The sequence below is a fragment of the Synchiropus splendidus genome, chromosome 1 (assembly GCF_027744825.2).
Source record: "Synchiropus splendidus isolate RoL2022-P1 chromosome 1, RoL_Sspl_1.0, whole genome shotgun sequence".
NCBI lineage: Eukaryota > Metazoa > Chordata > Actinopteri > Syngnathiformes > Callionymidae > Synchiropus > Synchiropus splendidus.
In genome coordinates this window covers 20,260,051-20,332,139 of record NC_071334.1, presented here as the reverse complement: position 1 = coordinate 20,332,139, position 72,089 = coordinate 20,260,051, and the positions used below count along the sequence as shown (strand labels likewise).

General features: G+C 41.2%; 2 protein-coding genes across 4 annotated transcripts; one reads left to right on the top strand and one right to left on the bottom strand.

Annotated features, from left to right (window-relative positions):
* Positions 1 to 27,081: 27,081 nt before the first annotated feature.
* Positions 27,082 to 40,773, bottom strand: lrrc8c (leucine rich repeat containing 8 VRAC subunit C). 2 transcript variants are annotated; one of them, XM_053848050.1, is made up of 3 exons: positions 40,624 to 40,773; positions 34,501 to 34,643; positions 27,082 to 31,898 (listed from the first exon to the last, which is right to left on the bottom strand). In XM_053848050.1, the coding sequence occupies exons 2-3, from the start codon at positions 34,636 to 34,638 to the stop codon at positions 29,661 to 29,663; spliced, it is 2,376 nt and encodes a 791-aa protein (XP_053704025.1). In that variant the 5' UTR covers positions 34,639 to 34,643; positions 40,624 to 40,773; the 3' UTR covers positions 27,082 to 29,660. The 2 variants fall into 2 exon arrangements, with proteins under 2 accessions (XP_053704025.1, XP_053704017.1); XM_053848042.1 differs by lacking the exon at positions 40,624 to 40,773 and adding an exon at positions 35,180 to 35,302.
* A 3,448-nt stretch (positions 40,774 to 44,221) lies between these two features.
* Positions 44,222 to 51,179, top strand: LOC128748948 (kynurenine--oxoglutarate transaminase 3-like). Of its 2 annotated transcripts, none has more exons than XM_053848063.1 (14): positions 44,222 to 44,330; positions 45,656 to 45,737; positions 46,015 to 46,073; positions 46,690 to 46,834; positions 46,992 to 47,141; positions 47,209 to 47,295; positions 48,038 to 48,160; positions 48,230 to 48,350; positions 48,742 to 48,818; positions 48,877 to 48,966; positions 49,052 to 49,238; positions 49,387 to 49,457; positions 49,572 to 49,658; positions 49,839 to 51,179. In XM_053848063.1, exons 2-14 carry the CDS (start codon positions 45,657 to 45,659, stop codon positions 49,893 to 49,895), a joined length of 1,335 nt encoding a protein of 444 aa, XP_053704038.1. In that variant the 5' UTR covers positions 44,222 to 44,330; position 45,656; the 3' UTR covers positions 49,896 to 51,179. The 2 variants fall into 2 exon arrangements, with proteins under 2 accessions (XP_053704038.1, XP_053704045.1); XM_053848070.1 differs by having other exon boundaries at positions 44,266 to 44,363.
* Positions 51,180 to 72,089: the final 20,910 nt, after the last annotated feature.

Here is a 72,089-nt window from a genome sequence, read left to right as displayed (position 1 = left end):
GTTTGCACGTCAGGAAGGTGGGATCAAATAATCTATTGCAAAGATGCCTTTTGCCTTTGTAAGGTTTCTTCAGTGTTGTGTTATCCTCACACTGGAGGACGAAAAGCAGTAACTAGCTCAAAGATCTGCACTGAAAATTAATGAAACATTATGGGTGGGGCAAAATGGGTAGCTCAGGATTCAATACTGTGGCGATATTTGGCCCCCGATAATGATAATATCACGATACACAATAGCTGTGAAATCTGATATATTACATGCATCATGATATATATGACTGAAACAGAAAAACTTGCCTTAAAAAGGAAAGCGTCTGTATTAATGTATTTATTCAATGTATAAAGTAAAAAGAAACTTGCATTTGCATACTGCCTCACTGTCTCCAGTCTTGTTAATATAAGCAATGTACAGCTGGACAAGCAACATGACAGAAGTGAATAGCAATGGTTCTCCCATCAAGTCTTGAGTCCATATTTTGCAGTCAACTCCCGTGCGCCAGGCAGTGCAAAGAACCTATAACAGCTACGATAGTCTTCATGTTTCCAGAAGCCAAGATGCCATCCATATAATTTTACCCAGATAGCGGAAAAACAAGCTGAGGACTGTGGTCCCAGAAGCGACACTGAACGTTGTTGTGTTCACGGCAGTTTTGGCTGGAAAGTTTGAATAAACAAGGTCTGAATCAAAAGCACATGTATTGTTGTTTTATAAGAAATGCAAGTCACATTGGCAGAGCTAACATCAGAGTAGCCCATATTTTTTCTGAATCAAGTGTCAAGCGGTAGCAGCACTGGGGCGATCTTATACATTAACAATCAACTACAGTAACAGATGTCGATCATCTTTATTTAACTTTTTTGTAATATCTCAACTTGATGGCACATCAAATACTCCTTTCCAGTAGGTGCCCTAAATACGCAGCTCAGACACCAGCTCTGACTGTAATGAAAGCTGCTCATCAAAGTACCCAGGTTTACTACAATAAACTCAAAACACATTTTCAACTTTAACCCATGCTGAAAATATTTTGAAAACATGCAATCATTAACATGTAAACTACTCTGAACAGTGGCTGTATTCTCCATTGGGGTGAGGAGCTCTGTCATTCGGGAGAGACTCAGAGAACAACTGTTTCTTGGGCACTTCCAGCTGGAAAACAACCTGCTGGTGTTCCAATGAACATTCAATACTTTGAATAAAAGTGCTTGATAAATTCCATTTATTTGAACAGACTCATTGCTTAAACATACACAACAATATTTCACACTTTTATGGTACATAAGATTTAAGATTTATTCTCATCTATTTAGAAGAGTCTGTGTTGCATCACTGATCAATATACAAGCGTGCACACACACACATACACAGGATGAAAACAAATTACCATCCAGATTTTAATTACAGTGACATTGAGGATCAGAGACCTCTGTGCCTGCTGGCGGGTTTCACTCTCAAGGATTCCGTTGCTTCCACTGTTTGATGTGTTGAGATAAAGCTTAATATTTCCTTTGAAATGTCCAGAAATGAAATTCTGATCAGGAGGAGGGGGACAGATCAAGCTGCATAATTTAAAAGACAAGAGGTCGGTCAGTCAGTGGCCGACCACGGGCATCAGTCGGAGGAGGGAGTGTCGCACGGAATCACGCAAGACATCCATTTCAAAGAGTGCTCTTATTTGATTAGAGGCCACGATGGCAGGACCCTGAGAGAGCAAGACGTTCTTGATGAAAAGGGAAGACCTGCTGAAATGAACATCAGTGAAATCATCTCGTCGGCGCCGCTGACTCCAGGTACGACATCGTGAGATCACATCAGAGCTGATTTCAGTCACGCAAATGAATATCCGCGCCGAGGGAATTCACTCCACCCCGCAGTCTCCACCCTAGCACCAGTGCTGTTTGAATATTCTGCGTGTCTGCGATGATTATGTTGGCCTTCATGTGCAGACCCTGCGCTGCCATCAGCTCTGGGGTCCACCCCTTCCCTCCCCCATGTGCCAACATGTCAGTCAGCTGTAATTGCCATCCTGGAGGAACAATATCAGGCAGCGGAGCTCCAACCACACAGATTCATTGCAACACCTAATCTGCTAATGAGCCCAACGTGGCTATTTTCAGCCTAGCCGCAGACATGCTAGCCACGGCTGAGGCAGCCTGGCACGGCGCACAGTGACAGCAAAGGACAGCCAGCCTGTAGGAGGAGGTACAAAGTGAAACCTCAGCCCGCTCGCGTCAGGACAGTCCGATCCCCCCCAGAGCCTTTTCAGGAGGCCACGTGGAATCCCAGTCAGGCAGGATCGCTGCTTAATAACCTCATTTCCACGGCAATATCTGTCATTCCCATGCGCCACCATGACAAGCCATATTTCTGTGATTTATTTATTATTATGATTATGATTTCTTAAACAATTGCAGCCACCTACTTTAAGACACTGGCAAAACTGAAGAAACAGAGGTTCTATCTACACCACAGACCTGACATGGGAGAACTGCATGTGTCAAACTCGCCCGTCATAATAAGAGGCCTTCGAGGGGTTGAAATAAAACGCATTTTCTTTTGTTGGAATGGACACCAGGTATCAGTAAAAACTAGTTGTGCAATCTGAAGGGTGCACGTCATCTCATAACACAGGGTTTGTGGTCCAGATGTCATTCATGGCGATCTATGATAGTGCAGCATTCACATCAAAAATCAAACATGGATTCCAAAACTAACTTTCTAAAATTCAAACACCAGAAAACAAATACTGTCTATTAAAAAAAAAAAAACAAAACATGGGTAAGTACCGTCCCATCATGCCTTGATTCTTTCACAACCAATGAGGGTACTACAATAAGTTTCCTTTTTAATGGGGAAAAGACAGACAAGCTCCATCTTCCTGTTTCAACTACACTTGATCAAAATTCGAGGGAATTGAGGCGACGCCTAGTATTTTTGAGCTGTTGTATGGTTGTAAGATAACTTGCTCAAGTTTACTGTTGAATGAGATTTAAAAAGTATTGTGTACATTATATGTCTGCTATTGAATTTGTTGAAATGAAAACATCAATGTCCATATTATTTCTAGTTAAAATATTGGCAACTATAAAAAGTATTCTGTTCTTTCTTTTGTCAGGTTTGGGTTAGTTTTTCTGTCCATTTTCTATTGCAATAGCAATTGCTAGTTCAACATCAAATAAAACATATTATTGTTTTAACACAAAAATGGTCTTTTTTTTCTTCTATTTTTTGTAATTTTTGAGTATTTATTATTCATGACAATAAATAAATAAATTTTATCATCTTATAAGTATGATCCATGGTTTTATTGTGATTTATATCCAAATAAAAAGAATATTATATGATTTTTTTCATGGCATATTTACACTTCTCAATATCCTTACTTATATTTAATCTTTTCAGGTCGATTTCATTCTTCCATCATGTTTCGTGGTCATCGTCTTTCATTCTTTGGCATGTTGGCCCCTGACTGAGTTTATAATGTGGCCCTTTAGAAAATGTCATTCCTCTCCTCTGTATCTGTGTCTGGGCCATCTGTAGCCTAGTGTTGACTTTTTGGGCTAAGAAATTAGCTGGTTGTGGTGTATCACGGCAGACATACAGTAGATATGGATGGAGTACTGGTAATTTGTCAGCAAACTTTAGTGCATTCATAGAATGTTTTAAACACTTATTGTGACTATACTGTTTGACAGGTTTGCTTGATGTGCAAAACTGTATTTCTCAACCATTATAGTCAAATCTGCTGGCTGATATCTGAAATCCTCTGCCGCATCCATCACAAAGGACACAGGTTTCCCTGCAACTGTTGGAGAACAAAAGCGAGAAGTAAAAAAAAAAAAGCAACATAAACAATCCTTAATGGAACCGATTCAAGAGGCTTTTTAATTATCTAACTCAATCAGCTAAAGACCAGTGGATCAATGAATCCCCATTACGCTCTCCAGCGCGCCTGCCCAGACAGCGGCCGCTTCCATCAGCTCCGGCGGCCGGCCTTGCTGCCGCTAAGTGACAGATTACAGGTTGTGGCTAATCTAATGTGGCCAAAGTACATCTTTAATTCAGACTGCAGGCTTCTTTCACCGTGATCATGTCACTTAGCTGATACAAACTCTCTGAAATATTCATTGTACCCTGCAGGACATTTGGCATCACAAGAATGCTGCTTTGGATTGTAAAAAGAGAATATATTATGGATTTGCTGAAGAAAAATGGAGCAGTCGCAGTCATTTGACAGATCACAGCTGCTTCTGAGTAACAGAACCCCCTTGAATGATGGATTTTAAAAGGAAAAAAAAAGTATCCAGTCATTCAAGATAGAATACAAGAACACATGTTTTTGAAGAGGGTTTAAGGTACCTTTACCTTTAAAGCTTACTTTCTCAACAACCTGAGATTGAATTTGGATCTTAAGTCTCTGTCTATTGTGAAGAGGGAGGGATTTTGAATTGGTGAACGCTGCTGATGATTCTTTTTTTTGGCATCAGAATCAACAGATTATTTGTCCACTTGTGTGGGCTATATTCTCAACACCATTGTGACAGCTCATCAGTCTGTCTATCGTGACTATGTGACTATTTGAATACTTAAAAATGCCATGAAAAGAGGCTACTGTTCTCTTCAGGAAAAATACTTGAGAACAAAATGAAAACAAAAATATTATATATATATATATATATATATATATATATATATATATATATATATATATATATATATATATATATATATATATATATATATATATATATATATATATATATATATATTATATAAAATAAAATGCAATAAAAAAGTGTGATAATAAAATAAATAAACAAACAAAATACTGAGAAAATTTTTAAAAATGAATTACTAAAAAAAAAAAGCCAGATATAAATTAAACCCTAGTTTTTTTTGGTTTGTTTTTTTCTTCAAGTCAATGCAATACACTCCTGAATGTAGAGGCTCATAAATTGAAGCTAACTGTACCTCAGATTGAATGAATTTTTGCGCATGATTTCGCTCTAGCAACCTTGAGGGCTCTGTGTTTTCCACAGTGCCTGTTTCTTGTTATTATCCTCACAATTATTCCACATGCTGCCAATTGAATATCTGATTGTCCTTATGAGTCTGGGGTTTTAATTTCACTGCAACAATGCATCAATTGTTTCCAGTAAGCAGGGGCAGAGGTGGTGTTGTTGTTCAGTAAACTGATCGTACACAGAGAGTACTAATGCTTCTGTGGTGGGCTCCATTGATCTGCTGTCCCCCGACGTCCTACTTCACTAATGATATCTGAGATGCCCCAGCAACAGAAACATTTCCCCCCGGCCCTCCACAGCAATTTATTGTGGGAAGGTAATAATAAGTCCATATTTGGGAAAAATTGACTGGACGTGCAGCGGGCTGGATGTGGGCTCGGGGCCTGAAACCGCAGAAGCTCTCAGTGACACTTGTTATCATCTTCAATCTCTCATCTGAAGAGAACATCATTGACTGGAAGAGAAGAGCTGCTCTGTTTGTTTAACCACATTGCCATTAAGTCAATATACTGAAATCATTTTGGAATTACTTTGTATTTACGTGGAGATATTACATAGTGACAAATCGGTGCTGCCTGCTTGGCAAATTTTAAGCTAGTGTTTGTCATGCCGTGATGCAGTGGCATTGGAGCGTGTGTGTGCGGCAGAGTACCAATGCTAACCCTATTTACTACATAAGTAAACGTGAGCTCTTGATCTCCTTTTGAATGGCATGCAAGAGGGGAAACACTTGAGCCCCTTGAAACACTGTCAATTTGTCAAAAAGCAAAGCAGAAGGCTTCAGCGTCGACACAACAAACTGTCCTCAACAAGCCTCTGCGCAGTCTATATGATCTCAGTCGACAAAGGAGGTCGTGGAACCCCTGGCCATCAAGCTCAAAGAGTACATGACTCCCAACAGATTTTCACATCCAGTGAACCTGTTTAGGGAATCTCTCCTTGGAATCATTTTCTGTTCAAGTTCAAGGTTGCATTATTTTATGTCATTTTAAATAGAGATTATTATTATTATTATTATTATTATTATTATTATTATTATTATTATTATTATGTTATTATTCAGAAAAAAAAACTACCATCAACTTGAGTAACGTATGTGTGACATGACTGGTCCTTCCTATTTAATGCCGCTCTGCTGTTGGGACTTGTCATGTGGTCGAGAAGGGAACAAGCGTCTGAAACCACCATCAGCATGTTTTTGTTTTATTTGGTCTCTGGGGTAGAGGGCGTCGTCGCAGTGGTCACAAACCTCACTAAAGTTTTGTGCCATCGATCTTCAGTCATTAACTGTGAGCTCATGGCGCCGCTCGCTGACCAGCAGGACTCTCTAGGTAACATTAGCACACGAGAGCCATATTGATTTTTGGACACGCTGCTTTGTGTCAAACTGTCTTAAATAAGTGTGGAACCAGGAACCAAGAGGACATGGAGCAGCATCAATAAGGAAACCAGAGGTAAATCTAAATGATTCAAATAATGGTGTTGGTAGCATTCAGGTGAGAAAAGATCAAACACAGTAAATAAGAAATAATTCAGCTAATTGAGCAGCACTGCGGCAAAAACGTGAAAAAGGTTGAAAAACAGAAATTGAAAACTGCTGCCAGACTTCTGAAAGTGAAACTGAAATTGAGCACAGTGGAACTTGAAGGCTAATCACGGAGCTATTTGTCCTTACCACAGAGTCTTTTGACAGAAACAGCATGGCAAGTCTGGTCAAACAATGGGGAGGTGGAGGAGGAAGACTTTGTCCCTCTGGAGGAAGCTAATGGGTTTTGGTGTCGTGTGTTTTTCACTCAACACTTGACACATGGAACTGTTCTCCTTCAATCACTCCACTTTAGCGTCCATTAGGAAGCAAGAGCCTTTTTGGTCACTTCGATTGTCAGTCTATTTTTGACAACCATACCTGTCTCCTCAACACAAAACTGGTTGTCAAGGTGACACAGTGTAACATGCCGACACCGTGAATATTGAAATTGATATTAAAAGGTTCATAAGAACCTATTCATTGACTCTTAAAGTGGTAGCATTGTGGGAACTAGCTCTACTTCTGGAATTGTGCACGTGGTGTTCAGAACAACCCCTCCAAAATCTCACATGATTCTCTTCACAGTATCTCCTCATCTTTTCCATGCCTGATAATCCAAGAGGCAACTCATTCGGAGAGATACAACACTGATGCACGTTACTGTTGCTGGATGAGGAGTGAGAGCAGGGTCACTCAAGGTCACTCGCTGAAACCTGAGCAGATGATTAAGTGCATTTGTGCTCCGGAGAACAGATTATGTCTTGTGCCACCGCTGGAGTCAGACAATGGCACATGGAAGTTGGCAATGGTGGAGGTACATCGAGATAATGATGTACCTGTCCTCCACAATCACCCTAATCATACCTCAGCTCCAGGGTTTCGCTTTAAGGTCAGAACAAATTCACGACTGTACATTAAGACTTGTATTGTTTTAATGAAAGTGCGAAATTTCTGTCACTCCTGATTGCGCTCACACCCTCAATACCTCTTTGTGCTGAAGGCTCCGAATTATAGATTCCCTATGCAGACTGTTTCATCATGGCGAACTTATTTTTAGTGTTTTTAAATAATTAAAATGCATACATTTATATATCACAGTACAGTGTTATTCGAGGACAGATGACATTCGCATTAATGGATTTAAGACATTGTTTTTTGACTTAAGAAGTTAAAGGAAGTTACTCCAGGTCAATAAAATGCCGATACAGGGAGGAGAAAAGTCAACTGACAAGCTCAGTTGACTGAGGGCAATGTCATTTCCAGGTAAGCTCTTTGTGTATTTCCTATGATTTTAGACATTTGAGATGCAGAATACTGGAGAAATCCCAACATTTCTGATCTAAAAAAGCTACAAAATTAAGTGGAAGTCTAAGGATGGCACATTTCCCTGACCCACCTCGAAGTTCTGTTCTTAAAAAACAATCAATGCAAAGCTTTAATTCCTGTCCTCTCCCATAGTCACAAATCCTCCACCAGGTAGGCTGGGAATTTGGCAGCAGATTGGTTCAGTAAGATTGGTTCAAGACCACCTCTAGACCCCTAGACCAAGGCCAAACTGAAGACAGAAAATATCCCTCTACTTTCCATTGAAAATCCAAACAAACCAACAGAACACCACTGAAATCAGTCCATTCTAAATGATCTTATTTTCAACACCCCTAATCTCCATTGATGGGTGGGAGCAGTGAAGTGCAGTCAGGGGAGGCAGGTGAGGCGATGACTCACATTGAAAGCCAAAGTGCGCCAAAAACGTTCGGGATGTCCAGGATAGACTTGGCTTCGGATGAACAGCGGCGACTCAACATCAGCATCCACAATGCCAAGGTGAAGGAGAAGCGAGAGATTTTAAAAGATCTCATCGATGCCACCTGCTTCCTCGCCAAACAGCAAAAAGGTTTTTTTTTTGTTGTTTGTTTCTTTGTGCTTTTTTGTATACTACAGTTTGTACGTCAAAAAGCTGATATGAGATTTTAAACATAACCCATGAACTGCTGCCAATCAAATGGTGAATAGGCTGCTCTGTAGGCTTCATGTGTTTGTTTGTCTGATTGTTATGAAGTCAGAGCCTCGCCAGCCATAAACCTCGCCGCACGTCACTGGGTGGGAGTAGTTATTGTTTACATTAATGTTGCATTCAGAGTTTGCCAGTCAGTGCTCTTTTTCTCCCCCTTATTTCTGACACAAACATGCTACTTTGGTGTCGATTGGTGTTGACCAAAAACCCCAACTCCAGCCGGGGTGAGTCTAACTGCAGTCCATTTCGAGACACATCCAAGACATTGAGAATGTGGTCTTGAGTCCAGTTTTAAGACAAAAACCAGCCTCATGTGCAACAATTCTATTGACCATATCATGTCACTTTTTGTATCAAAATGATAAGGTTTTTGCTGTTGCTGGTATAACGCCGCGTTTCAACCGACCGGTCTGGGTCAGGTCAGGTCGGCTCATACTTCTGTTGTTTCAACAACATATTTGACTGATTCATTGATGGAGATTCATCGTTGCAGGAGGTTGCTCTGCTCACAACCTCAGTGGAGCTTTTGGGTTGATAGGATTGTGACGATTCTGATTCCATTATCGAAACTGCGTAATGATTCGGTTAGTGATTCTATTATTGATTCTCAAGAAAAAAAGGATGTGAATCAGGTCAAATGGTATTTTTTTTTTGTATTTTAGCAAACCCATTTACAATTCTACTCAGTCAAAATTGGTCTCGTAACAATTGACAAGTTTTTAAAGAGTCATATCAAGCTGTATGATAAAGAAAACATTTTTAAACATCAAACTTCAACAACAGCCAGGCACTGTGGTAGGCGACACGCTAGCTGGTAACACTCGCTAACAACAAAGGCTCTTGTTGCAACTGGACTCAGATGTTCCTTACTCACTCCCCAGCAATTGTCAAGTGGTAAAACATAGTAAGTTATAAATAAATAAATGAGAAAAAAAGAACAAGTAGATAAAAACAGAATAAATTTTGCAACATCGGTTAAAAGTTGCCGCCCATTTCTGTCCACATTCAGGTGGGTCAACACTCCTCCATAAAGCCTGCATGTGTCCCAAAATAAGGGGTTAGAGTGCTGAATGTGTTTGATAAGATGTAACGTTCGTAATATGGTAGTTTCATAGTATAATGTATTTAGAGTTGTGACATGATTTATGCTAGGTGACCGTGTTGACAATGCAGTAACTGTAGTTCTGAGAAGTGTAAGATGCAGATATGGAGTTGCATTCAATGTTCTATTCACAGTTGTATTGTGTGGTCTGCTGTACTTTTGAAGTTCCACTATTCTCTGTTATAGACTGCTTGGTCATGTCTGGTCAACAAATGAAGTTTCTCTCTCTTATTTTTTTCAAACATGTCAAATTATATAAATAATAAAAGAGTAAGCCACACTGGCTCACAGGAGAATAAATCTTGCAACATCGGTTAAAAGTTGTCTCCACATTCAGCTGGACCACTCCACAGCACAGCAGTAGTAGTGTGCAAGCATATTTCACTCTGATGACACTAGGTCAGGGCGGCAATACAATCAGTGACGTTGTGTCACAGACACGCCTTTTCAAACACACCAAGCGAGGGGTACCAAAAAATGGATGAGGTCGGGGGAGTCATTCCGACCCCTTTCAGTGTAGAAATGTTGAAATAAGCGTACCAACCCAGACCACCTGCTGGAAACACAGCATTAGATGCTAATATGATGTAAAAATAACGGTCATTTTACGTCTATTATATTGTCATGTCATTACTTCAGGAGCAATTCTAAAAAAGAATGTTGGACAGCTATGGTGTGAATGAACCATGGGGGCATTAGCCTCCCTCCAAATTTATGAGGTAAAGAGAATCTGTGCCACGATGCTTCATAGAAGGAGTCGTGAAGATATATTTATGCCCCCATCCCGTCCCATTACCAGAGCTTTAAATAATAAAGTAAAATAAATAGGGCCCATTAAACTGATCACATTGTGCTAACTGAAATTGTGTTTATTATGCTAATGGTACATGAAATTAAGAAAAAGACCTTGATGCCAGTGGATTTAATTAATGGGCTTGGGGAAAGGCACGGAGACATAATTCATTTCTGAGTAAGTAAGTCTCATTTGCAGTTCCATGGGTCCTGGTGCTGCTGATTGCCTGAGTTATTCTTGCAGATGTGCTGCTCACAGCATGTCCCTCCATTAGAAATGAACACCTCATTATATAAACTACCTAATTAAACATAATACAGCTCCGCACTGACTCATTAATGCGGAGCCTGCTTTGCTCTGAAGGAAAGGATGTGGGGAGGGGGAGGCACAGAGAGGCGAAAGATAAAGCAAATAAGAGGAAGAGAAGAAAAGGTACAGTGAAGAGTTCAGGCCAGTCCATTCTGGGAAGAGTACTTGATCTGGATGAGTTTTGCTTTTGCTTCTTTTTGACATGACAACTATCGATATTGTGGCTATTGAGGGGCTCCTAAGCAACAATGGTCAACCTATATATAAAAACAGCACATGTAAGTGTCGATATGTGAGAGTCCAAATACATTGAGGGTTGCCATGGAGTGAATTTAGGGGCAATGGCCTGTCAGTGTGCACTTTTGGACATGGCCTGTACGTAGAGCAAACTTGTCGGGAACATATTTTTGATGTCTACAAAGTTGTGTTGAAGCCAAAGATTATTCATTTCCTTCAACTGTTCATTTTTTATGCCTATTCCTGGATCACAGTGGGTGGGAGCTCGGAGGGGTGGAATTTGACCGGTCCATCGCAGGGAACTCAAAGCCAGATGGCTGCTCACACCTGCAGTGGTCCACTGTATTTTATGTAGCACCTGGAGCGACATCATTATGGGGATTGTGCACAAACAACACTTTTTGTTTATTTATTTGGTCAGACAAATGCTCTATTATATTGGATTGTGGTCATTTGCACAACAGACCAGCATTTGGGGGGCACGTCATATTTTGTAGCAGGTGAGAGGTTGGACCAGCAAAAGTGAGTAGAATTTAAAAAAAAAAAACACGTTGATTGCTGCTTCTTTTGGTCATTGCTGCTAACTGTAATACTTTTGCTGCAGGTAAGTTGATTCATCTGAATGTGCCTCCTGGTGGCAGTGCCATGTCTAGCATCTGGCAGGATTGAGCAAAACTCTGACATGGTAGTCTGGAAGAGAGGCATCACTCCTGAAAGTGAATGTCTATCAAGGTTGCTGCGTCTCTACGGTCCATCGAAATTGGAATTACTTCCTGAATCTGAATGGAAATGCTTCACGTTATCATGTTTTTGGGAATGAAACCCAATTTGTTTCAGATCTAAAGGGGTGGTTTACGCAGATCGTCGATCTGATCGGTGCTCATGCACACATTGACATTACCAGTATATTCATTCTTAACAAACACGATTTATGCGGCTTCGTTCGCCTTGGCAACTGATGCCGTATGCACAGCAGCTGCCTTAACCGCGAAAGCTCTGCAAACAAAACCACTCATTGAATGAAGGTTAATTTTGAAATAATGCTGAACAGATGAAATGAACAGCTCAACAGCTGCCAATAAGTGGGACACAGTAATAGTCTTTGTCGGGAGGTGTTGCAAGGTAATGGATGGCGCTTTGTTCACAAATGGATAGAGGAAGTAGTTCAGAGGAATAGTCTCTTCTTCTACGTTTCTGCCTAAATTGCTTGTTTTTTCAGTACTGCGCATGACAGAGTACTTCAGTTCAGATTAAATGTTTGCAGCATGAGCACACACATCTGAATTGAATGGTAAACAGGCGAGATTTGACACCAGAGCAGAATCATCCATTCATCCTGTGGAACAACTGCTCATGTATTGTGTCCGTGCTGACTGCCTACAGTTGCACACTAACTTGCTTTACCTAAGGATCTGTGGTCAGGTTTTCCGCGCAGGTCAGAGGCTCGGCGGGTTATATTTTGTGTCATCATTCTGACAGATGGAGAGACCCACACGAGGGAGGCCACCATTGAACTATTGCAGCTGTTGATGTGTTCGCTGGCACTGAAAATGTGTCTACTTTGACCTGTACCCTTTCATAAGCCTTCATAAGAGTATTGTTGAATGGTTTTATCCTAATGAACTTGCCTTGTGCCTTCCAACTCACAAAAGCACATTTGAAACACTGAGAGCCCACCATCTTAATTATGCTGCAGTTACGTTGCACTTTTATGGAGCCACTCTTCCCCATTGGTGCTTTCCAAAGGCGCCACCCAACAATTCATCTCTGGACCATAAACATGATATTAAAAGTTCCCACATAGTCACAAAGAGAATTCACAACAATGGCAAATGCAGCGAATTAGTCTGCGATTGCTCGAAATGAGGCCATTATGAGATGCGCAGCCGCCCCCGCTGCCATCTTCACTCCATGATTAAGCGTTAATGTCGTCTCTCTGCAAAAGCATGCCAGCGATTGACTCTGCTCTTTCTCCACTCAGCATCACTCCCACGAGACTGTGCCAGCAGTCAAAAGCCCAGGGCGACAGAAGGAAAACACACAGACATGAATGTTGAACTGAAGGCTTGTTATTTCCCGTACGTGTCGACCGAAGGACGACATGAGGATAGCTGTAAGTGTCGTCTAAGAAGTCTCTTATTGAAGCAGACTAAAGGGTGTTTTTTAAGAACAGAGAAGACAAGTGATGAAAAAAAAAATCTAACTCAGGGCACAGTTGGATGTCGACATCGCCTGTCTACCCACGAAGGCGCTGCCATTCATGTCTCTGAGTGATGAGTGGCAAGGGGTAGTTGGGATGACTTGTTTATGGTGTATTTCATTTTTTGCAAGGTTGCAAGGGAGATATACCAGGCACAGATGATTCTAAAAAATGAGGACAAGAGGGTTAGTACCAGGCCATTCCTCCAACTGCGCTGCTGATTCTTCATGCAAGAATGCAGGCAATGACAGTCCATACCATCTCCACAAGTTGAAGGCCCACTGAGAGCAGTCTGTGGTAAGGAAATATGGCACGACCAGTTACTTTTCTGACAGAAGTTGTTCTCTGACCTGGTCCCCCGGTCCAGTTCTTGTTTGTGTCTGCTTCACAGTACTGGCAGTACCCTCAGCAATGTCATAAAAGAGGTACACTATCCAAAGCAAGAGCCAGTAATATGGCAAACCAAGGAGATCTTGCTCCGCCCAGTGAAGGTGGGGTGAAGGGCATTTGTATCTCTTACAGAAACAATCATTGGTTGTGGATGAAAGGGATTATCACACCAGCTTAAAACACCAGATGACGCTGAAGTACACTAATGATGGCCTCATGTAAGTCACCGGCGATAGTTTAAAAATTGCAGTTGTAGTACAGTAGCAAGAGTCATTGGACAAGCATTAAACTGCATATAACAAAGTCTGGCCTAGGGTCCAAATCTCACATTATGTGTCCTGCATGATCTTGAAATACATGAAAATCAGTTTGTTCCAGTAACTTGATCACCAACAAAGTCTGTTGATATGCAAAAGCCGACAAAAATTAATCTGGAAAATTCCTAAAAATTGATCCAGGTACAATGGAATGTCATGAAAGATGAGAGGGTGGATGAATGTTTGTGCTTCAAGAAGAAAAGCCACGCTGTTTCCTGTCTTGTGAGTCACTGGACAATATGTGCATGCAGGAGTTTATCACAGAGAAGCCTCCAGTTGAAATTAATGTTCATGATCAAAATGTACTAAGACAGTGGATTGTGTTAAAATCAAACAATATGGTTTACAGACTGTTCAGTAAATATTAATTTTGTGCCGCTCGCAACTCAGCGTGTGAAAATTTGCCTGATCGAGTTTGACACTCCTGCCTTAAACATGTCCCTGGAACGTTATCAGATGACAATAAACAGATGTATTTCTGTCAAATATGTCTGTTGCCAGTGTACGTGGCATATTTAAATAAATGTTAGCTTTACAGTGCTCAGATCTACATGGCTCAGTTGATATAGTGTGTCCAACACTCTCTGTGTAACACAGATTAAAGTTAGACATTTTACTTGGCGGACGACGCTTATCATCGGCAACATCAAGCGAACATGCAGAGGGGGGGATTATCTGTGCTCTGGTGGCAGCATGTTTGGGGCCATGCAATAGAGGCCCCTGGGTCATGGTATATGAGGCAGGACCTTTCTGAAAACTCTGACAGAGTTTGACGTGAGCTGCGTTAATTACAGTAATGGCAGGGATTCTCATTAAGTCACAGTTACGTGTCCCGGGGCCTCGTGGAGCCGGAGCTACGCTCCGACCACCGCCTCGCTGGTCCGCCCGTGTGACTGTGGCCTTGTTAGCACAGACAGCTGTTCCTTCCAGCCACGGCCGCTGCCGACATGACGAGTCGTGGTGGACATGCCGCTAAACATGTATCTGTAGCTGTCAGAAATAGAAGGATTCCACACGGCAGCGACGCTTCAATGATTAATCTGGGAGAACTTGCTCCCCGGGTTATAATTTACAGACCCTCAATGACCTCCTTGAAAGCAGCCGCTTGCCTTCACCACACCGAGCACGGGGCCATCCTGGCTCTTCAAAGCGGCACAATTGCTGCATCAGTCTACCGGTGACCTTTTGGTGCGCAGAATCAAATGACGGGTATCACAGTGAGACTCCTGGATATCTGAATGTGTTGTTTCAGGGCTGAACAGAGCAACTTGACTTTGGATTGTCGTTTGTCTTTAGATATAATTCCAACAGGAAGTGATAAAATCAGAGGTTCTCAACGCAGCATGGCTAGCGAGAAACGTCATCATCAATGATCTGACCAGGATTATATTTGACCACGACTGCTCACAAAAGGTCTATGGCAGGTAGAAGCAAGTGGCAATGAGAACGGCATTCCTAGAAATGAAGGCCCGGGCACAGATTCTCTTCCCTGTGAAGCTAAGAATTTGGTTCTAATACAGAACAGAGGAAATCTACCAAATGAGATCTGACTGCATACACTGCAGGTCTATATACTACACATCGGACTCTTGTCTCCGGAACTGCACAGTGCAAGAGTAAGAGACCAGAAGACCTGGAAACTGGAACACAACCAATTGACCAATGAGAAGTGATCTCACAGAGAAACAAGGAAGCAGAGAGGGGAGGTTGGACATTTATTGAATTGTTGACAATAAAAATGCTAGTATCCAGTATCACCACAGTGCATCCCTAACTTAAGATGTGTACAACTGTTTACTAGAGGGACACCATCTGCAAAGCTATTCTCAATGCAGCTCCATGTTCTGGAAGTCTTGCCTGCACCAATGTATCATCATGAGTTAATGTCTGACAAAAAAAAATAATCTTTTTTACTGCACATCTTGTTGTGACTGGTTTATTATTTGAAGCATGATCTGCCAGCTTGATGTGATTGCAATGCTTTTATTTGTGAGTTACTCACACATTCAAAGCCATACATGCAGTGGTGCTAATAACAGGAATAATGGTTATTTCTGTGTTTTTCGTTTTGGCAAAGAATTTTCCAAAGCTATAATAAAAAAGTGCTTGAGACAGCAACAAGAACAAAAACCATAAGGACCATGAAAGAAAATGCTTTATAACAAGAAAGAAAACTTGTCGCACTCTATACAGGTAACATCCGACTCACGACCTGCTCGACTTACGTCTACCCGTACTTGCGACCACCAGATGCGAGCAGATGCTTTTTTTTTTTTTTATTCGATGTCTGGCACCGCAGCATGTAGCAGCCTGGCATCGTGTACAACAATCATGGCAGCCAGCCGGCATTGCGTACAACAGCACAGTATCCCAGCATCTCACTCTCACAAAGCCATTTACCACTACAATAGTACCTGTAACCCTTGTGTCGGCTATTTTGAATGGCATTCGACTTATGTCCAATCTGACTTACAAGCGGTTGGTCAGAACCGATCCCAGTCACAAGTCGGATATTACTTATATAACACTGATTTAAAAGCACATTTTGGAATATCCTTCCAGCTGCCTAATTCAAACATTAGAAATGAGCCTTGTAGCAACATAAATCTTTATCAAGAAAATGGTCATAACCAATAAAAGCATCAAATGATGTGTCTTAGCTTAATACAACACAGAGAGAATTTCGTTTGTCATCTCCAAAGAAAAAAAAGATGGCAGCTGCATTCTACAAAGAGTTGTCTAATAGGGAAACACCAGCTTTTCACTGATTGTGTCAACTCTAAAGGCTTTCATTTAACTATCAGCAGCAGGATCTTGCTCCAATCTGAGGTCTTTATTGCAGCCACTGCTGCCGCCTGACAAGACGGCTTTGAAAGGCCCATTGCTTTGAATAAAAGGAAAGAGATGAAAATATCATCAGGTGCTGGATAATTGAATGTCAATTTCAGCTGGAACTCAATTCCAGGACCTTCAACTGGAAGGTTCTGAGGGTTTGGGTTTGGGTCGTCAGCTGGGCTCCAATGGAAACAAAGCTCGTGCAAATTAGGAGCAACTCGGGAATATTTCATCATCAAATTCCAGTCCACAGTGACGACTGAACGAAACACACAGCAAAAGTGTGCGACATCATTTGCATAATTGACAGCCAACACCCCAACACCCCTCCCCCCTGCAAATGACTGATGAAGACAATAAAAGATGTTGCTAAAATTGGGAACAATAACAGCAAAATTTCATCAAGGCCCCCATGCTCTGATTAATCTGCACTTGCAAATCAGTGCAGAGGGAGAGGTGGGAGGGGAAGCGAGGGGGGGGGAGGCATGTGATTAACAACAGCAGGATAGCTGGCGTGGACGGCGCCGCCCTGCTTTAGCACCGGTAACCCAACAGTAGAGCGCTCACATTGCCACTTGAAACGCGGCTTTTCTTTTCAGCTTGGTCCCTTCATTTCACTTCTCAGAACAGGAATCATCCGCAGTTTAAAGAAGAAAAAAAAGTCAGCTCTTATGCCTCTGTGGACTTCATCTTATTATTTTCTATAATTCATCATGAAGGAGGAAAATTTAACAGAATAATGATTGAACCAGTAGCTGCGTTCTTATTCATGACTTCTCATTAACAGTGAACACTCTCCATCTCTGTGATCAGCGGAATAACAACTTTCATCTTTTTGGTGTTTACAAAAACATATTACAAAAGCTAATAGCATTGATAGATGACAATGTGTTCTGCAGGGTTTGGTGCTTTACCTACTGATAGTGTAGTTACATCTCAGAATCAGAAAATAGCTTCGTGCCATGTTCAGAGGTCAAGTCACAGTTGTGTCGGGTTCAGAAATGCTGTCTCTCAACATACAGTACTGTACAGTACATTGGTATGAGTCATGTCTTTTAATCATCGGGTGGTTGCACTGTACACACATTTGCCGTGTGAACTAGAGGGTCACTTCTGAGTTAGTTTCCGTCTCTCAACGGCAATGTGCTCAATTTCTGCAGGTGTGATCTGTATCATCACAGTGGTTTCCAGACAACTGAATGAGATAACTACTCAAAACATTTTTTAACCAAGCCTTTTCCATTGCTTTGAATAAGTCCTCATTGTCATACTCACGACTTGTCTGTAGGACATTCATTATTATTACGAAGTCATTGTGGCTTTTTCTGTCTGTTTTGTTTGTCAAACACACGTTTGATGTTAAAGGGGCTCTAACAGGCTTTTTCTTCATAATAATTGAATATTATGATGTCATAGAGTAGCTACGTAAATAAAGTTTAAATCTAATCTATGTGAATAAAATATGTTTGTATTTTCCAAGTTGTATTTTCCCAAGTGTACAAAAAGGCCACTTCTGTCAAAATGCACTGCTTTACATCGCAAGAGCAACATGGACTACAAAAATGGCTGCTGTACAGAGCCAGCAGCAGTTTCATCTGATGAAATATCAGTCACCAAAGTGGCTTAAACAAGTGTGTTTGTTTATAAAAACAAAAGTGGCTTGTCATCACGTCAATACAGTTCTTGCTGCAAGTCAGTGAAGTGTCAAAGCCATGACGTCACTCTAGCTCGGGACTGAGACGATCATTTGAGGAGCACAGTGGAGATGTTCTCTTCCTCCCTCAGTTCATGTGTTTATTCTTGTTGAGGACAATTTAAATATCTTATTTTTAAAAAGTTTTTTGTAGCAAAATAGCAAAGTTTTCACTCTGGAATTGTGGCATAAATAGCATAAATGCTGTGTTTCTTCACTAAACCTGCAATGCAGGGGGTCAGGTTCGTGGAACTGTCTGCTGCGAAATTCCAGCACTTAGGGAGACTCCACTGCAGCTGCCTTGAAAAAAAAACTTGATCTGCTCAGCCATCATGGTGGGGTTTTTGGGAAAGGCAAATGCATGTTCCACTCCATCACAGCCAAAATCCTTCTTCATCTTTCAAGACAATAGTTAGCCACGATGAAATCATCATTCCATGTCAGTGGCACTGCTCACGATGCAGGGCATCATCAATCGTATGATCATTTGCGGGTTACATGAAGCTTTTGTGACTTTAGTTTTAAGTCCATAATGAGTTCTGTCTGCAAAAGAAAGAATTGAAAATTTGCATTTTGTGAAAGTGCCATATTTGTCATTTTCGAAAGTAAGCTCCGCGGAAAATGATGAGCATTCTTTCTCAGTGTATCCTTACAGTGCTGTTTCATCTTACTTAAATAGGGCCACTTTTATGCCATTCCATTAAACAGATCAGTGACTTCTCTAATCTTGCTTTTGATCATGATCCACAAAAATCAAGTTGGTCTATTCAGCTGAAATGCTCAAAAACCAATCTTCTTTTTCTTTTGGCTTCTCCCTTTAGTGGTGGCCACAGCGGATCATCCTCCTCCATCTCACCCTGTCCTCTGCTTCCTCTTCTCTCAAACCTACAGACCTCATGTCCTCCTTCCTTCACCACCTCCATAAATCTCCTCTTTGCCCTTCCTCTCCACCTTCTGCCTGGCAGTTCCAACCTCAACATCTCTCCTCTGAACATGTCCAAACCATCTCCATCTAGCCTCTCTGACTTTGTCTCCTAAACACCTGACATGTGCTGTCCCTCTGATCTACTGCTTCCTGATCCTATCCATCCTGCTCACTCCCAGAAAGAAGCTCAGCATCTTCATCTCTGCTACCTCCAGCTCTGCCTCCTGTCTTTTCCTCAGTGCCACTACAGTGTTTGGACACCTTCCCTTTCATCCTTGCCGACATCCTTTTGTCACACATCACACCCGAAACGTTTCTCCAGTTCATCCATCCTGCCTGCACTCGCTTCTTCACCTCTTTCTCACACTCTCCATTGCCCTGGACAGTTGAGCCTAAATACTTAAAATCCCCCACCTTCTTTATCTCTACATCCTGAAACTTCACCTGTCCACTTGGGTCCCTCTCATTCACACACATGTATTCCGTCTTATTGTGGCTAACCTTCATTCCTCTCCTTTCTAAGACAGACCTCCACCTTTCTAGCTTATCTTCCACTTGCTCCCTGCTCTCAACACAGATCACAATGTCATCTGCAAACATCATCATTCAAGGCGCTTTGGTCTAACCTCATCTGTCAACCTGTCCATCACCATGGCAAACAAGAAGGGGCTCAGAGCCAAGCCTTGGTGCAGTCCCACCTCCACCTTGAACTCCAGTGTTGCCTCTTATTATACATACACATTGCTTCTGGACAAAAGTCCATGTACCTTCCAGTCCAATCTTAATGAAGCTCACGGATACGTCAATATTTCCATATTTCGCTCCGTTAGTTGGGCTCCGTTGTTCATGTGCTTTTTTTCAAAGTTTGATCCTCACTGTTAAGTAAGGAAATACTTACTGTAGTCACAGTCAGTGGTGGCTACATTAGTTGATATACCATACTGTACATGAGAACTGTCCATGTTCACCACCCTCTCCATGGCATGACACTTAACTTAGTCAGCATGTCACATGGTTTCCAGTGGAACTGTAAAGTAGCCAAAATCCAAATGAAACCTAAATTATTTTTATGCGGCTAAACACTTGTTTTGTTTTGAAGTACCTTTGATCTATATTTGTTCCTTGGATCCAAATGTGAACTTGAAAAGAAACTGCTTACTCCTCTCATGAGTTCGACCGTACCGTGGAAAGGGCATCTCAGTCTCGCGAAGCATTTACCAGAAGTTAACGGCTCAAAAGAGGAGGAGGTTAAAGAAGAACACAAAGAAGAGTGCGCACAGTTAGTGTCCGGAATGCTGATGTGTTTGATCTGCAAATGATATTAGTTCTCCTTAACTCTCCTCTGTGATCATTAGCGGTCATCCCTTGTCGTCTGAGTGCCCTGGAGAGCACATTAGCAACAACAAGCTGCTCCCTCCACAGCCTCCCCAACATAACCCCTGACTCCACATTCCCACATGCAGCCCACTCTCCTGTCCATTCCCAGTAATGAGTAGCTTCAACACACCCGCAGACAGTCATTGGATTTTAACCTCTTCTGTCCAATTAACAAAATGTAGGTTGGAAAATAAATGGCAGACGTCTAAGCAAATTAATTATGTGTCCACCAAGCTGTTAGCCCATGTGCACAGAGACGGGGCCTGGCAGCGCGCGCGGGCCGCACTGCGCCATATGGCCGCTGTGAGAGAGCAGATATACTTTGGGGGTGATGCTCTCCACAAAGTCTCCCAGATATTTATGTCCTATTCACAGGAGATGGGGAGCATATGTCGCAGGATGCCACAGGATTAGACCAATGGATGATGCTTTAAGTAGTTTAATACAGTCCGTATGGGGTGTTTGAGATCACTTTTTTATTATCATTGAATTCATGTCGATAAATGTTTGTGGATGTAGTGTTTGAGGGATTTGTTTCCTCATTACAAACAGCAAGCAACGAGCAAAGCGCCGTGTGAACTAATTGCCCTCCAAAACACTGTGATTAGAGCAACAGCTCAGTGGCATTTGCATACATATCAGCAGTTTTAAGTTCAGCCATTTGAGCCGGTGCTTCTCAGTTCTCTTCTGCCAGGAAGAACTAAACGTTTCGTGCCACGCAACTCTTCGTCACTTCTGTAAATACTATAATATGTCTATAAAAGTATTATAAGTGCACCACTGCAGAACATTGTTGTTAACGTTAAAGAAAAGAAAAAAGAAAGCAATATAGAGCAACTTATAACAACTGAAATAAAAAAAAAATCACGAGTGGATGTGCAATTACACTTTAGTCTGGTATGGCAAAAAAGTATGTTCCCCGTGGTCACGTACGCCCCCTAGCATCGCTCAGCCCCCACCGTTTGAGAAGGACTGATTTAAGGCCATCATAGTCACGAGTTATGAAAGCCAGCATTTCGGTGAGAGAAACCTTGAATCAGCCACTTTTCAAAAGGGAGACAGGAGCTATTGTCATGAGATTGAGACTCTGTCAAATGAAGGCAAGAAAAACATGGTTGCTGAAATGTTCTTGAGTTTCTCTCACAATGAGTGAATTGAGAAGTGGAGCCCACAGCAAATGTTTATGGGGTTTGGGTTGGAAATTTTCCCTGAGTCAGATCCAGCAGAAAGGTAGAATGGAAGAGCAGTTATGGTGCACTTACGTACCAATGTGGCTTCAAAAGTTGAAATAGTTTTTTGTTTTTTCAGCACTAAATTGACGTGTTGAATCATTTCTTTTTGCAGTGAGTGTGTTCGCCTGTCCTGCGATGAACTGATGACCTCTCCAGCGTGTCTTCCGGGACGTTGCCCCTGCAGACACCTGCTGCCCTGCTCAGGCGATAAGCAGAAAAACTAAATATGATTATTAGAAATGTCTAGTATGCTTTTTCATAAACCTACCGCGAAGTTGTTTACTCTGTCCTGGCTAATAAAGAGACTCCACGGCTACCCAGTTTTCCACCAACACATCTGGTCCTGTATTAAAGGGGACAATAACCTCATTCCCTCATCACCCTCGTTCGTGACACGAGATTATTTGGCACAATAATCATAATTAACATAAATTATGACGACAGACAGTTAATCCACAGGGATCTGCTAACTGCATACTAAATACGCCTGATAACGCGCATCATAATCCTATTCATATTTCCCACAGCAGTCAGTCGCGATGCTCCCAGCACCAGTTCTCACACTCACAGGCCGCAACTATTCATCAAAATATGACTGAAGCTACAATACAGTGCAGTGATGCTATCAAACTGGAAGGTTGTGTTTCCCAGGGTCAAGTCATATAGTTGTTGAAACATACACCGCTCTGTGGAGCTTATGTTGCATTGAGTGATATTGTATGTCTGGAGACACATTTATCAGTTATTGACGCTGCAACTTTGCCCAATCACTGCGACTTTCCCGCAAATTCGACCGATCATGTTAGTCCCCTTTCGCCCTCCCTTCCTGGCAGCATGTGCGTCGACATATTATATCGTGGAGTCAAAGTCATGTGCGACGTTTGCTCACACATATTACTCCCAATGTTCATGTTTCAAACACAAACAATTGTGGATCGATACTCAAATGTCCCAGTACTGATTATTTAAATGTATAGTGACTAGAACTTAAAAGTGTAACTCACTTGTCACCCAAACACTAAACGGAGTAGACGTAAACAAACACGACTGACCACTAGATCCATCTGTCTCTACATTACAGTATTTCTGACCCCCTGCAACCCATGAGCCAACAACTCAATTTTTGGTGGCAAAATCCTGGAGGGACAGCTCAATATTGACGACGATAATACATTTGATTCAGATTGCTTTTTCATCAAATCCCAAAAAGAGTGAACTCTAAATTTATTTTTGTATTATTACACCACCAGATTTTATTTTGTTTTATTTTTGTCCCTTTCTTCAAATAAATATGAATATCTAAGAAACTGGATTTCGTTGTTATGTTGTCGTAGTTCAATGCAAGTCCTTTAAAATAAAATAGACATGTTATATATATTGGTAATAATCAACATATAATGTATGTTATGTGTGTATTTGTTGGTTCATTAAATAACTACTTTGTGGAAAGAGATGGTGGGCACAATTATAGACATATTTTAAGACATCAGTTTTGCACTCACAGCATGCATTTTCTCCTGTCAATGAAAAACATCAAGCAAGTGTCCTCCCTACCTAGGTTATTTCTGGATACACCATGTGTCAACAGGGGTCACAACACGTGTGTCATCTTGGAAATGTTCACAGCATCCTGATGAGACAAGACATATTTGTATATCAGATGCCCAAAAAGAATTCCCTCGGTGCACGGAACGGCAGTGAGGTATGAGTCTGATAGGATTTCTAGGTTATTGACTTGAATGAGTTTTTAATTCACGATAAACCAACAGTGTGATCAGATACCATTTTTATAGGTGCAAAACAGGAGCATCCCTCCGCTAACAGCACAGCTAATGGGCGACCTGAAGGGCTTCACCATACGCACCATCAATACATCATTAGGGTAGCTACTAGCTATTCAGCCACCTACATCAATGATGTCCGTTCCCTGAAAGCCACTCCAAAGAACCTTCTTTCCCCACAGCGAGCCCTTTCTTCCTGAGCTCTGCCATGACAGCAGACCATGCTGATGGGGAACACAGGAGGATGTACAACCTCAGATACTCTTCAATTCACGTCTGATAATGTTCCAAACCAGAATGCTTTTCCTACAACTGACTGGTTAGTTGTTATTGTTGTGCGGCAACATTGCAGTGAGTTGAATTGAGTCATGTATAGGGGACAACTGCACCATTTAAATAATTCCACTCTAAATGAAATGGGACTGTTTTGGATGTGAAACTCCATCAGCAGCTGTTGTAGAATCCCATGATCAGCGTCTGGTTGCATTTAGTCATTTCCTTTTAACAAATATGACCAGTGCCATCTGTTGTGCAGATTAGAACTCTGTCCACTCACCTCATGAATTTCAGGCGGTTCAAATAAAGCACACTTTCCACCAGTCGACACGGCGGAAAGGATCACACGATGCATATTCAGGGTAACTGGGCCCTCTTGTCCAGGCAGGCAAACACTCGCTCTGTGGCTGTACATTAACACAAGGTGCTGTTTCCATGAGTTTCTCCTGCATTAATTCAAAAGTTCTCTCTGTCACAGTGTGTAGATGTTAATCTTTAGATTCTGGGATAACATCAACACCCGCTCTCGCACCGATTCCAAACACCTTGGTGCTTACTAACAGGCACAATTTCATGCAGAGTAAGTTGGAACGTTAACTATTAACTCCGGGGCTACAATTAAGAGCATTTCATCAGATAGTGCTGCCTTCACCAGATTAAGTGTTGCCGTAGCCCTATTGACTGAGCCGGCTGAAAATAGCTTTCATTTGAATCGCTAATGTGCCAAATTTGCAGAGCACACACACTCAAAACGCTGTAGGCAGGGAATGCTACCATTTTTCTCAATACAGAGACCTGATTCAGCCGGCATATGAATTACATGGAAACAAAACCAAGCAAGGGTGAGTTTAGTCTGTGGCTATACCTGAAAAATAATTGCATTGTATTTTGTTTTATTATAATCATAAATACTATTATTATTATTATTGCTATGATTATTATGAAACAACTGACAAAGGACTGTGATCCCAGTGTGAAGTAGCTGAAGCTTGAAAACTCAAGAAGTCATTTTAGGTGCTTCTAAATTTAACATCAATAAACACGACAGAAAAATGAAACTGTGAACGTCAACCACTCTGGCTTCAGGTATTTTTCTGGCAACTGCAAAACCTTAAAGGTTCTTCTTCAAAGTGCTTTGAACTTAATATGCTAGTACTAGGCTGCGTTGATATACAGTAGATTTTATGACAGCGCTCTGCACTGACCTTCTGTTTTGAAATAAGAGAAAGTGATGAAGAATGGTTAAGAAAGCTTAAAAAAGTAATTTAATTGAACCAATCAGCAGGATACATTATTCAAGTAATACAAACTAATACAAACTATGAAAAGAGGATAATTTTCAATATATGTTGAAAAAGTAATTGATGAACTATATCATAAGGAACAGTCCAAGTCGGGACAAAATCTGTTTCTCTTGGGTGAGGTCACATTTAGAGTGTCTCATACGGTGGTGCGTCTGGTCGACCACCATCGACTCATATTGTTCTGGGCCACTTTACAGTGATCTTCACCCTGAGCTTTGACCTCATTCTGAGATATTCGCCGACATGTTTTAGTACGATTAGGCCCCAAAAGTTTTCGACTCAACCTGGTTGATTATTGTCGAATTTCCTCTGGAGTGGATCGCTGAAGATGTCACACACCTGATGAGAGTCAAGCATCAGCACACCTGCAGCCAATCATCTTCATCAGCACCAGGAGAAAAGTCAGAGATCACAGGAGTCAGAACCTCATCGTCTCCTCAGCATGAAGCATGTACTTTTGTTCACTTCTGCTCTCTTCATTTCAATACTGGATCTTGTGTTTATTCCTGCGACTTCTTGAAACTTTCTTCCATATGATGCTAAGCAAAAGACTCCATTCTGCCCATGGCAAAAACAAAAAGCACTTAGGAAATGTCAGTCTCCTTCCCCTCACATATGTAGACTTCTTTTGTAAATTATAGACAGAGACGTGTGTCTTGAATACGGAGTAAAATTGTACAGATTTGGCCATTTGGTGGTGATGACAGGGCTGCCATTCTTGGGTGCCCACTATTTGGGTTCATGTCCTACAGGCATTTGACCTTTACATGACCCTGGATATGGTCCCATTTCCAGGAAGGCATTTCCATCTCCCCTTCCTCACCATCTCGTCTGCATGTTTGTGTCTCTAATGGGGTGTGTGTGTGTGTACAAAGTTGTTGGTAGGCGACGTCAGTCATTTCATCGACGTTGACTTGAAAGAAATGTTCCCAAAACCTAACTTGTCCCGCCAGTGAGTGTTGATGTGGTGTAGTTTGCCTCCATCTAGTGGTCAATACCGCACACACAATGTATGCGGTTCCAGAACTGAAAACCGCATGACTTTATCTTTCCACGGAATGATGAAGTCATGCGGTTTTCCTTTTTTAGAAATACTGTTAAATGTAGTTCTTCACAAAGAAACAAAAGCTATAGAAAGCGCAACTTGCAAACACTCTCTATTTCATAGTTAGTCATCTGACAAAGTCAAATCTTGGTAACAGTTCACCAGAACTCACATAGTCTTCTGGACAGAAGGCGGAACGTTTTCTTTGACTATTACCAGACCGTTTGCCGTGATTCGAACCTTTACGCTGTCCCGCCAGTAGATGGCGCGCAAGAGCAAGCAAAGACTGTTTCAAAGCCAAACACGCGTTTCTGAAGTGTGATGCTCGACCGTTTCATGTCATTTGAATATTGAAAATGAAGTAGCTTTTTTGGTTCATATGCAGATGTAGAATTAACCTAAGCTTGTTCTTTTCATGCGCTCTTTAAAGACATCCAAAGAGAAAGGCTGAACATGTGATGTGACATGCCATGAGCTACATGTCCTGCTCCAAGACTAATATTTACCAACTACATGGAACAGTGCAAAGAAGGCTCGTAGCTGGATGAATGCCATTGATGTCATTAAAAGAGCTGAAGCTGAAGGATTCAAATTTAACTATCGGTCCTGAATGAGAGAAGTCAAAACTTTCCCTGAGCACCAGGATAAAAAAAAACAACAGATGCCAAGATATATTTTAATATTTTTAATCGCTTTACAAAACCTTGAATTACAATATCAATCACATGCTTCTTTAAAATGATAAACTCATTTATAAAATCTGCAAGTGCAACAGAGGATCCAATAGAAAACCAATTTGTGTATATTGCCTGAGGTTTACAGATTCAGAGGTCCTTCCTTCTTACATACATTCAGGCTAAAACACTCGCTGGTTACGTTTCAATGCCCCTTTTCAGTTTAAACACGAGCGCCAGTGTCATACAAGTAACTAACTGAGCTAAAAGGAGAAGCCTGTAAAGCTCATGTTGGAAGTTGTGCGTGGACACCTGCGCCTCCTTTATTAAGTGTCCCAGTACTGAGCCTTATTCTAGCATGAATATGTATCTGCGTATTGTCAGGAACAGTTCAGCACATGAAGCCATGTACATTAACAGGATTTGTGGGTTCCACCCTGAATAGATGACCTTTATAGAGGAGCTGGAGGGTGTTTGTTTACATGATTTTGCAGACTTATTGACGCACTCCACACATCCAATGGCTATATTTCCTTGAAGCAATAACAAGTACAACAAAAGTGCAAAACAAAGTGCGAGGCAATACTATTTTTGGTTAAACCTCAGTGCAGAACAGCGATATCGTGTATTTTATTGCTTAAAAAAAAAAAAAAACTGAGGAAATTCTCTACGACAAAAGATATGAAGCCATAAAGCATTACAGCAAAACAGAATATTACAGAAAGACGAGGCAAGTATATGACACCACAGACTGCGACAGATCGCACAGATCAGTGTCGTAAGGCTGGAAATACACTCTTAATTTTTAAGGGTGTAGATCCCAGTAAACTGTTATTCCCAGAGGATTCTACAGGAGAATGAAGCAACATGCTTCAGGAATTCTACCAAGTATCTAGACTACTTCAAAATACCATTATTCAGTACTACATAATATACGCACTACATGGCCTGGTCTGTTTATAATTGACATATACCTAGTTTTTGACATGACATCTCTGAAGCAGAGAATACAGCAGAAATTTAAAAAAACCAAAACTTTATGACATCAAAACAGTTCAACAGCACATACATATGTTCACTGTCCTCTTTAACACAGATGAGCTACATTAAAAGCTCTGGTTAGCAGTTTGACATCCGTCAACCTCGCCTCATTGCTTAGACATGTGAAGATTACACCTCTTTGTCTGGACGAGTCTATCCTGTTAACCCAGATGTGAACAGAGGAGTGCTGTTTTTTTATGCAACTATTTTTAGATATTAAATACTTATCCTCAAATTGATTCTTCAGCAGCATGACTTCTACGAAGCAAAATTAAAACACAACTTGGTCACTAATTTTGGTGTTTTTTTGGATTGAATTCCCTGGTCATTGGCTTAACAAGACATACTTTACACTACAAATTCACATAAGAATATACAGTTTATTTATGATAATAAATGCTCCCTAAATAAGTACCCAACCCATTATGTCTCCCATATGTCTCTGCATCTCTCCTGTTCATAAAGGTTATTAAAGCTGACCATATTTAAATACGCACAATAGCAGCAGGACTGACTTCATGTTAGCAGCCAACAACTTTTTTGATAGACTATCTTCATGATTAGTTGACTAGACGGCATATGACATATGCACAAGTTGATGAACAAGCCAACATGTGGTTCGCAGATTGTAGTATTAAATAAAAACAGTTACTAGAATGGTTATTAAAATAGTTATTAAATGGCAAGAAAGTGCATGTTAATGTGTAATGTAGTGTTGAATGTTGTTTTGAAACTTCATATTTGAATTTTAAACCATACCATATAATAGCTCAAAATTTGAAACGAACTGTATGTCTTCTTTAACATGTGTCCTTTGCGAAATGGTCCCACACGTTTGACATTTTAGGTCACGATGGTCTTGTAGCCTCAGCTTACTACAGAGAGAGCCATGACGCTATGACGAGTTGACTCATGAATGTGATGAATTTAATAGTTGATTCCTATATTGACATGGCAAATCTACTTCAAGTGAAGAAATGTTGAGAAATCATGCAGTAGTTTCAGCATAATCATGTTAGTATCTGTTCAAAGACACCAGAAACCTGACTTAAGGCTGAAATAGTTTACAGTCTTCATATCCTGAAGTGCACTTGGCAAAGATACATTCTTAATTTTTGGCACTCAAAGCTACAGATCACAAACATTACCATTAAAAGAAATATTCTGACCATGTAAATGGCTTAAAATGAAATTCTCTGAGACTAAAGTTCTTAAAAAATGCACCATCAATGTTGACCTCATATCCCACAATACCATGATGGGTGAGATTTTTCTGTTTTGTTTTTTTTTTTAATCAAGACGTTTGTGCTTCAAGGTGAAAAAACTGTGAGTTACAAGGTGGAGTTGGTGGCAAATGAAGACACAATTTGTATCTGAGCTTTATACAAAGTTAGCCTCTAGGCATTCAGAGATTGACATCGCATTCTCTTTGAACTCTTATTCCCTGTGAAAGCTTCTTCAATAACATCTGTGTTGTTCAGCCCGTGACTTGGACTCATTTTAAAACGACCACCCATTATGTGAGTGACTTTGTCACCCCTGGCGTAGAGTGGAATATACCTGCTACTCTGCCTTCATCTGCTCCCTGACGTCTGAGGGCAGCGTCTCAAACAGCGCATCTTCAACCATCAGAGCGCTGCGCTTCAGAGCGCCGCAGAAACCCAACTCACGTGGCAGGACCTCAAAGTGGTTCCCTTTGAGCTCCAAGTGCGTCAGCTGACTGAGATAAGAAATCTTTGGTGAGAGTATGGACAGAGAGTTTTTGCCCAGTTTCAGTGTTTTTAGTTTTTTACAAAAGAAAAGCTCATCTGGCAGATTTTCAATTTTGTTACAGTTGACTGAAAAATACTGCAGACTCTGAAGGACTCCAATTTCAGGAGGAATGAATCGGATGTCGTTGTAAGACAGGTCCAGATATCGCAGCTTGTTACACAGGAACAAGTGTGAGGGGAGAATCTCAATCTTGTTGTGGCTAAAGTAAAGCCTCTCAAGGCTACTGAGCTTTTTGATATGCTCTGGTATGTACATCACACTGTTGTGCCATAGTTTCAGACACGTGAGCTTCCTTAGATGCTGAAAACTGATGATCTCCTCTATTGAGCGGATGTTGTTTTCCTTCAGGTCTAGCTCTTGCAGACTTGTCAGGCTGAATATTGCGTGTGGAATGCGTTCCAGGTCGCTGCGCACTATCTCCAGCTCCGTCAGGTTGGTCATCTTCTTCAGATTATTCAGCATCACAAGCTTGGTCCCATCATTGTTCAGGTAGAGCCTCTGCAGATGGCTGGAGACGTCCACGATAGACTGCGGGATTTTAGTCAAGTTACTTTTCAGCGAGAGGGTTTTCAAACACTTCATCTCTCGCAAGGACTCCAGAATTATATTCTTGGACGCATCAGGGCAGAGGGACCCTGTGAGATAAAGTTCTTCCAAGTTTCTCAAACAATACATCCAGGTGGGGAACTCACGGCTGTCATCAAACTTCACCCGAAGCACCTTGAGGTTTTCTTTGAGGAAGGACGTAGCTGTTGTGTGCAACTTTAAAGAGCATTGGCAAAGAGACAGCTCCTGCAGGTCTTCCAGCTGGGAGATGGCAGCGGGTATGGTCACGTTGTTGATGATCTCCAGTTTGAGCGACTGAAGCTCTGTCAGCTCGAAGACGGTATCCGGTAAACCAGGGAGCATGAAGAGCTGGAGCTCCAGCCTGTTGTGGCCGTTGACTTGCAGCCTCTGACGCAGCTTGTCAGCAGTCCACTCGTGGTTCAAGTTGAGCTGCTTCAATTTGTTCTCGCTGACCTCAGACAGAAAAACCGCAAATCTCTTGGAATAGAGAGGGTCGTACTGATCGATCATGTGCAGCATAAAGGCAAAGTCGTTCTTCACGTCAGGAATGTCATTGATGCCCGTCTCCTGCCGAACGTACTCGAAGGAGTACTCTTTCAGCGACCGATAGAAGAGCCAGTAGGAAGTATAGAGGCTTGTTACACCGTAGAGAGCAACAAGGCACAAGTAGCAGTAGGAGAGCTTGGAGAAAAGGTGAGCCATGGTGTGGTTGCACACAAATTCTCGATAGCCCGTCATGTCCTGAATCTCCACCTCACAGCACACTTTGTTCCGAACTTGATTGACTAGAGAGCTATTGTACGCTATGATTAGTAGGAATTTGAACACCTTGAAAACTGTTTGCCGCACATACATGATGTAGAGAATATCGCCCTCCTCCACATGCAAACGGAACTTTTTCACTTTCTCAAAAAGAGCTTTGGCTTGTTCCCCTTCCTTTTTATCCAGAACACTAGCAGTCGGTTTGTCGGCGACAATCCTTTCTGGAATAGACCGAAGTGACTGTGTCTTCTCCAAACCACCGTCTCCAGGTGACACTGGGATGTGGGACAAGAGACTCTTTTTGTGTTCGTTTTCTTCAGGGTTCTCCCCTGAGACCTCAGATAAAGCTCTTGTAGTCCAGGGAGAGTCAAAGCACTTGCCGAGCATTGAGATGAAATGCTCGATTTTGGAACTCGAACCCGGAAATTTGAACCAAAAGTTGCTGCACACCATGAAAACCATTGTGTGTATGAGAACCAAATAGGGGAAGTACTTAGCGTACCAATGGAGGGCTCTCTCGTAGCACATCTGATTTATGAAGCTGTACTGCTGAAGGTCCAAGTCGGTCTTCAGGCCGGTCATTTCTCTCGGTACGGCTGAAATATTTATTTGCATCTGTGACTGTGACTTGACTTCCAAATCACACGTATTTTCAGAGGATGTCTGGTGAGGGAGGCATATGATTTTGTCCTGCATCACCTGAAATGAAGCATGAAAACAAATATAAATACTACATATAAAATAGTTATGTGGTGTTCATTAATCCTAGAATAGCACATGACTCCACCTAGCGTACAAAAATAATGCCAAAATTACTGTACTGGCTTCTTTTTAATCCAAAAAAAGTCAAACAATGGAACCACGTGCTCCGGTTCTCCCATGTTCTCAGCTAAAGTTGCTCTCTCTGCCATGCACTTGTTCACATCCCAGCAGCCTTTTGATGCAGTGAACGAGTCTTTTCAGGTGAAGTAAAGTACTGTCGCAAAGTCATTGTTCAGTGCTGCATTCATTCTTCTAAGAACGTTTAAATTACAGCGAGAGAAAGAGTGTCAAGAGAGTTCAAGGCCAGGTTGGGAAGTCAGTGACAGCTAACACTACGATGGTGTGCCACACTGGAGACAAACACACATGGAACACAACATAAGAATGACAGGGCAAATATAGTATTGCAGCTGACGGCTAACCCAGAATCAGTTTATCTTGGCCTGTATTTAAATCAGCGATCAAAGCTGTACAAACCAATGTGGATGCGACAACGTTGGAATGAACATTAGTAATTTTTTTGGATTGTTTCTTTCTTAAATAATAATCAATAAAAGATCTTGCTAACAAATATTACAATAAATAAGCATACGCACAGTATCCCAACATATATTATTGTCATTCATACTCCAGCCAATTCACAGCCCTAATAATGAAGATGGTAGTCAGGGAAATACGGACTAAAATTGAACATTAAACATCACAATTGAAATTACTTTACATCATTAAAGGATATAAAGTATTTCCCGGACCAAAACCCTTCTTTTACTGCTAATAGAGGACGTTTCTCCCTTCACTGCTGCAAGTGTCGTTGTTATTTTGCAAAGGTTGAGAAAATGCAGCAGTGCAGTCAATGCTGAGAGTTCAGCCAAAAGCACTAAGTCACTCTCCCTTTGTTTTCTATATAGAGTAAATATCTCAAATCTGCATTGACATGTCGCCAGGTTTCAGCTTATTTTATTCATTTATTTTTGGTAAAGCTCTTACAAATGTATATTATTTTGTATAAATATGGCTTAAAGTATTCTTGGATTTTCAGCTTTAGAGTGAGTCAGTCCTCTGAACGTGGAACTGCCCGGACCACGACAGGCTCAGATGCCTACCTGAAGTGAAGCTGAACAGGATTGCCACATTGCCGATATGTGTTATGTTTAGGGCTGCACCGATCGATCGGCAGACAAATATGTCATTTATGACGTCATCATGATGAATTGTAAATCGTGATGAAACAACGTCAAATCAAAACTGTCACGGGCATTTCTCCAGAGAATCACGCTACTTGTTGTGATGCTGCAGACTCAGCCACCCGCTGCTGTTAGTGAACCAGCCGGCCTCAATGGTGGACATTTGGTAACACATCTCCGACAAGGAAAATGACAACTGGACTGCATTCTGCAACATGTGCACCCGCTTGGTCAGTAGCGAAACCACCAAAAAACTTCACAACTACGTATTTGATGAGACACTGGGCCTCAAATCACTGCACCGAGGCTAACGGACGAAAGCTAACCGGAGCAAACCTCAGGTGAAACCAATAGAGTTTACCGTTTTGGACAAACAGCCGTGTTCTGCTGTTGAAGACCGAAGCTTTCAGCAGCTAATAGCGCACCTGGACATCTAGTTGTTGAAAAGAGAAGTGGTCTGTCAGTTTGCCTTTTGCATTATTTTGCTTTAAAAGTTTTCAATTGTTTTCATCCATTGCTATTTTGTATTGCTACTTTACAGGTTTGTGTAATTAATTTAAAAAAAAAAATAATTTAGTTGTGAAGAAAAGAAAGAATATGCAATGGACAAAAAATGGACATCAGTGCACCCCCAATTTTGACACTGACTATTAATAATACACAATGTATTGGGGTTGTAGAGCTGCTTGAACTAATAAAACCAACAACTCTGTCTTAGTAAGTACTAATGTCATTATTCAGAGTTTTTTAAATTAAAAATATGTTTCAAACACATGAACAAGAGTTCTTCAGACTTTGGTGTCACGCTGACACGCAATGCAGGAAAGGGGTCTTTTACGTAATGTTATGTTTATGCTCAGCTCATGGAAAAGTTTTTTTTTTTTTGAGGGGGGGGCAGGAGGTTGCCATAAGTACCGGTATTGTAAAAGTATAGCTGCATCTTTGGTGGCAAAATGGTGTCTTTGAGAGCTGAGGTCAAAACAATGGTTTGGTGTGTAATATTAATATGTTGCATGCTATTTCAAACTTTGATCTTCTCCAGGTATCTGAATCCATCCCATTGAACACTTCAAGTAAAGCCTATTAGTCAAGTTCAATATCGCATTTGTCTCAGAGCGCCGGAGGGGGGGAACGTTTCCACTAGAAAACTCTTTCTAGCCTGACTGAACCCTTTGCTGAACACACAGTCAGGGTTGTAGAGGTTGTGAAATAGTCGTTCTGGACTTTCGCCAATTCACAAGGAAGCAATGTCACAGCAACAAATGCCTGCTGCTGACTGTCGCTACTAAAAGACCGTAGTGTTGTAGGGAAAGCATACATGTTTTTTATATGAGCACACAATGAATGGTACTGACCTGAAGGGTACACCCGAAAACACCAATCATGAGCATGATTACAGAGAGATAGTCAGTGAAGACGTCCCACCACGGCTTAAGGACTCTGAATGCGGGCTGCTGCTCCGAGAACTGCCGGAATTCCATTACAGGGATCATGATGGCTGAAAACAAAGACGATAGAATGAGCCTCCAATCTGCATAGAAGCAGTGGACAATTTCATACAATGTAACGCCACACAGCCAGAAGGAAATACGAGTCAAGTAATAACAGTAGTGCAGCAAATAATTACCATTCATATTACACTCCAGTATGACAGAGCCATTTTTGTTTTAACTAACACATTGTCTTGTACAAGCACACACACAGCAAGCTTGATCGCTGGTCAGGTGGACTAAATGTGTTTTCTCATTAAAGAAAACTTGCTCCAATGAAAACCAGCCAGAGGCCAAGACTGCGTTGGCCAAACTGGTCTCGTACAAAAGTGTCAAAATGAGATACTAAACCGCGGGTTGGCTATTAGGGTTCAGGGTTCCAGTTCTATTTTATTTTCGGTACTTTCCGCTGCTCTTCCACATCGAGAGGAACCAGTTGAGGTGGCTCGGGCATCTGATCCGGATGCACCCTGGACGCCTCCTTGAGGAAGTTTTCCGGGCATGTCCTACCGGGAGGAGACCCCGGGGAAGACTCAGGACTCACTGGAGAGGTTATGTCTCCGGTCTGGCCTGGGAACGCCTCGGGATCCCCCGGGAAGAGCTGGAGGAGGTTTGTGCGGATCGGGAAGTTTGGGCTCCCTTGGTCCGAATGCTGCCTCCGCGACCCGACCCCGGATAAGCGGCAGAAGAAGGTGAAGGTGACGGTACTTTAGGGTCTAAGGACACAAAGGCCAGATATGGAACACCCTGGTACAGTATGTTTTCATATTCTGAAAGGCAATGAGGCATAGAAGAGCACAGAGTAGTAACCTAAAAAATGCTAACATACCAGTCATCCGACTCATTTCCTGTGTTTTTGCAAGTACTGTAGGGCGTTAAGTGCCTTAAAAACTGCTCCAGGTTGAGTTGAGTCTGTCTGGGTGTCTCGAGCGGTGAAGCTGAAATGCCAAAATGATATGCCAGATGGGATGGCGCGGTACAAACCGATAGAACTGGCTTAAAAACATTGATTAATCAATCTGAATCATTTGGCCTGATTCCATTGTTTAATGTGTTTTTTTTTCTACTGCGTGTGGAACGCCCTGGAGTTTGAACCAGAATGCAAGGAGTCGTATTTTTAATAATGCGACACTGTTAAAAATTGGCTGAAAAATCCCAAACCAAATCGAAATCGATTTGAATCGCGAATCACCCTAATGCTACAAAAACTCTGGGGAGAATCTTGCAGAGCCCAAAACTCCTGGACCTCCTCAAGACATTCAACCCCTGATCACATGTTCAGATCAGAGGTCGCATGTGTTGGCTTTTTCTGTGCCATGATGCTCAGACCTGAGATGAAACACAGACTGCACAGGGTCTAAGGAGTAACATGAACTGGCCAGCCAATGTTGCCGGAGTAAGAGGGTTTGTTTGGCTACATTCAGTATAATAATATTCTGACTATCTAATAAATATTGCAACACTCCATACAATCTACGGAAAATCAAATAATGTTGTATCCAAATAAGATACAACGACAGGTTAGTAAAGCTCATTCCTTGCTGTATTAAACCATTAAATGACGTTAGTCTGTCCGGTGGGGTGCCATAATATTTCTTTAATTATTATTTTTTTCTTTCTCATTAGCATTGACAAATGCTATGGTTGTTGTGTTGTTGCTAGCTTTGATTTCCTTGCTGTTTTGTTAATAGTCATTATCCATGGCGAGCTGCCTTCAGCTTGTAACTCAACTGTGTTTTCTTTGAATTAAGATACTGACTGAAGCAGGACACTCGACCAGGAGTCACTACAGTAAGAAGATACAGCCAACTCTTATTTGAAAACCAATGAAAATATGATCCAGAGTCCCTTGAAACTTTGAAAATAATCCTCATCTGTGAGGATCGACTACCTACATCTTGTATATGGGTTTATTATTTTGCAATTACAAAAACTTCATTGTCTTCTGTATTATTATTATTGTTGTTTATGACTGTTTTATTTTATTAGTTATCTTTATAGATTCATTTTGTTTATGTAAAGCAATAGATCAAGAATGCCTGTGATTAAAAACTGACTACAGTATATTGATCAAATCAATCGCAGTGATCATTTTGTCAGAAATCGTGCAGCCACTCCCATGAGCATTTTCAAAATCTTTCACAATTCCAGCATCGGTCTGAGACCCCACACATGATAATGATCTGGCATTGACTGTTGTGTCTGTGGAGTAGCTCCATGATCTTGATGCAGCACATCACACACATAATACAGTGTCCCAGCAACTGTCGGGCGGCTCATCCTCAAATTCGTCTATCTAAACTGAAGCCTTCACCTTCACCTTAACAGAATTTGAAAGACAAAAATTCAAAATGAAATAAAAATGAAAACTAATGAAAAATCCCAAACTATCATAACCTTGGCAGAAACATCACAACAAAATGTGGGAAAAAAAAAAAAAGTACATGTAAGAAGGTCACACCATAATGACAACTAAATGACGGGAACTGCCACTCGCTGAAGTTCTATAGTTCCCTACTACATGTCACAAAAGCAGTGCTCTCACGGCATTTCATTCAAATTCACAGGCATCATATGTGAGGCATATTTCAAGCTAGATGAGAAAATAACTCTTATCTCTCCATTGAGTCCCTTTTCCCTATTTTTTGTGAATTTAGGTCCCATGAGGAGGAAGGAGATGGGCGTGACTAAGGCTCCCCAGGGGAGATAAGATCATTGGGCATTTACCATCCTTGATCAGGCACTTGGGAAATCTGGAAAAAGCAGGTCAACTGTTCTCTTTGCGAGTGAGCATGTGTAAGCTGACATCACAATATCAATGAAACGCACAAACATTTAGCGTGGTGGTTCAGGCCTTCACAGAATTATTGCAAGTCAATCCATGTAAAACAGGGATTCTAAACATTAGCCAATAGCCACAGTGGCATAGGAGTGTGCAGAAGGCATCAGAGCTATTAGTCTTATGCTCTTTTGTCTCTTCCAAACTGATGGTGTCTGCCGCAGGGGTGCTGGGATCCACATCTCAGCGCATTAGAACCAAAAGTCTGACCCTGTTACGTCCTCTGAGGTATTTGCTGAGTATAAACAGAGAGCAAACAGATTTTCTTCATCACTAACAACCTTCTCCCGCAACATAAATGCTTGTTCTCACGTAACTATTTAGATGTTGCTGTTTACTGAAGAAGGAATGCAGGGCAAAGTTGGAAGACTGTCATCACTTTTTCTAAATGAACTGAAGACTCAGTAATTCACAGTTTCTAATAACAAATCACACTCAAAGCCAACAGTAGAATGCTTTTCATCTGCTGGTGTTATTTTCCTGCTGGCTCTCGCGGTGGCCTTTCTATGCTGCGTCAAAGGTCATCCTGTGGCTTTCAAAAGGTGACGTCGGGAAATTTGGGAGAGGTTTGAAAGCCCAATTCTGTTTTGACACACTGGCCACACGCAAGAAAGAGGATCAATGTTGAGCAAACAAAGCAGCGTGAAATCCTGCAGGCTGCGGAAATTGATCGTGCAGATTAGAGTGCAGATAAAAAGTGAGTTTCAAGTCAAAAGTTGAGTTCATAATTCGGAGTAATTCGCCACAGGAAAGCACTTTGCCGGGAGGCTAGCGGACAAATGAATACGACTGTTTAAAAGTGACTCAAAAAAAGTGGAGCTCTGTTGCAGTGGTGAGGGGAAAACACCTGCTGAGACATGAAGGGTGACTGTATCAAAGTCAATCTCTTTCACGGGACGCTACGTGAGTCGAAACTTCAAAAACATCTCGCACAGAAACACAAACCAAAAATAGGCCAAACAAAGGAACGGTTGTAAGTGCAGTACAAAACCCAAATTCATTCATGTTGTTAAACGATTGTTATAAATCTATAAATACATGCCATTTCTGAATGGTTTATCACTGATCGGCAGGACTGCCTGAAGGCGTTTGGGATCACGTTTTGATTCACTCCAGTGTATCACACAAACTGTCTATTGATTCTTCTGTCTCGCTCATCCATCAGACAGGATGGAGAGGATGTTTGTCCCACGGCTTAAAAGCGAAGGGCCAGTTCAACTCATGTTGAACACTTCTTTTTATTTTCTTATTCACTCATATATCCTAGTGTGCATATATTTATGTCGTAGTAGGAAGAAATCTGAACGTGAAATGGTGTTTGATGACGGATCACAGGAGCCCAAACATCATAGCCCGCACAGCAGGCGTTAGAGAGGATTTTTGGACATAGGGCTCCCTTCTTGCCTTCTGCCTAAAAGTTGAGAGTCCAATTCACAGTGTAGCTAAATATTTAGACAGTAATCATTCCAATCATCTGTAACTGTTGTTTAAACAAAGATCAAGTTACTACTATAGGAAGGGTGGAAAACTCCATCAACACAATCCAAGTTGTAATGTATTTTTATTGATCTGTTTACAACTGATGCTCTTCAAGAGGAAGGCAGAACAGAAACAGAGAGGGCTCTGCTGGATCAGTATCAGCCAGAATGACCATCAAACAAGGTGTATTTTAGTTTTGATTGTTCAATTATGAAAATATTTGCCCGGAGTTGCTATTTAAAATTAGGGTTCTAACTAGCAACAATTTCTATTTTCAACCAGTCGCCAGCTACTACGTTAATAATGAATCCACTTTTCAGAATATGGGGTTCAGGCGACGAAGACGCCGGCATGTCTGAGTGTTGAACATTTATTTGCTCAAAATTATTCTTTAAAGTATGTTTGTAAGAAGATTTAGAAAGCGACGATGTGACAACTAGATGACACATCTAGTCATCTGCGTTGATTATAATCGACTGTGTCGCGACACCCTTATTTAAAATGTTTTGAATGATGCAGGGTCTATTGTCTTTACCAACATTATTAAAAGTATAACGTTTCAACCCAAGCAGCTGTTTATAACTTGAGTGGTGTGGTGTTTTACTGTCAGTATTAAGCAGTTCACATCAATAAACATTATTAACAGCTTTTTGACTGAATAATATGAAGACATCTGATCTGATCGGTGTGGACTGACCGTCAGGGCAGGAAAAAGTGGCGAGGACGCCTAACCTAAACAGAATAGAATGACTTGGTGGGCCATATTCAGCACCCGGGCCTTGACTTTGACACGTGGTCTGCCAGTACAGGGTGATTTTTTTTCCAACAGAGCAGCCTCCCCCCACTACGAATACCGTCACGTTCAAGTCCACCACCATGATGAGCTATGTGTTATCAGTTTGTTTAGATGTTTCTATTTCGATTCAAAAGTTTGATCACGTGAGAGATCATCTTTAAAAAGAGACCATTTTTCTGATGGTGTGGCGGCTCTCATCTAAGCCGTGTTGTCTAACATGTAGCGGAAACCAGCAGGAGATCAGGAATTATCCTGACACCATCAAAGTGATCATCAACGTTACAGTAGTTTGAAAGCCTTCATGCAAGCTTATAGAGTGTTGCTAACTTTCAAACACACAATAAGCAACATGTAAAGAAGACTTAAAGTTGTTTTTTCCTGAAGTGGTGTGAGTGTGTCTTTCAAACTTAGTGGCTCTGAAGCTCCTCTACAATGGGTCAAGGCTTCTGTTTGGAACATTCCTACCTCCAGTGGATGAGTCAGGCGCTGAGTTAAACCCATATCCTTGTCCCTTCCTGACAGGAAATTTGTCTGAATCCCAGATATCCAAAAACAGACATGTTTGGAACACACCCAGCCGCGGTGTACAAAGAGCCCTGTCTTGTGCAGGATGTATGGAAAAAAACGTGAAGCTTAAGAGTCGCACTTCTAGTCAGACAGAAAAAAAGGAAAAAGTCGGTGGATCAGAGTAAATGTCAAAATGACATCCATGATCTAGAAAAAGAAGTATGAGCAAGTAGCGATGGTTTAAGGAGGAACGAGTAGGCATTTTGGGATGGATGGCGGGAGAAGTAACGGTGAACGTCGTCAGCACACGCAGCGTTGTTTTTTTTTACCGAGCACGTAGCGACAGAAGTGCAGTGCAGTGATTTACCTGGTTGGTTGGTTATAGATGACGGCTCGATGCGACGTTCTGCGAGGATTCACGCGACCGTCGTCCACAACATGATGAGTCGAGCGGACCAGCGCAGCAGCAGCAGGGGCGTGGACTGGCGAGGAAACCCGAGCGCACACACACGTCCAATGTGCTGGTGTGAGAGTGAGTCAGCTGAAGAGGCAGGGAGAGAGACTGTCCTAAAATCCAGGACGTCTCAGGTGTAGGGGGGAACTCTACTGATCCACTGTTACTCTCAAATGTAATGCATGATTATTACACTATTAGGTTTGACTCTCTTCCTCGGTGTGCATCACAGAAGTGTTTTCAAACGGTGGCTCAGGGGCCCACAGTGGACTGTGGTGGATGGTCGGTGGTTTTGCATGAAATGACTCTCTCCATGTTAGGTGTCTGTGGCGGCATATTCATCCTCTCACTAGGTCAGTCGGGTGTCAAGCTGGATAACAGCTCCTGAGAAAGAATACGTGGACATACACACACAAAGGTTGATGCAGTGAAAATGACCCAGTAGAGACACCAGTGTCAGAGTGACTCCATACATTTGGAAAAGTATTGCAATATAACTAAATGAACAAGTTTTATTTCTGTGTACACCGACAGACTCCACAGCTGTTCGACACCTAAGTTTCTTTTTGTTCAAGGAAGGGAAGTGAAGACTGAGTTTTCATTACTGTTCAACCAATCGCTTCATTGTTTGTAAAGCAGTTGAGCTGGAATCCAAATTTACTTCCTTTTCAAAGAGCTCTTTCCTCCAAAAAATTCTTAGCAATGGCTCTCAATTCCGCCTCTGAAACATCTCGGCGTCCTCTGCTACTTTGGTGAATTTCTTCTACTGTTTTTATTTATATTTATTTTGCCTATTCTAAATTTAAAATGCAAATTTTAAATGAATGCTGCTTACAAGAAAACAAAAAACTTCATTCACTGCATATTCCTTCAACTGAATTGTGCAGAGAAAAGTCCAATGGGCCAGAAAACAATGGAACGTGCCATGAATAGATTTAAGTTACTCCTGGGCAGTGGGACACCTTAATGCTGGGGCTTTTTAGGCCAACCATGAGGGTAGGGTGAGGAGAGAAAGGAGTGTGTGCCACTGTTGAAAACAAAGGAAAATGGTGGAGGAACAATAGTGGGACCTTGCTTCGGTTCACGAGCAAGGGGACTAGAAATGCCAGGGGGCACTTAGGTATGTATGACAAAGGCCAACATCAAGGCCACCAAATGGCACACATGCTTTTTCATGTTGGCTCTTAAAGCAATCAACATGTATTCAACAACAAAACCATTTCACCAAGATGGAAGATGGTAGAACCTCACTGAGGAGGCGTTTGCTGTGACTCAAGTGAAGATGAAGGGTTTTGATGCAAGGTGAAATTCTTTCGGCACACTTCTTTAAGAGTTTGGGATTTGGTTTGATGAAATATGATGGTATTAATGATTTTAAGAACTTGTGAAGTCACTCTTTTCACACTCTACAAATGAGCCTGTCTCATCCAAATTCATGTCATCTGACTGTTGCAAGAGGAATGTGCCTAACTGTTCACACTTCATGATTTGCGCCGTCCTTCTCCCATCTGTCTCACTCTGCTTTTATAAGACTGCAACAATTATAGTCAATCACCATTAATCACTTGTCAATTTGAAATGCCATGTTAAAACAGTGCATGTGTTCTTTCCATGTGGCTGTTACAAAAGCTATTGATTGGATTTCAACCATTCATTCTTTTTTTGAGTTCTACAGCAGCATCTTTTGTGTTTTTGTTGCAAATAAACAAACAAATAAATTATTCAACTTTTGTGCCTGAGCTTAAATAATTTAATTAAACATCATTTCATTCTAATCACTAGAATTTTTATTTTATTTTATTTTAGAATTAATGTTTTATTTTTTCTTCCTATAAATTTTCACTATACAGCACAACAATGAGACAGTAAAGAAATAACATAAACTTTGTTATACGTTTAAATAAACGTCAAATAAATAAATAAGAAAGGCTGTCAGTGTTGGGGAGGGCCAAACTCAGTACTGCTGGTATCAGAATGCATTCTGATATAATGTGGGCTTTTACATTACCTCTATTACTACAGCACTACTATGAAACGGGAGATTGTGAAAATTATTTGAAAAAAAAAAAAAAAAGATTATGAGTATTCATGTGACAGAGGTGCAGCTATCCAGGTCGGCAACATAGTGGATGAGAGGTAAATGTGATTTTAATGTCCTTTCCTTAAGCCAGTAAATCATGTTAAACAACATTGCTAGCGAGAAGAAGCAACTTAAATATTGCGCCTATGTGAAGCTGTTTGGAGCCCAAATTTACATCCATTAGTCAAACATAGATAGCGTTGTTTTTCACAACTGTCATGTAATCATAATGTATTTTTGGGACTTTTCCATAGTGGAAATGGTGTTGACTAGAGATGGACGTAAGGTTTGTCACACCTTTCAAATACCTCAGGGAACACATGTGACATATAAGGACTAATATTTGTTGTTTTTTTTTTCTTCTAATATTAAGAATAAAACTGGATTTTAGGTGGATTAAGACTTGTAGACATATGAGAAATTATAAGCGAAAATGTCTTATCCTTCATAGCTTTATTTTTCAAAATAAAAAGATGGTGAGTATGTACCAAAATGTAAGTAAGAGTAATTTGTGCATCAAACAGAATGTTCTAAATTTTCATTGTACATTTGTACATTGTACAGTTATATTACAATGATACGATACGATGCGATACGATACGATACGATACGATACGATACGATACGATACGATACGATACGATACGATACGATACGATACGATACGATGATAACTGATAAGTGATGTCGAGAATGAATATACGGTGACCATTCTATGGTAAAATATTGTCTTAACAGGAGCTATGTTATAAAGGATAATTACTGGGTAATAGGCTGCTAATACAGACACAAATAAGAGGTGTGTTCAACATACTGTATATCCAAACACACGACGCCAATGGAATGGGAAGTGTTCATAATATGAGCAACATTAACAAAAGGGACACAGTTACTCAGTTACAAAGTTACAACAGAATATTAGCAGTGTAAGAAACACAAGGTGGTGGAGGCAACAGTCGCAAACAGATCAAAATGAATCTTAATCCCAACACTTTCTCTTCCTATTTGCTTTCCATTTAGAAAGGTTTTCATTGATTAAGTTGAGAAATACACTGGAAGTAATTGTTTAAAAAAGTACTGAAAAACGAGGCGTATACGTAACACTCTCAAACATGAGATCAATACGGAGGAGACACCCCATTATTGGGTCACCATGTTTGAAGTTTCCCAAGAGGTCAGCGCATGACTGCTCTTTTGAGGCGTTCAGGAACAACGTTAAAAAAATACACCACAGTGCTCCATGGGGTGTTGTCATTGAAGTTTAAGTTCGAGCAAAAATATGCCAACGCGAATCGGTTTAGTCATTTTCCATTACCTAAATGGGGAAAAAAGAAAAGCAATTAAAAAAACACTCGCTTGCCGCTTTATCCTGTATCGCTCACTCTCAGAATAAATATATTGTTATTCATTTGTTTACATTTGAAGCTCCTCGGTGACTCAGCTTTGAACGGCCTGATTTTCCGACGCTGAACGCAACACTACTACGTCATCTCCTCCTGGTGGCTTCTCTCCGGCGAGGCACGCGGGCCACGAAGCAAAGGTTAGTCCGGGCGCTTGGCTCGTCTCTTGAACGGTACGTGTCTGTATAATGTCGCTGTGGGAGCAAACCATAAGACGATAGCGTAGCACCCGCAAACGTAGGCAGAGGCTCGCTTGATTCGCGTGAGTGCCAGCTTTTGAAGCCACGTTCAAGCCATGACACAGGAGTTTGAGAGACAATAGGAGACAGTTCTTGTGCACTGAATCGTCTGCTATCCTTGTTTTGATACGGACGTTACTAAAGTGTTTTTCATTCATTCTAAACATATTATTACGATGACTCCGACTGTGATCACAAGGACGCTCAGGGCTCACTGCCGCCATCTTTCGTAATATACGGTTAGTTACAACTGCAATATTGCGTATGTCCCGAAAATAACGAAATAGAATGAGAATAGATACACAAATAAACTAAATGGTGACCTAAACGGAAAAAAACACATTGTGCATATCAGATAAAATGTCATAGCTAATGCAAAAATAACTTTAATCAGGTTAATCTATCAATTCAAGTTCGTCTGCCAAAGCCTGTTAGAGTTTGTTACTGTTCACACCCACAACAAAAGAAAGTCAATGGGTAAAAGCAAACCGCTGTACAATGCACTTTTTTATTTTCTCCCTCATGTGCTTAAAATCTCCCACTGAATACCACACAAACAACTAAAACTCCATGCATTTATACACACACTAAATAAGAGTAATTCACTCTCAAACTCCATAGATTCAGTCACAGACATTAAAAAAAACACAAACACACAAAAAACAAAAACATACTTTAATACTGAGCCAAGCCTTTGCACAAATTATATTTAATCACTAAGTCTACTTTGAAACTGTTCGGTCCTATTTGTGTTCATGTCATGGGTTTAAAATGAAACGAGAGCATCAGTGTTGTATGTTGCTGTGGCACCGTAAATCTTAAATTATGCCCCTGCTCTGTCTCTGCTTCGATCTGCTTGAATGAGTTATTACCCCACCCACATGTCCTTAGTTGCGGTTGGTCCAACTCCTGCTGACATGAAAGCAAACAATTACATTAAATTAAATTAAATTAAATTGCCTTTATGAAGTTGACATTATTGTATTTAGTCACCTATGAATGCTACAACTGCTAGCAGCAGTTATTTGTATGTCAATCTGATTAACAAAATATGAAAGAACTAGATACTGATAGACAAAAGTAAAATTGCAATTTAAACAGAGACACGTTACATGTTACATGTATCAGTGCAGGACGTGTGAGTAGGATCCTGTTGTGAGCTGACGCAGCTGGTTTCAACAACTATATAACAAATTCCCTCTTGTTTTGAATTCCTCTGTCTGCAGCATGAACATCGCCAGACAGCTCCTCTTCAGGCTTCCAAGTTCAGTGCATCTGAAAAGCAGGAGAGGCTTCGGTACTTGCCATGTGAGTCCTTCTATAGCATTGGGTGGCGGTTGACTGCTAAGTTTCAGCATTTTTGTTTGGCAACAATGTTCACTTTATGGAAAATAGCTGTTAGAAACTAAGACAGAATTTTATCTTCAGTCATGCGATTAGTGTTGTTGGCAGTGTTTGTGATGAGTTCTACTCCAGTGTCTGCAACCTGATCTATTTAAGGCAAAAGATCAACTTCCAGAGATGTTTTTTTTTTAATAGATGTTGTTTTTTTTCTTTTTATCCTCTCCACTTACATTGTTTGCAGCAAATCATGTCACGACACACTCACACCAAAAGAATTGAGGGGCTGGACAAGAATGTTTGGTGAGTCACTCTGATCTTCAAAATACACCACAGTTATAATTACATTGATAACATACAATAGATGGGTTTGTTTGTGGTGTCATATTGATGTCATTTATTTATTTATTTTAGGAATTAGACTTGACTTCATTCATGGCTTAACTGAACGTTCTGACTGGATCTATATATGTTATGATTAGCAAATAATATATATATATATAAGAAAAAAACAAAGAACAAGAACCCATCATACTACCTCTTCTACTGTACAAACACACTTAAAAACCATTTAAATCTTGTTTTTCTCTTGGAGAATTCACTTTTATAGAAACATTTCCACTGCAGAGTGTTAGATAAGGTGATCCACTGCAGAAGGCTCAGTCGTCGATGTAGGGAGAGGGTAGTGAGGTAATACTGCAGTGGATAAAATCTATGCTTTGATAGTTGACATGTTCCGTCTGCAGAGTCTAATATCATATTCATATCATATCAAGTGTGCAAATAAGGTGAGGCACAAAAATAAAATTGTTCCCGGGAACAAAGCAACTTGATCATCTTAACCCTTTTGTGGTTTCCATGAGGTGCATTTTGAGGCGCAGTCATGACGCCTCAATTTATGAACCCACTGTGCATCCAGGGTGGCCTTCACATCAGTGGCAGCAGACCCATCCATAGTAAACCTGGGCCAAGGTTATCCAGACGTCCCCCCACCTTCCTACATCAAGGAGGCATTGGCTAAGGCTGCATCGGTCGACAAGTTGAACCAATACACCCGAGGCTTTGTAAGTTTTAATTTACTATTTCCTTGTTCCCTTTAATTCTTTCAACAGCTGAAGTGTGTTCTCGCTTTCTAGCCATGAAAAGCAAAATGTAAGTGAAAAAGAATAGGTGTGAATCAGGATTAATGTATACTGTTTGTACTGTCTCTTGCTGTTTCAGGGTCATCCGTCATTGGTGAAGGCTCTCTCCCAGGTGTACGGGAAGGTTTATGGCCGTGCCATTGACCCCTTTAAAGAAATTCTGGTTACCGTCGGAGGTTATGGGTCACTGTTTAGCACCATGCAAGGTCTTGTCGATGAGGGAGATGAAGTGCGTCGTCAAGATTCTGCTACTTTTTAAACAACATCTTTAGTGATGTTTTTTTTTCTCCCTGCAGGTGATCATAATCGAGCCTTTTTTTGACTGCTATGTCCCAATGGTGCGGATGGCTGGAGCCAAACCTGTGTTGATACCGCTGAGACCAGTAAGCTGCAAATGGTTCACACACATGTTCTGCCTGACCTCATGCTGCTCTTCCAGCCTACTTCCTGCAATTTATAGTTAGCTAATTTTGGGTTGCAGTAGAGCTGGGTGATGGAGAGCATCTACAAAAAGCAATGTGCAGTTGTCATCAATGTATTTATTGATCACGGCAGCAAAAACAAAACCATGTGTCAGAAACAGCTGTGATCACCTGCACGTCCCTGACACACACATCAGCATCACAAGTTCTCAGCAGTACCGAGCAGCTTTGGTATTTGCTTTCGGTGATGAACACAAACACAACTCTGCATAAGAACAGTAACTGAAGTGACATTGTCTGCTGTGGTGGATAAATCAAGCTCCCCCTGTGTCATTCACAAAGCTGCTGCAAACTTCTGAGCCACTCCCGAGTGAGTGTTTGTAAAAGTGGACGCATCTCGACCAGTCAATTTCATCTTCTAGCCATATTCACAAAAATGTGAAAATTTAAATTCGAAATCCCCTCTTACTGGTACAAATGAAAGAGTCGTGGTTATGAAAAAAATGTCTGGAGGACAGAATAGTTTTAATATACATAAAATTAGAAATGTCATTATTAGATGAGATTAAATTAGAATGGAACGGAATAGAAGAGATTACATTAGATTTGACTTTACCTTTATTAGTCCCTCATTGTTAAGTACAAAAAAAATACAGAGGCATGTTCAATCCCCCCCTCTAATGTGCGTTTGTTTTATTTTCAGAAATCTGGACAGAAAACAGTCACAAGTGCCGACTGGATTCTTGATCCTGATGAGCTTGCAAGTAAATTCACTTCAAAAACTAAGGCCATCCTGATCAACACCCCCAATAACCCGATTGGCAAAGTGAGCTTCACAGTCAGTGACTATTTCATATTGGACTTCATGACCCATTCACTTTATTTCTTGGTTTAGGTCTTCACACGGGACGAGTTGCAGGTGATTGCTGACCTCTGTATCAAACACGACACCCTGTGCTTCAGCGATGAGGTGTATGAATGGATGACCTACAAAGGACAGCAGCATGTCAAGATTGGTGCGTAACCACTTTGTTGGACACCTTTTAGTTCGTATTAGATTTCTTCTTTTCAAAGACCTATAAAAAATGTCTCATAAAAAAACCAAAAAAAGAAGTGGAATCCATGTTTTCACAGATTAATAATCAAAACAATGTGGAAAAATAGCATTCTTGAAAATTACATGACTAGTGTTATTGAGAAGAAATAAAAGAGGGTGTGACACAAAATGTGAAATCTCCTTAAATTCTCCTCTCACTTTTGCCAGTCCCTAACTCATTGACGCCCAATAGTCTGATGCTGATGCAACAAAATTAGAAGCGCTGGTTCTACCTCCACCTTCAAAATAATGGCGAAAATGGCTAGTCTGAACCACAATTTAACTTCATTTCCTGTGTTTCCTCTGCTCAGCCACGCTTCCTGGAATGTGGGACAGAACAGTGACTGTCGGCAGTGCAGGGAAAACCTTCAGCGTGACTGGATGGAAGGTAGGAAAGGGAGGCGAGTCAAGGTTATTCTTGAGTTTTGACTTACTTTCTCTTACAGCTTGGTTGGTCAGTTGGACCAGAGCACTTGATAAAGCACCTGCAGACAGTCATGCAGAACACTCTGTACACCTGCCCGACACCGCTACAGGCAAGTCAGCAAAACATGTTGGTTGTTAAGGAACATTTGAGGAATAGGATTGTTATTTTCCCTTTCTGTCTTTTTTTCCACACAGGAGGCAGTTGCTCAAGGTTTGCTCCGAGACTTTGCCCTGATGGGTCAGCCGGACTGCTACTTCACCTCTCTGGCGGAGGAACTGGAAGGGAAGAGAGACCGCATGGCTGCTATCTTAAAGGAGGCTGGCATGTCACCCGTGATCCCAGACGGCGGTTACTTCATGATTGTGGATGTCACGGCTCTAAGTGAGTGCCTCGACATTGACACTTGAATATGAATAGGAAGGACACCTAAGTATTTCAAGCAGGGGTCTCGAACTGACCCACAAAGGGGCCACAGTGGATGCAGGCTTTGAATTTGTCTGCATTCAGCATGCATTCTATTTTGTTTTAGACCAGGACTTGTCACACATGGAGGACGAAGCCTACGACTACAAGTTTGTTAAATGGATGATCAAAGAAAAGGTAAGCTCATTCAGTGGCATGGACACGTTCAAGATGACGCGCCGCGGCCCCATTTCATCTTTGTGGGCTGGACATCCACACTTGATGCTCACTATATCTCCTCTCCTGAAACAGAAACTCGCAACAATCCCAGTCACAGCATTTGTTGGAGACGAGTCCAAGAAAGATTTTGAGAAGTACATTCGATTTTGCTTCATCAAGGTAAAATCTCAACACAGGTTTCTGAAATAATGAGCTGAAAATTAACTCTATATTCTCATAAGAATCTAGTCTAAGAAGAATGTTAGAGGTTGTTCAACTTTTTGTGTTTGGAATTGGTCAATGTGTTTGTATTTAAGTCCTTCTAAACACTTGACTGAACTTCTTCTCTCCATCCAACAGCAAGACAGCACACTGGATGCCGCAGAAAAGATCCTGAAAGAATGGAATAAAGTCTGAGAGGTTGTGAGCGTGATGAAGAAGAGGCGAGCCACTGGAGTACGGAAAGCCAGAATCAGAATCGATTAGAAATAGAGACATTAGGGAAATATATTTTGAAATACGTTGAGCTGGTGGGTCATTGAACGACTGGAAGCTGGATCATTGCGAGGACTAATGTTGTCTAGCTTCTTTCTGCTGCATGTGTACGTTGAAGATTTTGTGTTTTTGAAAGTGAACTGCGAACAGAGTGCACAAATGCTGTGAACTATATATGCGCTCACATCCTGTCAAGAGAAGCGCCCACCCCTCCGACAATATGATTGGTTAAAGCAAATAAATACGATATATATATATATTTTCTTATTTCTATTCTCATTTATGTTTGTATTTATTTCCGTATAGCCACATAAATGAATTGATTTTTGTAAATTTCAACGTATTTGAAGATATATTTCCTTGTAATGTCTCTATTTTCTGGCATTTCATATTGGAGAAACTGGAACCTTTTGTTTTATTACTACTGTTTTATTTGTTATTATTTTGCGCTCATTATTCCATCTCAGTTTGCATTTATATCGATAGAATTTTGTTTTCGAATCATATAAACAATATTGTTTTAGAAATGAATGTCACGAAAAACTTTTAAACTATTAGAAAAGGAAATTATTAGAATTTTGATGAATGTATCATTTGCAGTTACTGTGTATCTGCATCAGTCACTCAAGAGGTCATTACTTCAACTTTTCCACTTCAACCTGTGCCTCTTATGCAAATGTTTCTTCTCTGGTCAGAGGAACGCAACACTGGCAGTGCAGTCCATTTTTGATCATGTTTAACCTAGGTACTATTTTGACTCCACATTCTCAACATTAACCTCCACATGCAGAGGCAGACCCTGTCGTTCAATTCCTTCAGCCTGTACAGCAGTCCACTTTCTCCTTTTGTCCACATGGTGGTGCAAAAGCCGTCCAAAGCCACCAGACAAGTCATTTTCCATTCCAAAGTGTATTGTTTTCTTGTTTATCACTGGATGTGACGCCTATTCCAGGCTACAATTGACTGCTGCCGTTGATGTGCTGTGATCTCTAAACTGTTTCATTTGCTCTCTGCTCTGCAGCAATACCAGTGCTAGTTGTTCCTTTTAAAAATTTCACTTTACTCCAGGACTCAAACATGTATGGTACTTCTGTTTATTTAAAAAATGTTACTACTGAATAATGTTTATTACATTTGTATGACTTTTTTAAATTAATAGTTAATACAATACTTCTTTGTTTTTAATAAAATGTTTGTTGGATTTTTCCTCTGTGGTGGTGTTTGAGTATTTAGATACACACACACCTATGCACTCACACATACTTCTATCTTTGCGGGGACCGCTCATTGTCATAATGCTTTCCCCAGCCTCTAGCTCTTGATCTAACCATGCAAAACAAATGGCTAAGTCTAAACCAGGACTCTTAACCAAACTTAACCTAGTTAGGGTTTCTTAAAGTTATAATCTTCAGTTTGAGGATTCACCTTGTGAGGACCAGTAAAGTGTCCCCACAAAGCAAAATTACTAGCAGTGTTTCCACATGCACGCACCTTTCTTGTCTGAATAGTGCCACAGTAAATTGAGACATTATTTTCATTATCTCCTCATAATGCTTCTCATTAATAATGGCAGTTGAAATTCCAGTACATTTATCTAAATATTATTTAGAAAATTCAAAACTTGAAACTTAAAAGAAAAATAACTAGGAATGTACTTACTTCTTGTTTGTACCTGAAACATATTACAAGCACAATGTGCTCAGTTGTACGGTAGGTGCTCCATCAAGACACTGCAAGCTGCATCAGCAGAGTGGTTTAGGCCGGCTGAGGAATATATAATAATCATTTAAAAAATATGTGTTACGACATATGACTCCCTCAGTGGCTGAAGGGCAAGGTCACGTCAGGCTACAGCCAATGAAGTGTAGATTTATTGTCATTTTCCTTGTTATACTACGACTACTATCACATCTGACACTATCAGTAAATTGAACTTTTTCAGCATGTGTAAATGAAAAGGTGTAGGTTTCTGTTTAGGCACAGTAATTGGGTCCCTCCTGAGGCTCTCGTGTCACCAGTGAGCAAGTCATATTCATATCATATTGAATATTGCAAAAGAGACGACCCTAGATTTTCAGGGAGAATTCAGCAAACCAATGTAGGTCGCTCATAATGTGGAAGACCTTTGAAGCCTGACACACCACCTCATACATGAGAAGCACTCGGGCTCAAGAACACTGCAATAGCTAACGTTGAACATCAGGATCTTTGACAAGGCAAAACCTTGATGATGGACAACTGCTGCTTGGGGTTGCTGGACTCTCACAATTTGACCGCGGAGAGACTGGATGTTCCTTAAAAGACTGCACTGTATCCCCAACTCCGCTTGATGATAAGTGAAAATGATGGCCAGCCAAATGGGATTTTAGGATGTGGTGTAGTCAGACTGACATCTTGGTGAATGCCCAAAACATCCAGGCCTTCACACCAGATGATACAGTATCATTTGGCTGCACATCAGAAAGGGAACCAGATTTGAAAAGGACTCCGAAGGTGTAGTCTGGAGTCGCCGCGGTGACCTTAAGCTGGCCTGACACTGGAGTCGTTGTGAGGTCAGCCATCAGGTGCAAGAGAACATCACAATGCTTCCATCCTGTCTTCATTACTCCCTTGGGATCAAGCATCGCCTTAGCTCTCGTCACAAACAGTTAACTTGCTCCCCAACCCTTTCCGGACCCTTAAGAGAGCCCAGATGTTTCTGTTAATATGAGGCGGTACGGACAGTTGAGAGATACTAAAAACATAGTATGCTCTTTAATTTCAGGCTGCACTAATCTCTCCAACCACTTTTGTTTTCGTGGGTACATCTCACAAGCAGTCGGCTGCGTGTCGCCTGCTCTGGCGCGGATGCCCAGAGGATGGAGGCGGATCCTCAACAGCAGCACTTGCACATCTGATGAGCGGTAATTACATTTTAATTATTTCTGGAGGACATTGTTCTCGACTGATGTGAACTCTCCCACCCTCTTTTCTTCTCACAAATGAACACTAAAGGTGATGATACCGCTGTGAGCTACGTGTCCCAGCTATGACCATGTATACTGTTAATAATAATGCTCAAAACAGACAGTGGAAATTCACTATACACTACATTGCATTCAGAAGCATCTCTTCCTTTTAGAACACATTGCTTCTTTTTTAAAAAGTTTCTTATTAAAACCCAGCTTGCGGTGGAGGAAGATTATACAATAAAATTCTATCACCAATTTAGTCCTTGAAGAGAACATAAGAGCAAGATCAGCTTGGAAAAGAATATAGCATGTTAGCATATGCGGCAGCATTCGGACCCCGGATAAGCGGCAGAAGAAGGAAAGGAAAAAAGCATATGCGGCATTAGTAGTGGTTCAGAACACCTTGTACACGCTCAAATATCATGATGGTTCTTAAGACTCCACCCTGATCTCAGCGGTTGTTACCTGACAGCACCATTAAGAAAGTATTTGTGCTTCACCCAGCTGTAAAACTACATGAAGAAGAAGAAGAGAGTCGTACATGTGAGGTACATAAATACTGATGATGATAAAATATGATAAACCATATGAAATAAGAAAATAAAAACACAAGTTCGTTTTGACACCATCAAGGTCCAAAAACTCTTGAATGTGTTTTAACCTAAATATTTACCGTATGAATCAATATTGTCTAAAATAACATCATACTTTTACATATTAAGCGACAGGAATCATATGTTATGCTATTCGTGGTATTCCCTCTGTAATTTAGTTGAGTTACGCCACATTTTAGCACGCGAGTCCTTCACCTTCCAGACCATCAGCTACAGTGTCCTGGTGTGAGGCCTCGATGAAATGAAGGACACAGATCGTGTGCGATTGGCTTTAATTGGGGCAAATTGTTCAAGGCTAAAAGAGAAGGGGCTCTACATGACTTTGACAACACAACCAGACAAACCTCCCCCCCGCTCCTCCCCGATCTGATGCCCACGGGTGTGGAAGCCCTGTCACTTATTAAGGAGAGCGTTGCCACGAAGTGACAGATGTCTTGATGTGATCTGGCTGCATCTTTGGCCTCCATCTGTCTTGTTAGTACACAGAGTTAAGGGTGGTGTGAGGAGGGAGTGCCTGTTCCTTCCTATATGTTAAATGTAATGAAGGCTCCAGCGTCTGGGAGCTGAAACCGACTCCTCTGGCAATCCTCTCGACAACACTCTTCTTGTCTTTCCAAGTCTGCCTCCTCCACCGGTTCTGCAGACCCCACTGTTCAGGGTTCAGTGGCACTGAACCGTCTCTAAATCTCCATTTTTGCTCTGCTTTGCTCCCTGCTTGGCAAAGCGAGATTAGGGGGCTCGGGTCCTGGGGTGCACGTCTCCCACCCTCTCCCGTCCTCGCACCCTCCCTCTATGTGTCCATCCTGGGAGATTCAAATCCTTTTAGCTTCTTCCTCAGGTAAAATTGCCAAGGACCTTGTGAGCCCTGGGTTCCCCTGGAGGTAAAATCTATAATGGAGTTTTGATTCGAGCAAGCAGCAGCCTTGAAAATGGACTTCTTTAACTAGGTAGCTGCCTCGCAGAAGGTCAGCGCTACTCCAGGTGGACACAACATGCCACAACCAGGTTCAGGAAACAGTAACAAAGGAGCATTTTCACTCCAAACAGAAAAGTGACCTGTTGACACAACTGTAAATAAAAAAAATCTCGGAGCATTCATTGCAAAAGAAAACAAGTGGAATCCTTCTGCATCACTTGTCATACATTTTTACACATGCGGTCTCGTCGGGACGGTGTCCCCCCCTGGCTTTGACATGAAAGCCATGGCAGCAGAAGGGAATGCAAAACAGTACTTTCATATTGTTGATCACCTTGGCTTTACTGTGTGATACCATGAATTCGAGACAGAGGGCACCAAAGCCCTACTTTTGAAATACTTACTCCCGTCCATCAGTAAACCGTCTCCAGCGTTTACTTTTTGGGAAGTCCGTCGACCTTGGAGCTGCCACTGCCAATTCCTTTACCTGATTACAATTTTTACTCGTAAAGAAGGTGGAAATATTATTTACAACTCTCAAAAAGTAAAATTTCCATATATTAAAACATCAAAAGCGAGAGTATGTCACTCTTTGAACCCAACCAAATGTATTAATATTATACTATGTATTAATATTATAATTATATTATTATCAGCAAACAAAAGTAAAAAAAGGGAGGGTCATAATGAAAAACAAGAATAACGTAAATATCGCAGCGATTATAAATATATAATGCGGGTTTCAGCGATGGACACATTTTCATACAAATTGTGATGTGGATTATCTAAAATGAAAATGATCATGGCAACAAACCAGATGTGCTGAAAGATAAATAAGTTTTGTACTGCCCAAGATTTGACTGTGTATTTAGTTTTGCCATCGCAATAATTTGCTAATGCTTTAGTAAATACTAATATTTGTTATATAATTAATTGGTATCTGTCTTTTGCATTTAAATTCTCACACTCTAATTATACTTACATGACAACAAACTTGTTTATGTGACTACGAACAAATGCAATTTAAATATGTGACGCAAAATACAAAAAAATTGCATATGTGTGGGAGGTCAGAATCAGACGGTCCGGACAAGTACAGTGGATAGACGTAGAACATGTTGGATGAAGAATGATAGAAAAGAAAGCACTTGGCAAATGAAGGAGAGGAAGACAACCATTGAAGTTCATGGATGTGATAAAGGAGGACATGATGACGGTGAGTATTATTATGGGGGGAGGATCAAGACATGTTAAGGTGGGAGAAACTGACAGGAAGTGATGAAAGAATTATAGAATAGTATTACAATAACAACATAACAGAATGTCAATCACCTACATGCAATTTATAGACATATTACTATGTCAGATGCTGTTAAAATACAGTTGACAGTGGCATTCATGTTTTGTTCTCCTTTTATAGGTATGTATTTGTTTCACCAACACCTCCAGAAGTTGAATAAGATTCTACGTGTGATGTGATGGACGGTTGACCTGTAAAGGCACTATTTTGCCTCTTGTCTTATGAATGGCTCCTGCATCATGGGGCATCAATGGTAAGAGAAAACTCCCTCGCAACTACATCATCTGAGTTGGATAATACTTAAACACCTTTCATCTAATAAATGCAACATTAGCTGAAACTGATCGCAGGCTCACTTGCTACATGATAAAACGATGACAAAAGCAGCCTCAATGTAAAATAATACCACAAAAACGCTACCACGGTGATAATAAAATATAATAAAATTCCACCAATAAGACAAGCTGAGTGAAAAGTTGAAGATAATACTACAACTACAAGCTTAGAGCAACCACCACAGTGACAACAATAGACTGAACAGAAAACAATGGGGCACTTCAAGAAAAAAAAAAAGGAGTTATTATTCATTCATGTATTTATATTTCCCCGCTCAGCTCTGAAACTCCACTTAGGACTATTAACAATACATCGCTCAATAGAGAGTTTGAGGTTGAAATCACAAAGTGAACCCTCGTTCATTACCACATTATTGACGTACCCTCTGCTGACTTTCAATAATTCATCATCTGCTGCAGTGAAAAAAAGCGAAAGCTGTTTGCACTTCCTCAGTTTCAGCTCCTTATCAAAACAGAGCGCGCATCCCTGCTGCCGCTGTAATCTTAGCTAATGAGCATCATTTAAGGACTTAGGAACTGTGTCTCACACCAACACAGTGGTGCAGGAGCGTTCGGCTGCCTGGCCCACTTCTCATCGACAGTGGGTTTGTCAAAATGATGCAATTGGTCATTACCTCACTTCAGACGCCTGCCAGACATAATTCTGCCTGACAGTCGGATTTGAGTTCTGACAGCCCCCAACTTGTTGAGTTTGCTCTAAATACTTGCCACTGCAATGAGTTAAACATCCCCCCGAGGAAGCACTGAGTTCTCCTTTTGAACAAACACCCGGGGGACGCCAAGCAGGGACTGCACCAGGAGCTGGAGGTCTTAGGAAGAGGCCTGTTTGGGTTTATCTAATGCAGCGACGGGTAATTTCTCCTGCCACTGTGGAAGGAAGGAAAACACAGAGCGATGAGAATGAAAGAGGGAGTGTGTTTAAGAGTCTGTTTCTTTATCTGGGCTTAATTTCCCATGCTCAAGCAGAGTGGGGGATTTTTCTGCTGTACACATCTTTTTTTATCAGATCCTACCTACAGATGGAAGACCCAGGGGCGCTCCAAGAACATCACCTAGATTTGCCTTCCAGCCCACTTCTCTCCAGCGATTCCTCTCTTTCCCTGCAGGCTTCTCTGTGTGCACAAGACGAGTTAGCATTTTATAAATCAAACCTCTTTGTCGCAGTAAAAGTAGAGCAGACTTCAATTTGAATACGTTTATTTCAACATAATTGCTCCGAGTAAATACATGTGAGGAGAACTAATCTGCACTTTGCATGGTTTTAATTTAAAGCAGAGCTGAAGAGAGTCGGCGTGAAAACTGTATGGCCGCTTCCACGCTGTACCACACAGGCGTCATCTGCGTCTGTGCACTTCAAAATTGGAAATTAAGGCCAGGGGAAGTTCATTCCCTAAATCTTCGTAAATTTGCGTCATAGAACTGCCCGCGCTTGCAAAGCACACCGCTGGAGCAAATGATGATCCACAGGGCTGGGGACACCCTGGGAAGGTCGGTCAATCAATTTACCTGTAAAGATTATTACATTGTGTATATACTTAGTAATACAATGTAATTACTCTAATAAGACTATTTTGATGCTCCATGTCTGTATAGGTTGCCAGACTGCCTTCAGCTTGTTAACAGGTTGTTTGTGAAAAGAAAAGATAGCGGGACAAACAACAGAATAAAAGCACAGAAATAAAAGTAGTTATTGTCCGAGCCCTTTCCAAAACCAGATATACGAATGTAAATGAAGGTAGGCTTGATGACAGAACACCTGAAAATTGTTATTTACTGTACAAGAACCTCAACAAAGTGTAGACCAAGGCCAAGCTGCTCATTTAGGTCCATATTAGGATTTTATTTTATTTTATTTTCTGTCAGCACTTTATTCCACAACACTTTCCCAATTGTTGGGCTCCTCACTGACCATGGCAATAAATTAAATTCTGATTTTGATTCTGATTTGTGTATCTATTTATTATTCAGCCATGTATTTTACCATTTGACCGGAACAAGCTCAATGACAACATGTAATTATCCTCATTGAATTTTGTTCATCAGATAGATGCCCAGAAATTGCCCTGAATTAAAGGGTAAATTGATGGTTCCTCTTTAGAACGCTAGAAGATGCATAGTTATAAACCGTAGTCATAGTTTGGCTTACATTCAAAATTTTGGCCACCATGTGTGATTGATGATTTTACTTTTTAGTGACTCAATTTACCGACAATTTTTTTCTACACATCAAAACTTTTCCAGCTGACAGTTTGGACAAAGGCTAAAGTTTGACTTTTTCTGACAAAACTTGAGGGCATCTTCTGCCATTTTCTCCCATCCGCCCCTAAACTATTCTATTAGTTTTCGAGTCACAGTGGTAGTTTGTGTCTCGGCGCACCCAGAGAGTCCTCAGCCCCAGAACCAGAAGCTTTTGCACGAGTCAATTCTGGCTGCAGCGGTAGTCATCATTGTCAAAAAGAAGTGCACAACACTGCTGGGACAAAGGAAGGTGCTGGTGGAAACATGAGGTGAGTGGCGGTGGAGGTGAGGAGGGGGAGGTCGAGGAGGGTCCCTGAGCACCCTACTAGTGATGACCAGAGTGTCCATCAGCACGGTCTCACGGGTGCCCCGCGAAACAGCAGCGCTGGCAGAGCTAAAAAACACCCATCCTGGGAAAGTGCTTTTTCTCCCGCCAGACAGCGAGTGATGGATTGGGCCAGCGAGTGTACACAATGCATTTGTGAGGAAGAGCGGGAGGAAGAGGGGGGGTTAAAAATGAAGAGAAAAGAAGAAGTGAAGAACAAGAGCTGACAGAAAAACACTTCCTCTTTACTGCTAGAATGCACTGAAATATTTAACAGCCCGATATTTATTTCATTATTTCACACATTGGATGTGAGAATGGACATACACTCAAATGGAAGACAAAAGGTTTAAAGTCAGGAGTGATGGAGTGTTGCATGAATATTTCACCCAGGTTTCTTCATCATTAAACACCGTAGATCATCTTGTGTTTGGAGAGTAACTCCAGATGAAAGACTCGAAAAGCACATATTCTTTCCGTGAGTCTTGTACTTTCACATTTAAATGTATTTATGCCTGTCATTTTGGAATTAAACCCTCAAAGGGGGGAATCGGAGGCCAAACTCAGGAATTAATGTTTAATTTGTCAGGGTTATGTGAGCTGAAAAGAATGTATTGATTTTTTCAGTGCATTGTTTTGGGTCATAAATGTTGCACTCAAAGTTCCAGTGAACTTCACATCTCCAGTTTAAAAATCAGGCAAAGATAGTTAACAATGAAGCAACCAAAAATGAATAAGTAAAGCCTGCACATCATGTCAAGCGGTTAAATATAACAGTCCTGTCACTCTGTGGGGAATATGCCAACTTACCCTGTTTGCCGGTACCATATAGTGTCTGCTATTTCGAAGTTTGCGTCGAGGTTTGGACCACAGCGCATGTGATTGATAAGATAAATAATAAGGTAAATGTATTACTCCCATATCCCAAAAAAGGCTGGTTGTGTTGACCCACTAAAATGAAAAGTTCTAACTATGACAAACCATTCTTTCCTTTTTGTTTTAGCATTGGCAAAAGGTTTGTAAGTTAGTAAAAATACTCCTTAATTTTCATAGTCACGTGGTTTTAATAAACAACACCCCAAAGATTCAACAAGTAGCAGCCTTCATGTGATTGATATTTGTCGGTTAAGATCCATATGAATGTGATTCTGTGAACCATTGTCTGGTAAACATCCACACAATGTTGGTGTCAGGAGTCTTTTCAGGCTTCCAAAACTGTCTTCCTTTTGCTTTAGGGACTTTAAACAGCACCATTTCCAGACTGGCCACAGTGATGTTTTTTCCTTCTGAATGATGGAAATGCTTCTACTCCGAGTTACCACACCTGCAACCTCCAGAGTCAACAGTATTGATTTACCCGCCGCATCCTCTCAAATCCATCCCCATTTCCTTTGAAGGCGAAAATCATCTCTGATATCTGCCAACAGCTTACTTACTTAGGGATTTCTTCCTCTCCATCTAGGTTGCATTAATTAAAACATGCTTTTTCCCTTAAATTAGCCCTCGGAGGAGCGATAACTCAAATTCCTGTATTTATGGAAGTAATAGGTTGGGAAAAATATTCTAAACTGAAATAATTATGCAGTCCAACGCAGCTTTGAGAATAAACAGCATGAAACCTGATGAAATATGAATGTGCATTGGGTGCAAAGATGGTTAAATATTTACACTCCTGTGTTCGTCCACAACCTCAGTAAAGATGCTAGTCAAGTACAATAATTGCTCTACTGCAAAAGTTTGCTCTTGATTCCCAGTTTCACCCAGTACGTTGAAAACAAATGTAGAAGTTAAAATTGTGAGTGGTACAGTAGAGTACAGGTCGCTGGGGTAAACAAGGGCAGTGAGATGGCGAGGCGGCTCCCAGGAGACCACGCTAATATCAGGAGACTGTATATTCATGTGCTAAAGATGCAATTCAAACCCACCGATCCTTGAATTATTAACAATGCTGTTTGTTTTCAAAGTCTTGATTTAGCTGTTTTAAGGCGTGATGTGCGCTGTGCTGCTGGTCGAGCAGCAGAGGTTGGATGGGAGGCATGAGGGGGCTCTGGGCTATCAGCGTTTGGATTGTTTTCTGTTTCCACCCCTCCCGCTATCAGGCTTGTCCGCCAAAATGGCCTTTTACTCTCTAAGCATGCTTTTACTGCCTTTGAAGAGTTATTTTTGTTGATGAAAAGGATACACCGCCTCTGTTAAAGTGAGCTCCGGCTATCCGCCAGGTTGTTTAATACTTTCCCCTCAGTTTGGCTTATAAATTTCTTATCAGTAAAGTACACCAGTGGTCTCGCGCCTTTAGCGCAGGCTTCCAGCTAAGTGGTGAGGCCGGGTGAGTGAATGGACGGGGAGAGATGGGTGAAGTACAGGGGAGTTAACAGTTGTTGATCCCATTCTGGAGCGGGTGAGTGTCTACTCAAGGTTTTAAGACTTTAAAAGTCTTAAACTGGCTTTATTGATAGCTCTCTTGATTCCTAGATACAGTACAGAGGTCTGACTTGTTAACAGCGTGTATGTTAATGACTTGTATTAGAACTGATCAATCGGAGTGTTTCCCATCGCTTTCAAGTGAACGCATTGATTGGGGGGAATGGAAAGAATTGAACAATCGGTGGGCCTGAGCTAGTGGAGAGAGATCCTCAGAGCGCCTCTATTTATAGACGGAGAACATCAAGTGAGTGGAGGTTGACATGCTTTCAATACAGCCGGTTGAACGGACCTCTGATGGTTGACTGTCGAGCGTGATATGAGACAATAATTATGGAGCATAAACATTGCCTGATTTGTAATTCTTCTACTGATAGCAAAAAAAAAAACGTCTTACTGAATTGCTTTAATAGACCAGAGGCAATGGTGCTGGAGATAAAGAGAAAGGAAACATGTTTAACAAAGAAATTAAGTGTTTTAAATGGAGGTATAAAGCAGAAGAAGATGAGGAAGACAATAAGGCTCATGGACTGGAGAAAGGAAGACGTGAGAATCTGCAGAAAAGGTTGAGGTGAAGACCACAAAAAAATCCACAGTCAATGCCATGGCCTTCAACCATATTTGTGTGTTCAACTTTATGTTGTCGTTGATAATGGGAATTGTGCATTTATTATTACAATATTAATATTGTTGGAATGGCTTCTGCTACTAATAGAGAAGTTATTCACAGACGGTGGAATGCTGAGTGAGGAGAGTGTGGTTGAATGTGCGTGAGAAAGAGAGAAGTTACAGGTGGAGTTCAAAGGCGGAAGTGAAGCAGGGAGTGGGGCCTGAGCAGACATTGTCACTTGTTGGCGGGTCCAAGGTCAGACAGAGGAGGCTGGAAAGTACCATCTTCTCCAGGGCTGGATGGAGCTGCTCCCAATAAGAGCCACCTGGGTCCAGAGGAGGGGAGTGTGCCTTGTGTTCGTTGTCATGGTTACAACAGATGAGGACGGAGCCCACACAGAGAACTTCTGTGTATAAAGGGGTGTTTTGTGTATAAAGGGGGATAGTTTTTACCGGACTACTGCTAGGGCTAAGTCAGGTGTAGTTGCTGACCCACAATTCTGCGTATACATTAGATTCCTCTGTCAGGGAAACACATTTAATGGATATAACCTGTCGGATTCTTGGTAGTCATTCTCACAAGTAAAGTGACGCATGCAGGTACACGGGTGGTGTATTTCCAACATTAATAAGAAGTAGTTCTTGAAGCAAAACTCTAACCTCTACTCTTTGTACTTTTATGGATTTTTAAAATATAGCATTAAAAACAAAATACAAACCTTTTTTTTTCCTTAATGCAGAAAAAAATCCTTCCCAATTTCAGCGCCTTGAGATATTTATATTTATGATCATACTGCTTGTATGGGAACTTCTGTGATTTCTTTATTCCCAAGTTGGACCTTACCCCCACCCCCCGAGATGCATCCTAGTCCCAAACTTTTATTTGATTCACTCAATGCACTATTTGTGCCACATGCAACCCCCCTCACAAAACAAAACAAACATACCTTACTCTAACCTGTGTCTAAAATGCACAATCATTATTATCTTGCTTACTGAAATGACCATCCTCAACCATAGGTAATTATTATATTCATAACAACTGCCTTGTCACAAATGATAGCAAAAGCTTGATATAAAACTTGATATATCTCCTTCAGTGCCTTCAGTTGTCTAAAACCCGTAGCACATAATCGGAGTCAGTGTTCAGCGCCACCTACTGCTGCTCTCAGGTGAGGAAGAACGATTGTTTATGAATGCTGGTCCAGGTGGAATATGAATGCTGCATACCACATCAAGCAGATGTCTGTCCTGAATTAGTTACCTCCAAAGCCTCCTTGAATACCGAAGCCAACTGCGTTCCATTTTGATTTATTCATCCCTCCTTTGGCTCATGCTGAGACAAAGATCCTAATGACTGACATTTACCTCCATTTCATTAAATAGACCAAGCCCCGGCATGAAAACATGGAATTCATGTTGTATTTATTTTGAAATCAGCATAATTATCGCTGTACTTGACTCGGAGTCCTAGTCTAAACAAGTAGCCAGTTCGAAGTCCATCAGATCATTTCCTCTCTTTAAGTGGGCAGGCTTGAGAAGAAGTGAAGCCCTGAGCATGTATCATCCCCTCCTCCTGCAGTCCACCACATGGCCCAGCCTCACTTCATGAGTAGTTGGATGCCTGACAAAGCAGGTGAATTAAAGCAATTGCGCCGCTCACGTTCATTGATAAAGATTGGAGCCGATGCAGGGCTCAGTGGTGTGTCAGCAGCAGCGAGCGAGCGAGCGTCCCCTCCATCCATCCTTCTCCTTTCATCTCCCCCCATTCAGCCATGAAAAATTTATTAGAGACCTCCAGAAATATTTATTGTAAAATCTTTAGGAGAAGTGGTGTTACTGAAGAATTAATGGTCTTGCTCACCTCCAACAGCTGTGGACCCTGTATTTAATTTGATTCACTTTACATGATGAATTTATTAATACAACGTTATACCCATCCTCTTCCTTGAATATTTAACCTAACATGAACACAATGCTGGTGAGTGTTTCCCTCTTTCTTTTACATCTGCTGTTGGCTTCATTTGTGTTACTAAACGCTAATATGAAACAGCATCCAGCTAGTGTCTATATCTTCGAAACATGTTTTCCAAAGAACATTTATTGCATTGTTTTATAGGTATTAAAACAATGTTGCCACAGTCAGTCAGCCTCCTCCTCAACCTATCATGCATATCTAATCTCCTCAGACCTTTCATTTTCACATCCACCGTAGGTACAGCTAATGGTTGTCTTCCTCTTCTTCTTTCATCTGGGTAGAGTAAAGCATTAAACAGATAAAAGGTGATCTCGAAATCATGCATTAAACCAATCCAGCAACTTTATATTTAGAAGAATATATACAGTAATGTGAGATATGTCAGGTAACATCTCCCCTTGGAGTCATTTTTTGGTGAGTTCCCTGGACACCTAGTGAATTGTTGAGTCACTCATGTTGAACCAAAAGTTGGATCAAGACAACATCAAGCGAATGGGGATAATGCTCTTTTGTGTTGTGTATTTGCATAGACACAATCACACTTTTTATTCATATGCTTCTCATTGGAGAGGCACCCAAGAATTCCAGTTAAGGTGGTCTTGACAAACCTAAGCTGTTGGCACAGCTGAGAGTGTTGAGCGGAGTGTGAAAATACAACTTTTTCCTGGGTAGTACATGGATGTTGAAGTGCCTATGTTACCCACAGTGAAATACTGCATCATCTCATATCCGATGAGCATTTGACGCTCATCTTATTGAGTTCCAATTGAGTCCTGAAACTCCCACAACACGGTTAGGACTGGACCCTGTCTCTATCTTCTGTCTCTATCTTGGCTCATATTAACCGACAGAGCCAGAGACGAAGGACGACATACCTCCGGATCCAAGAGCCCAGTAACAAATTACTGTTATGAATGACGGTGTTGCTGGACTAAATAGATGACTGCTAACCAATGCATGACATCATTGTGTTGACTAAGCCTTAAACTCTGCAATAATACACAAGGTCTTCATGTCCAAAAATCTTGGGCCTGGCTTGATCAATATTGATCAGCATAGTAAGGAACTTGTGTCACAACACAAGTGTCTTTCAACGTCATGTGGAAGAACCAACCTGCAACCAGAGGAACATAATATGCCCATTTAAAAATGTCCCAGGATTATTTCTGACACCATGTGTGTGCATGAAAAAGTCACAATGAAAGCAGACTTTTGCAATGAAAATGTAAGCCAACATTTTGACGGCCCATTATGTGTAGTACGTCTACAGAAGCTATAAGCAACACTTTCCGCCTGAGACGTACATTGTTTTGCTGTGTTTGATGTGTGTTTTCCCTCCATCACATGTGAAACGTGACACGTATCAGAGCGATAATGGTGAGTGCTGACAGTCATGTTTGTTTGCTGGCGATCAACTGTGTCATTAGAGTTCATTTAAGGCTGATGCATCGCACAGGACCAGCCTTTTTAGTACTGATGCACGCTTTTTGTCTCAGAAATACAGACTTGGCACATGAAATAATGCGCTTCAAGATGAAGTATATCATTATTTTTTCATCACAATCTGTAGTAAGCATGTGACAGCCCGTAACAGTGAGGAACAGTTCGCTGTGACAAGCGTCTACCTGCCGTACTGAAACGCAGGATGAGGACCCTTGCAGTGGAAAACAGGCGACATTTTTTAATGATCCAATGTTTGTAGTGCAAAGACTTCGGGATTCAGCTGAAATACACCCGAATCAAAAAAACAATTGGAGGTTTAGTCGACTCTTAAACAGGTGAGGCCACTGAGAACGTGAAGAAACACACAATTTTTCCAATTGTTCCAGTAAAAGCTGTGTGTGGGGAGCATAGTACATGATGTATTTAAAAAATGGTGTACCATTTTTTTTCATTTGGAAAGGTGGTTGTGATATTTTTTCCCAGTCTATAACAATCACAGCATTTTTTTACTATTTATTTAACTTCATAATTCTGTCTTTATTAATCCCATGAGTGCTGATTACATGGATCTGGCATATATATCTATTTATATCTATATCTATAACAGTGTCTGACGCCACAAACATTGTGAGAAAAGACATGAAATTGAACAACTCAAGCACGCAAGAGAGAGCCAGTTACAATAGGGCTGGAGTGGTCTCTGAGCATCCAGGTGACTATAGTAGTATGTTTAATTGTGTAAAGTGTACTGTAACTCTCATTGTTTTTGTTTAGATACTTCACTTCTCTTCGACATACTAATGACGCTTCAAATTCTGACGACTCAACAGCATCTCTTAATAATGCAATTTGATTTATGCAAGTAGATTTTATGAACAAACCTAGATGTGCAAATGGACACAGTCCTTGAAATGTGGTAGTCTCTCACCTGAGTTCGTCCAGTTCAGTGACAGGGATTGGTGTGAAATTAATACCAATGGCATTGGTCACCCACAGAGTGGCTCTCCAGAACATGTCAAGAGGAGGAAGAGAAAATGAGGCTGCTGTCCACTAAAATGAAAAGGTTACTGAAAAACACATCTATAAATCGCATAGCAGTGTATATATTAATCTAGAATAATGTAAACTTGATACAGTGGTGCCCAACGCCTCAGGAGTTTTCCCGAGGAAGAGATGCCTGCGACGAAATCTGACTCTCTGTTGTGATGCCACCCAAAAAGATTTTGGAAAAGAAGGGAGATTATTATTCTCATGTTCATTTTCAAGCAGTAGATCAGAGGGACAGCACATGTCAGGTGTTTAGGAGACAACGTCAGAGAGGCTAGATGGAGATGGTTTGGACATGCACAGAGGAGAGATGGAGGAGGATGATCCGCTGTGGTGACCCTTGAAGGGAGAAGCTGAAAGACAAAGAAGAAGAATTGAACAAATGTCTCTGTGGATCGCGGGAAATGATCCAGTTTCAGCTAATTTGCCTGGAGATGGAGGTGGATTCTATGAGGACATCAAATAATGAACAATTAGAATGTATTGGTGATCTACCAACAAGAGGAGATGGCATGGATTCAGTCATTATTCTGTCTATACACTATAGATCTATGCTGACACGACACAACAGGACTTTCCACTAAGCACAATTGTCCAGGGTTCCTCCGGTGTTGTGCCATAGGATTTTTTTTCAATGACTGAAGTGTGCCATGCCTTAAAAAAAGGTCAGAAAACACTGCTTTAAGGTGACCACCGAGCTCCCTAAACACACACTGTTAAATATAAATTCCACCTCCCACTATAAGAGGTCATTACAATAGAATGAAATGAAAGTCTAGGTCAGGGTTAATGGCTACAGTGTAGTACGATATCCGGCTGAAGTCCACCTTTTCGCCCTGTTAAGGAGGTCAGCAGGGGTATTAATCGTAGTCCCATTCTTCATTAGCCCTTTTAATTACAGTCCACCGTTGAGAGGCAGGCAGCTCATTCCGCCCAACCTTTCCTTAATGCCACCAGGGAGCTGCCGCGTGATTCGCTGGATTCCTCAACAGAAGCTCTCATTGTGCATCCGCATTTAGTCTCTGCCAGTTTGGACATATGTCAAGTCACCACTCGTGTGTCGACTTGAAGATCACGTATCAGACTGTGATCTCTGACATGAAGCAGTGCAATGTAGCACGCTGGCAAGCTCCATTTTCTGCAATGACAAAACTCTTTGCACCCTGATCAATGGCTGAGTGGCCCATGACATTGCCTTTGGCCTCTGTCACCCACTGTTGTTATGCGTACGACAGCTCTGGTGGTGCTGTGGGTGCTATGAAGGGAAGCGGCGCCTCCTGGCGAGGTGTCAGATTGATGATTGCTTCCTGACCTTGGCTGCCTCGCCATCACATCCATGATAAAAACTGCAGCTTCTCTTCTGCGCCGTGAATACAATAGGTGGCTCACTATGCGCTTTGATCTGGTTGCTTGCTGGCATTTGAACCCACATGTGTTTCCCCTGCTCCTCTGGGACCCCCATCATGGTGCAATATTTGGACGCACTGCTTTCTTTACGTCCCTGGTCCTATCTGTCACTCTTTGATTGGACTGTGTGAGGATGGAATAGGGACCTTTAAGATGGAAGCATCTATTCAACCTGAAAGCAAACATGTGACCTGATGAAAATTAACCTTCCTGTCGTTCAAAACCACCTTTTTGGCGCAGAGTCCATTGTGTCAGTCGGCCTCAAAGACTATCATAGAAAACACTGCAGTGACTTTCAGCTCCCTGACCTTAAACATATTGACTCAACTTGTTTTGAATTAAGTCGTCAACCACCTACATTGATTAATACGGTTAGCTGTTTGGGTTTAATAGCAGAAACACTCTAACTCAAGTCCGCTCTTCAATGAATTCTGCAAGATTGACGTTTCATTTTTTGTGAATCCAATCTTCTTTGCCAAGCTTTTTTTTATCTAATGAACTAATAACCCTGCACGTATGCACGGCAATATCAACCGTCGTCCGGACTGATGGAATAAGTTGTGGGCCACGATCGCGCCTCATTCACCATTTCCCCTGCTCTCTCCAAATAGCACTGAAAGTGAGCGCCTCTGAAGATCGACTGGACATGAGAAAAGTCTGTCAGTCAAAAAGGCAGAAATTCTTTTGTTCCTTGTTTGTTGACGAAAACAACGCACAAGACATTAACGTTCAAGTGTCCAAGTAATTCTTCTTTCTACCTGGTGACTTTCCGTAATAACACATGAGATGCTATTCTTTTATTTTCCTGGAAGCACTTTTTTTTTAAAGAGTAATAATGAATTAGCCAACGTTGCATTTGGTCATATTTTTCTTTCTGCACTACAAAGAAAGAAACAAAAAAAACTCCTCTTTATCATTGGTGGTTGCAGTTCTTTTATTAATTTGACCTATAAATTGTTGCAAAGTATTTTAAATTTATTTAATATTTCATTTACTTTCTCAAGCCAAGCCTCCTTTGTTAGGTAGAGCAAAAGACTCCTGTAGGAGAAATATAATTTTTCAAAAAAAAACCTGAAAGGTGTTATAAAAAAAAACAAACAAATTGAAACTTTGAGGAAAACGCTTGGTGCAATTGGTGCAACCACAACTCAATCTTTTTCTAGATGCAACTCTAGTAGCGGAGGGTGAGTCGATGTGGAGAGAGCAAAACACGGTGCACCTTGGTAAGTAACCAGTCCAAACTATGTAGGAGTTGAAGGAACAACTCTGTCCACTCATCCGTCATGTTCAAAAAAAACAGATGCTTGAGTGTGTGATGCAATATAACCGCTAGTTTGAAGACCCAACATCTAAAGCAGAAACACTGCTTTATACACATAGGTGTTTTAGGGTCCTCCGACTGAGGACTTCCATCCAACTTCCATTGATAATATGCATTTAGCTTAGTCATTCAGCATATCACAGGTTTGCTCATCTCCACACCAAATTTTGGACTCTCACTATGGTATCCACTATGTTTTTCTCACTTCACTGCCATCCACTGTAACCTGTAGAAGTGCATCATGTCCAGGTAAATTTGAGATTGTGATCGAATATCGCCAACTGGTCATTAATTTCCCACGGCTTATTCCTCAGCAACGGGGGGCTGGAGCCAATCCCAGCATGTCAGGGCCAGAGGCAGGAAATACCAATGAATCAATTCTCTCCTTTATGTTTCAAGACTGCAGGTGGAAACATGAAGGCACCCGTTTTCATTACAGTGAGTGTGAAAGAAGTACATGTATCGAAGTAATATATGATGGAGATTCATATCCTCTCTCTGCACTGACAGGGCCAAAAACTAACTATGGAACTCTGCACGGTGGAAAAGTGAGTTTAATCCAATTAAACACCATTGTAATTGCTTTATACTACTGAGCTCCTCTGCTCGAGAACATATACCATGAGGTTATTTTCAGTGAAGGGTGATGAATGTTCATATGAGTGACTTGCATGCTCTTCGTGCGTGAATGAGACATCACACTCTGTGTGCTTCTAGAATGCAAAGACAGGAACATTAGCCAGGGTGTGGCTGATACAATAAATAAAGGTTACTAAAGAGAAAAGAGAAGGGAGCAGCTTTCAAGTCACGCAGAGCTTTCCCCTCCCCAACTTTTCTGCACACAAGCCTGTGGGCTAGCACCCATTGATCAACTGTGATTCTCTTGTTCAGCACCGCTATCCTTCATCCCCAACTGTCACAAAGCCATCAAGATCAAATCCTGCTTCTTCGTGGCAGGCCTAAGAGTGCGTTTCCCCGTGACACTATCCAGCCCCGGCAGACACGATAGAGAGAGCCCAGTGGAGAACAAGAGCTGCTGCTACAACCATTACTGCCGTTTTTTTTTTTTTTTTTTTTTGGTGTGCCATAGTTTTTGATATGTCACCTTCTGATCTGATACCAGTTTCTGCTGGTCTTGCCTCCAGGGGTCGGGGGATTGGCTGCGCTTGCAGAAAAGTCAGCGAGAAAACGAGCACTTTGCATTCGATTGCTCCCCGTTTGGTACTTCTTTCCCTGCCACCTCTGAGGAAAAGAGCAGACAAACAGATATCCAGAGGAGCTTTCTCTCTTTTTTCATCCCTGTTGTCAAGTTAATTTACAGGCACATCGTCCTGGATGCAGCATGCCAAGCGGGTTATTGATTATTTTCCTGGCGCACTCAGAGCCATCACTCTGAAGCTTGATGGAACAATAAGGGAGGGTTTAGGCCCTGGAGGAGGAGGATGTACAACTCTGTACACGCCACTTTACACTTGTAGTCACTGTCAGGAGCATTCCCAGAATTCAATTTACACCACTTTTAAACAAATGCAAACATGCAGCACACAAAGCGGGACTGCAAGTCCCACCAGTCGGGGGATCGGCAGACACAATCGGGCGGGAAGCTGGGATGACTAAAGGACGTGTAAATTAGCAGAGATTGGTTCGATGGAAAGTATATTCTCTAAACAATAGCTGCGAAAACACTTTTCTGATTTGAGACTTTTTCCATTATGGTAATAAAATTATAGCGATTTAAACTTAAGTGCCTGTCATGGCAGCAAATATTTGCTTCCAAGCAGCCAATAAAGTTGTATTATCTTCATGGTTTACGCACTATTTCGCAATGGTTACGTTCATTATGCAAGGCTGCTGAAGCTTGTTTGTAAAGCTCAATTTTCTTCAGTCCATGTATACATCAGAGAAGCTCAAAATCCCACCAAGTTTGTTAAGCTTTATATTTAGTCAAAATATCTCATGGTACCGGTACTGAGCGAGAAAAATTTAGATTCCGTTGACTGAAAAGAGGAGATCATGCTGCAATGTCACATATAAGTGACTTTATCTCAAGTCAAGTGGGTTGAGATATTTTGCTTAAAATAAGGCTTGACAAACAAGATTTTCAGTTTTTACAGTGTATAAATTTGCATGTATTTAATGCAGCAACAATCACCATCTTCTCACATTTTTGACTTTCTGTCTACTCAGCAATTTAAAGGGCACAATCGAACCACTGACAAAGCAGTCTCAAATCATGCTTTCCTGATGTTTCAACGCATATATCTATATCTATATCTATATATACTTATATATAGATATATATATATTTTTTTTTTATAGCACCGCCCATCAACCAACTGGAACGTTTTGGTGAAAGCTGATAGCAACCTTCATGCATTGTCCCATTGGAAAGCAAAAACATTAAAATCAAATTGGTAAAAATATTGTACATGGATAGCAATGATAACGTCATTCACTTCAGACCGACGCTGCAGTGGTTAGCATGTACTCTCCCTCATCCTTTCCCAAATCATGCTTTCTTTCACACGAGATAAATCGCATTATAATGGCCTTTAAAAGTTTAAACGGAGCATAGATTTGTGCTCATTTAAAGACATTACACCGTCTCCCTGGAGAAGTGCAGTCGGTACGAGAATGGTGAGAGCTCTGCAGTAGAGGCGGATTGACCTGCTGGAGCGCTTTCAGAATGTCAAAAAGAAGACACACTGACTCCGCTAATCCCCTCGCCTACTCACTTCTCTCGCCGGTGATTAGCTTTCTAATGAACGCGCACAGAGGCGGCGATGAAATAAGGTTGCAATGAAGATTCCCAGGCACTTTGATCAGGCCAATGTTGTGCAGATTAAACAATCTATGATGATTCACCGCTGCTAAATGTTTAAGCAATAGATCGTTACCCATTTCACACAGTTAAACTCACACATTATTACGCAGGTTTATATTTTTTTGACCCTCAAATGAAAGGTGTGAAGGAATTTTCATCTTGCACCATTTTTTCCAACACTATTTTGATCTCATAATAATGTAACCCCCTCAAAAAAAAAAAAAAGAGAGTCAGTTATTTTCCCCTTCTAGATATAAAAACATAGGTTGATGCTCAGTTGATTTCTTATTTAAAAGCACAAACTATTTGGTTTGTATGTTTCGGGACTTTTGGCTTCAGTCTGGGTTCATGTCAGTTTGCAGTTTA

Coding starts and splice junctions, on each gene's coding strand:
- lrrc8c (XM_053848050.1), bottom strand. CDS start 34,638: ATGATCCCTGTAATGGAATTCCGGCAGTTCTCGGAGCAGCAGCCCGCA. Junction 31,899..34,500: donor TTTTCGGGTGTACCCTTCAG/GTCAGTACCATT, acceptor GCTTCATTTCAG/GTGATGCAGGACAAAATCAT.
- LOC128748948 (XM_053848063.1), top strand. CDS start 45,657: ATGAACATCGCCAGACAGCTCCTCTTCAGGCTTCCAAGTTCAGTGCAT. Junction 48,161..48,229: donor CCAATAACCCGATTGGCAAA/GTGAGCTTCACA, acceptor TTCTTGGTTTAG/GTCTTCACACGGGACGAGTT. Junction 49,659..49,838: donor TTCGATTTTGCTTCATCAAG/GTAAAATCTCAA, acceptor TCCATCCAACAG/CAAGACAGCACACTGGATGC.